General features: G+C 42.4%; 2 protein-coding genes across 4 annotated transcripts; both read right to left on the minus strand.

Annotated features, from left to right (window-relative positions):
- Nucleotides 1–9,690: 9,690 nt before the first annotated feature.
- On the minus strand, nt 9,691–40,641 carry mtr (5-methyltetrahydrofolate-homocysteine methyltransferase). 2 transcript variants are annotated; one of them, XM_041962906.1, is made up of 33 exons: nt 40,499–40,641; nt 39,004–39,215; nt 38,694–38,783; nt 37,715–37,784; nt 37,407–37,499; nt 36,789–36,895; nt 36,440–36,499; nt 36,136–36,230; nt 35,944–36,044; nt 35,404–35,465; nt 34,945–35,012; nt 34,775–34,854; nt 32,461–32,573; nt 32,175–32,315; nt 31,115–31,300; nt 30,862–31,041; nt 30,218–30,334; nt 29,069–29,209; nt 28,893–28,982; nt 27,223–27,375; nt 24,251–24,358; nt 23,270–23,370; nt 22,210–22,277; nt 21,851–21,971; nt 20,641–20,722; nt 20,017–20,115; nt 17,979–18,054; nt 17,721–17,876; nt 17,147–17,346; nt 15,830–16,030; nt 15,530–15,722; nt 13,733–13,845; nt 9,691–12,317 (listed from the first exon to the last, which is right to left on the minus strand). In XM_041962906.1, the coding sequence occupies exons 1-33, from the start codon at nt 40,542–40,544 to the stop codon at nt 12,228–12,230; spliced, it is 3,813 nt and encodes a 1,270-aa protein (XP_041818840.1). In that variant the 5' UTR covers nt 40,545–40,641; the 3' UTR covers nt 9,691–12,227. The 2 variants fall into 2 exon arrangements, with proteins under 2 accessions (XP_041818840.1, XP_041818841.1); XM_041962907.1 differs by lacking the exons at nt 36,789–36,895; nt 40,499–40,641 and having other exon boundaries at nt 39,004–39,061.
- A 2,414-nt stretch (nt 40,642–43,055) lies between these two features.
- Nucleotides 43,056–56,882, minus strand: bms1 (BMS1 ribosome biogenesis factor). 2 transcript variants are annotated; one of them, XM_041962775.1, is made up of 23 exons: nt 56,809–56,882; nt 55,976–56,156; nt 55,347–55,537; nt 54,328–54,407; nt 53,798–53,986; nt 53,549–53,691; nt 51,701–51,822; nt 51,208–51,401; nt 50,890–51,032; nt 48,861–49,396; nt 48,516–48,617; nt 48,060–48,211; nt 47,855–47,936; nt 47,440–47,519; nt 47,038–47,223; nt 46,764–46,952; nt 46,306–46,486; nt 45,682–45,740; nt 45,342–45,464; nt 44,886–45,033; nt 44,575–44,750; nt 43,932–44,093; nt 43,057–43,672 (listed from the first exon to the last, which is right to left on the minus strand). In XM_041962775.1, exons 2-23 carry the CDS (start codon nt 56,146–56,148, stop codon nt 43,445–43,447), a joined length of 3,639 nt encoding a protein of 1,212 aa, XP_041818709.1. In that variant the 5' UTR covers nt 56,149–56,156; nt 56,809–56,882; the 3' UTR covers nt 43,057–43,444. The 2 variants fall into 2 exon arrangements, with proteins under 2 accessions (XP_041818710.1, XP_041818709.1); XM_041962776.1 differs by lacking the exon at nt 56,809–56,882 and having other exon boundaries at nt 43,056–43,672; nt 55,976–56,151.
- Between the last annotated feature and the right edge of the window lie 5,691 nt (nt 56,883–62,573).

The following is a 62,573-nucleotide window of genomic DNA, read 5'->3' on the forward strand; positions in this document are numbered from 1 at the left end:
GATGGTTCTGTGTAACAAACTACTTAATAAACATGCACACTATACAAATTTTATAGTAAAACAAATACCTCCAGAGCTCTTGTTGTCAGAGACGTAGGCTGGAAGACAGCCAAAACCTCAAATCATCATTTCATGCACAAAAGGAAAACTGTCTAAACTGTCTAGAACTTATCAGAAAAGCTAAATCTGCCTTCTGCTTGTCCTTGCTTGCAAATACCTCTGGCAATGCATCCGAGTTTTGAAAAATGATCAAATCCTTGAAAAATAATTCCCCTGCCTTGCTTCCCCCTATAATGTTTGAAAATCAAATCATAACAAACAAATGAAATATGTGTGAAGCTTTTAATCATCTCATTTCAACTGGCACTGCTGACAAGCAGCTCACTACTGCTACAGTACTGTAAGTGCTGGCTTTCTAGCTGCAGGTTCCTCACTGAATATTTTAGAGTCAAAAAACAAATTACAGCCAGAGCAGTGAGGATTTAGTCACAGCACAACAGCAGCTGATTTATGTATACTTCAAATATTGTTGAAGCCGTTGACAATCTTCAACACTGTCCTGCATTTTTCAAAAGCATCTGATTTAGTCTATCATGGTGTTTCAATGGAAACATCGCTTGGTTAGAGGATGTGAACAGAACATTAAATGGTGTTATGACTATCTCTCAGGTAGAAGTCAGGCAGTCATCTCCAACAGTTCCAAGTGACATCCCCTTAACATCAGTATAGGTGTACCACAAGTGTCCATTCTTGGCCCCCTTTTTATTCCCCATACATACAAACAGACATGCATACATACAACTTTTCTGTGAATACATGCTTATTCTAAATTTGATGCAGCAACACGTTACAAACAAGTGTGGACAGGAGCAACAACAGACTGGGAAAGTTGTGGAACGCTCCAAAAACACCTGTTTGGATCATTCCACAGGTGAACAGGTTGATTGGTAACAGGTGATAGTATCATGATTGGGTATGAAAGGAGCATCCCAGAAAGGCTCAGTCGTTAAAAAGAAAGGATGGAGCGAGGTTCACCTCTTTGTGAACACATGACACACCTTACGTGCAGTCAGACAGATATTGACAGACTGTGAGCTGTTTCCAAGCAAATGGAGATGACAGCTCTGCAGTGAACGTTCTACAGCTATAGATACATGGCAGAGCTAGTGACAGGTAGCCAGCATCAAAATAGCTCACAGCTACCACTGCTTTGGTACACTAACAGACTATAGAGGTGGACTGTTTCAACTCTAAACACTCTTACAAACATGACTGAGTCTTTCCAGGATGATTTACACCCAATCATGATACTATCACCTGTTACCAATCAACCTGTTTACCTGTGGAATGTTCCAAACAGGTGTTTTCAGAGTGTTCCACTATTTTGCCAGTGTTCTGTTGCCCCTATCCCAACTATGCATCAAATTCACAATACGCATATATTTACAAATATCAATGAAGTTGATAAGGACAAACATTAAATATATCATCTTTGTACTGTTTCCAATTGAATATATGTAAAAAAAAAAAAAAAAAAAAGTTTACACAGCGTCCCAACTTTTTTTGGAACCTGGGTTGTACATGAATAAATTGACCAGGTATTAGTGTATGTGTTGGCCGATAAGTAACGAGAGCTGGGAATAAAGGAATGTGTGAGGTCATTTTGAAAGGGAGTGTACCTAGATTATTGTTACTGTTGATGTTAAAAAAAATACTATCAACCAATGTATCATCTGATTTTTAAAACTGATTCCAATATAAGACTGAAAACCTGGCTAAGCTACATTCATCATACCCAACAAAACAAAAGCACTACACAGAACACATACTGACTGCACTAGAAGAAAAATCATGGAGTCATTAAATCAACATGGCTGACTGCCTTGAAAACATAAAGTAGCTCAGCAAACGTCCTGGCATCTGCAATCTCATTACATTAGAAAGCTCCTGTGCAGACAAGGGATGTTGTGTTCTTAGGGTGGTGCAAAGAAGGGTTCAACTTCTGAGGCACTTTCATTCTGTCCAGGTTAATATTTGATTTGTACACGTCTTGATAATCTGCCAATATGGATACATCCACTTACATAAAGTGAAGAAAGAGAAACAAAACTCTCCTGATGGTGAGAAATATCCTGGACTATCCTGTGACTATCTCTACCACACCACAGATCTATGTGGTCGCTAACGTCTTTAAAATGTATGGATTTTTGAAATAGATCAGAACCTCTTGGGAAAAAGAGCAGAGTCAATATTTCATGTCGCAAAGCCATAGATATAACAACTAAATACACAATAAAGACCAGTACTTTTTTGACTTAGTATTCTCATCTTTGTTTCCATTCTGACAGACGAGCACACTTTTCCCTCACGATCCTCATTGTACAGGTTCAGGAAACAGAGACTCCACCTAAACAACAGGTACTGAAGCAAGCAACGCAAACCTCCTGCATCTTTCCAAATGAACTTCAGTTTTACCTCAATCATTTCAAACACCTCTCGACCCAACGGAGAGAAATGGGCTAGCCTCCCTCGCTATTTCAGCTAACTGCACAGTCCATTCCTGGGACAACTTGAAGGCTAATGCTGGGATCAGACCACACAATGTTTTTGTCTTTGACAATGGTAACTGTGTCAGATCTAACGATCACAGTGCCATGAAAACCAAAACTACACGTATCACAGCACATCTTATTTCACAGTCATGTTCAGATGTCATCGGGGGGGGCGGATGAAGCAACTGTCAATCATGGCAATCACGTACTGAAAAACACCTTATGATGCGCTATAACATTAAATGGTGGTGAAAACTTCAGCCCATTTGGTCATTATTTATACATACTGGGTAACAACAGGGTAGCATCCGCATAACAATTAGGACAGGTACAATAAGTTTCACAGTCAGTAATTTTATTTCCACTATATCTGGCCAAACTTTGTCTTTTTTGACAAGTACTCCCTCGAGAAAACATCAAATAACTAACTTTTCCTCTATTTTATTGTCCCACCTGACAGCAGCAACCTCAGCATGCCTCCTCCTCCTCCTCTTTCCCATGGTTACCTGATGGCAGTCTGGAAAGAGCACCTGATTGGTCAACACTAAGGAACACATCATGGGAGATGACACACTAGACGTGTCAAGACAAGAGAATTCTGACATGCTAGACTTTTCGTCAGGGTGAAGAGACTGAATTAATCTCCTTATAATGTTGGATAAAAAAAGTCCGTCCATCGGAGACAAGTGGCTCAATAAGTAGTAACAATTTTTGCCTCTTCTAAACAATTTCCTGGGGGAAAAACCTGGACAAAATACTGACAGCCTTTTGTCCCAGTGGGCAAGGAGAACAAGATCTTCTTTGTGGATATTTAATCATGGACTTCTGATGATGCATATTAATCTTGGCTACCTGTTCAGGTCAAGTCTCTGTCCCCTCCCACCACCGGTGTCCTACGACTGTCCACAGGAGTGCATTAGTCTGTATTCCATGTCGTTACCTTATGACACTGATAAAGAATGAGAGCTTTTTTGAAGATGATGGTCTTCATAGGATTTTAGTCTGCATTGGCTAATAGTTTTCCTGTCTGTGCTGCCACACTACAGTAATGTGTCTAGCTGAATGAGTGTTGCTTTTTGGTCTCTGCCAATACCATTAGACTCTGATGAAGATGCAGTGTACGTCCAAACGTTAGTCGGTTGCACCTAATGAAGTATTAAATGAAGCTGAGTCTTCCCTGGGTTCAGCGCCTGGGAAGTGGCCCTCACACCCTCCCCATCCTCTGAGCACTGCTCCACTCCAGCACTACCATGCTCTAACGTGAGCAGATCCATCATTTTACTGTCAGTGCCATTCGTACAAAAACACACAGTACTGACAGCTCTAATGCGGCATTGATGGCCTGCTTGCACGTGCTCACTCTGCGCTCGAGCAGATCCGTTTCCTCAGCAGAAACCCTGCTTCTTCAACCTGCCCAATCTGCCATTTATACAGCGATGCGCCTGGTGCAGGTGTGCCTGGCCTCTGAAGGAAAGAGATGACACTCTGGTTTAATTCAAGTCCAAAACACACCTATGATTAATTCAGAGACTATAGCAAACCTCTTTGTGCCTTGCTTTATACTTTGCATCCAGATTATGAGCCGTTACACCAGCAGTTGTTTAGAGTGGGACATACCCTACATACATTCACACCAAGCACTTAAGATGATTGTGTTTCCTTGTTGAAGTTGCCATTATGAGTTAAAGTGCCATATGAAAGCATGTAGTATTAAGCTTACTTTCGTGTAGTTTTGAATATTATTGTAACACTTTGGACAGCAGCAAATTATCACTGCAAGGTCCAATGAGTGCTTTCTTAATATGAGCCTGAAATGTCAGTGAGGATAACAGGTCTTTGGTCCAATATCATTACACCTTCAGTGCACACCTCGCATGTAAATACTCGTCTTCTAAATAGTATCTACAGAGTTGGCCTACACATTCATTTTGACGTTACATGTTCACAAAAGTATGAACCTCCTGTGAACAGAAATCATCCTCGTTTTCACATAATTCTAAACTATTTAAACAACTGTCAGATTGGTCAAAAATGTTATTATCTCCTTCAAGGAGGTCATGTTTCTGATTTGTGTATTTCTCTATTTGTCTTCCATCGGGATTACAGAAAAACTACTGACCCAATTTTTCATTTTCATTTTGGGGCGGATCTGAATCACGGGAAAATTACAAGAATGATTTTTCACTTTCGTTTGGGCTGCGATACAATGCTGTTAAAAATGGTGCACATCTCAAAATCCAGTAAAAGGCAGTAAAATTCAAAACATATCCAAATTCATGACTTCATATCTGCCAATTATTGTCTGGATAGATCATTTGGTCTATGAAATGAAAGAATCCACCAATCTGATTCACTGTATCCCAGGGTAGACATATTCAAATATGTTGTTTTGTCTGAAAATTGAGAAAAAGAGAGAGAGAGACACTTACTAAACAGCTCCTGTTTAAAGGGCTTTAATTAGCTGTTGCGTCACACGAGGCTCTTCCTCAGCCTGTTTCTGACACAGACAGAGTTTCCAAAAACACACCACGTACAGAGTGACATCAAAAAAACGCTGGATCAATAAACCGTACAATTATTCTTACATAATACACCAACATCAGGTATATGCAAACTGTGCTTAACTGGGCTAAAAACAAAAATTGACAACAGTCTACACCTGGTGTGTGAAAATTAGCTGAAAATGAGGTCATGCTGCAAAAAAATGACTCGAAAGATTGATCATCAGAATGAATTTTCTGACAATCATCAAATCAATGAAGCGGTTGTTGTTTCAGCTCTGAGGTATTTCATATTTCTTCCTAGCTGTGCCTGATAACAATGTGTGGGTGAAAAAAAACAGTTAGCATTATTACATTAGCATCTGGTTAGCTCTGAAGCTTGAAAGGCATGAAAAGCTAATTTGTCAAACAGAAAGTCACTATATCTCATTGTTTTCAATAAAGCTCTCTAATTATTTTAGGAATCTAAATTAAATATTATTCACAAAAACTCCTCTACTGTTTTAACTGTTTTCCCCCCATGCAACTGAATTCTAATCACAATCACCAGAAACACTCTCACAGATATGAACTCATGATAAGCACGCTACAAAATATAAGAATATACTATGAAAAGCACAAACTTCTCTATCATCAGAATTAGACTGCCAATACAGTCAAAATATGTCTTTTGCCACAAATTTAACCCAAGCCTTCAGTCAGTATGCACAGAAATTAGGCTTGATGACAGGCTTTGCACATTGGAAGCCATGGTTCAGTGGCTACTGCATGCTGAGCTGCTGACTGCCGGCCTGTTGGGAGCCGGTCTGTATAGTAGCCTCGAACCTTCACTGCAGTAGCTCTGTCCTCACCTCAAAGTCATGCAGAAAAATCTGGATAGCAACTCAGAGGATGTGTTTCTGAACACGCTGGTTTCCAAATATCTCCGTTTTCTGCTGTGTATGTACGGTCTGCGTCCTGAAGGCAGCAGACGAAACAGAGAAGGCCAGGCATCTTTTCCACAGTCACGTCAACAGCTCCTGCTGGCAGAATACCAAGAAGCTCCGAGGCCGGGCGAGATACTCAAACCCTCCAGTACTTTCTGGGTGTGCCCCTCCCAGTCAGACGGACCCACAGCGAGGCGTCTGAGGAGCATCCCGCTGAAACCAAACTCCATCAACAAATGGGAGAAGAGAAGTTCTGCTCTGAGATCCTTATAAATGTCTGAGCACAGACACCCCCTGAAGGAAACCAGTTTCGGCTGCTTGTATCACTGTGGACTGGAACATATTGAGAGCTTTGGTTTCAGCCTCAGCTGCACTGCAAAGATTTTGACAGAAGTGTTCGCATGAGAGCAGGTGTAACATTCCTGCTCACCCAGGAAAGATTCTCCAGTCCGGCTTAGAAAGTGTCGTCAGACTGATCTGGCATTCGGTGTGCCCTGACATTTTATCTAACTCCAACCATCTAACAGGGCATTGAACCCTAAACAGACAGCCAGCACCGGCCAATCAAAGGTAGAGTAGGGTGGGTCTTTGTGGAATACAGGTGGGGGGGGGGGAAATCAAGCAAAGAAAACTCAGACTTTTATTCAGATCGTTATGTTCATTATCAATACATCTGTTGATTATTCTCCCCATCAGTCACTTTACTATAAAATCTATAGATACATATGCCCAATACATGGAAACATCTTCAAATGCTTTGTCCAGTTTACAGTCCAAACCACACAGATCATACTCTGACATTCTCTCTTTTAAAGTGGCTCAAAACAATTAATTGATTATCAAAACATATGATGATCACTTTTCTGTGATCTGTTAATGGACTAATTGTTGCAGCTCTGCTCATCTGTTTTTTCTTGTTTGGAGGAAAAACAGCAGACAAAGCTGCATTTATTAGCGTTTTTTTTTTTTTTTTTTTTGCTTTGGCCTTTTGAGAGTAGCACTCCACAAAGTGAAAGCCTTGAAAAACGAAGACCACACATGTTTGACACAGCGTGGCCTTGTGAGGCTGATACACCAAACTGACACATCCAGCAGACAGAGAGCAGCAGCATGATCTATGACTTGGAGTCACGTTTGCGTTCACCTGATGATGGTGTCAGGCCAACGTTCACTCTCATTCCAGCTCTGGTCTGGTCTCCTCAAACTCCTGAGGACAGCATGCGGCTCTGCAGCTGCTGAATGCTCCACTGTGATCACCAGCTAGTCACCAGCTGCCCTCTGACACTGGACGGGGAGTGTTCAGCGGGTTTATCTGAGGCTTTTTGCTAAAAACACCAGCCTGCTACGCTGCACACCAGGTCGATTAGAGCAGCGAGGCCGAACCAAAACAGTGAAGGCCATAAAACCAGAACAACGATAGTAAAAAGCTGTGTGGAGCTGAGAGGAAGTGCAGAGGCAGTGATAATCCTGTCGGCTTGTCACTGCGAGTGACTCCTTTCACATTACACAGCTATCTGACCCATTATTAATTAAAAGATATCGATTGGTGCAGCTTTAAAATGCAGCCGGTCTGAATATGGAAAAGCACCCACAAATTCCAACATTTCCTTCAAATGAAATAGTTTCACCCTCTTCCAAAGATGATCTAGGTCCAAGCCACTGAAGTTACCTGCTTTTTCTGTCAGGACACTGATGCTGACAAAGACCAAGAGGAGCTGCACTGCTAACAATGGACTCATCTGAGCCCTGGCAGGAAAATGCTGCAAATCAAGCTCCGTTTAAATTCCACATGAACTGCTGCTCACTGCCCTGTCGGTTATATATCCAGACAGCTTTGTGTGGAAAGATGAGACTGCACCCCCCCTCCTTTAAAGACAGACAGGGAAAAATACTCAGCAGTGAATTCACGTGCGATTATTCATGCGTGACTTTTATGAAGCAACAGCTCCTCTCACGTCCAGCACGGGCTGAGGGTAATTCATGAGCCTGTGTGACAGTGTGACAGACACTGGACGAGCACGCACGCACACACACACACACACACACACACACACACACACACTGTCGCTGTGGAAGCTAATTGAAGTGAAGTGAAGCAGATGCAGCAGGCTTCACGCTGCCAGCCTGCACCGCACTGCGCCCCGCTTCCACCCAACACACACCAGCAGCGCCTCCAGCCCGCGCGCGGCTCAACTCCTCTTTTCACACAATGACAGCCGCACCGGCCGCACTCCTTCCCCCCGCCGCTCCTCGCCTTCATGCGCTCACACCTCTGCCGTCCCTTCAGCCCTCTGTCAGCATGATGCAGACACACTGACCAATGGCCAGTATCTGGAGGAGCTGTCAACCTTAATGCGGTAAACTCCCTGCCCACACCGCGCGCACACTCACACACAGAAAGACGCAGTGACACCCAGCACAGCGCCGATCCTCGGCTTCAGAGCAGCAGAAAAGGACTTACAGTTCGCAGGAACTGGATTTCATCCTCGCCTTCCCCTCCTTCAGCCATGGTTAGCGTTCCCACGGAGATGCTCGTGCTGTATCTGCGTGCGGAGCGCAAGCTGGCTGGCTGTGCGTGTGTGTGTGTGTGTGTGTGTGGCGGTGTATGCGTGTTAGGGACCGCAAAAGCCAACGCACAGCAGAACTCGGCTCTCATTGGATGGCGCGCGCTCACCGAGGGAGGAGCTGCACAGGTGTGAGCGGGTGTGTGTGCGCGCGAGGAGTTTGCTGGGCGGTTTGCCCCCTCTCTCGGCCGGTTTGTGTGGAGGCTCGTTCCCCCGCCGTGGACAATGACAAGTAAATGAGACCCGTTCATACCAAGACATGAGTCCAGAGGCTCAGTGAGCCCCCCAGCAGGACAAAAAAAGCCTCAACTTTCAATCTTTGAATCTAGATTTGATCCACTGATTTAACAGCTCAGTATTCTCTGTTGGTCACTTTTATTTCTCAACATGGTCAAAATGCCAGAAGCCATAGATTTCACTGCATGTGAAATATCCTCCATGTGTACCTTTTAAAATGTAGAATGTTCAGGTTTCCAAAATCCCCCCAAAACCCAGAGGAGAAAAAACACACAGAAAAAAGAGCAAAGACATGACCTCAGTGTCCTCAGTGATAGCGATGGCCCTGTTAGTTAGTAAAAACTGTAGCATCATCATTAAGTTTTTATTAATTATCTTTGGAAAAAAAGATGAAAAGCACCTCTTAGAATGATAATTAATTACAAACTGTCATACACTATGAAATAATTTCCTTTATGTTTAGCATTTATATACTTATTAAAGAAATAAAAACATTCCAACATGTATACAACTCCAACAATTTACTGTAGTATCTCCATAAAGTTGGAGGAATCACAAGAGTAAATAACAGTAAAAATGTAAAAAGCAGTCAAAATATTCTGTTCAGAGTCTGTGGGTCAAGCTTCAAAAGTGAACCCCCCCCATAATTCAGCCATCAGCTATTCAAGACCCAAACTCTATGCCGCCAAGTTGTGAAACAGGATTCCTCTTTGAAGGCCCAGCAGAGATAACTCAGATCATATCACTACATCATCATTATTTGACAAATCATTAGAAAACACTGTCACCATTAAACTGACATGTTCTGTGTAAAATGAGTGCAGTGCCCCCAAAGAACACCAACACCTTTTTCTTTAAGGTGGAGCAGAGGTGTAAACTCAGAGGAAGACAAATAGAAATGATGTTGAAATCATTTATTTTGAACAAAATAGTAGTTATATCACTCCTGTTTTACAGTGTTTGCAGTGCCACCGTCATCTATTCATTTATCCAGTTTTTTTTTTTCAGTGTAAGAAAATAAAATAGAAAGTGGAGTTTCATATGAACTGAGATCAGCCACTGCAGCACATCAGGGCTTTTAAGACACATGTGAGCTTCAGCATCTTACAGAAACCTCATTTCAACTGCAACCTGGTCGTCCGCTGACATGGAGATTGTCTAGGATCATGGAATCATGGAATGAGCACACAAGTTGTGTAGTACACACACAATACTGATAGTACCTGGATGTTGACAGAGAAGTAGTCGTACCTCGATGTACTTCAATCATCTGAAGATAAGACTTGAAGATAAGTAAATGTAATTGATGTTCAAAAATCATATGTATCAATAAATGTGTCCTAATTTACAGATTCTTCACATTCTTAAGTCACTATAGTGACATTTGGAAAACATTTACAAAACCTCACAGACTGGACAAAGACTTCTGCAATGTCCTCAGAAACTACAGAATGAATGATCAGCAATTATCAACAAACCAGCCAAGAAAACACTGGAACCTGAGATTCAAATAATCTCTCGTTGAAGTTGCAAAGGACACTGCATCAAGGTGAAATGTCTGTGGTGAAAGTTTGAATGAACTGACATCACCTGTCAACAGCGATGTTAGAGTCCTGGAGACAACCTGTACATCACTGCAGCGAGGTGAGAAGTTCAACTAAAGGTCCGCAAAAAAACAATGTTTCAGGGGTGTTAAGTTGCTTTTTAAAAGGCTTCTAAAATTATTTGTCTCCTGTTTTATTGTTAATATTTTGTTACCTTTGCACTATAGTTTAAAGCAATGCAGCAATGTGCCACCAAATACTACACCCACAAACAAGAGGGTTCAGACACAGGGGCCCTGAAAATGCTGTTGACCAATAAGAGCTCCTGCTGTGTGGATTGAACTGCTTTATTTGTAGGGTGGCATACTGGCTGCACAGACATCTTCAGGGTTAGCTGCACAGAAGGCGGCACAGTGGAATATGAAACTGCAGAAAGGAAAGCAGGGAAAAATCCTTTTGTAGATTATTGTTAATGATCATGACTTGGAAAACTGAAATGCTTTTATCATTATTGTTGTAATCAATGGTACTTTGGTAACTATTTGCAAAAGTTAACCCATTTTAAATCATTTTTAAATGTGGCTTTTCAGCAATCAGCATTAGTATACCACTGAACATGTGTTAACGATCAAGCAGGTACACTCCAACCTCCATGCAACTGTTGATAAGGCTAAAATATTTACTTAAATGTGTTAATTTATTTAAAACATATGTGGAATGTAAGAACCTTTATAACCTTAGAATAAACCACATTAGTGTTCAGGGTTTACAGTGTGGTTGTAGTGTAATTAGTTTGCTTTTATACATGTTGGATTTTAATGTTATTAATAATTTGGGCTGCTAACCTCAGTATTTTTGGCAAATGAATTGGTCTGTACCACCAAGTACAAAACTGTAATTAAAAAGTGTCACATATCATCAGCTATGTCCTCATTTTAATCACAATCATTTGTTGTCGTCCTTTTACTGAGTAAATTTCTTCTACAGCTGTTTGTGTAAAATAAATAATTGAAAATTTATGCAATGTTTATTTCTTTCTGTCTCTGTGAGGTAGAAAGACAGCTATCAATCTGATGTCTGGGTGCTGATTACGGAGCTGGCATCAGGATGTGGTTATCCTAGCTTAGCATAAAAACTGGGAGCAATGGGAAACAACTCGCCTGGTTCTTTACCAAATTCAAAAGAACATCTACCAACACCTCTAAAGCCCACTAACTAACACAAAGTCACAGGCAGGTGCAGTGACTGTTCATGGAGACCAAGTGTGGTGCCATTGTGTCTGCACAGAGACCACAACCAGCACAGGTTTCCATCCATTATGCTACAGGCAGAGATGCTACACGGCAGTATTAGGCGGATGATGAACTGCTGTTTATCAGCATTTCTATAAGACAAAGCATGTTAATCATTGAGCTGCAGAGCTGTTGGTGGGTGTGTTTTTAACTCTGGCTGAGACAGGCTATCTGTTTCCCCCTGCCTCCATTCTTTAAGCAAAGCTAGGCTAACCACATCCTGACTCGAGCTCTGTACTTCACACACGAAATGAGACAGATACTAATCTCTTCATTTCATTCCCGGAAAGAAAACAAATAAGCACATTTTGTTGAACTATCTCATTAAGATAACATGTTTGAATTGTTTTAGGAAATGGAAAAATATTTTGAAATATTTAAAACATTTGAAATCATTCTATAATATGAAAACACAGTCACTTGTTGGCACAGAAAAAAACCCCATTGTTTGTGACTCACAGTTAAAATGATAATGTCTGGTGTGCTTTAAGAAAAGTAAATGAGCTGTCAGTGAATCCCTGTATGAGCAGCTGCAGTCACGGCCTCTGTGAGCTCCAGAGGAATGCTGGGACTGTAAACCTGGTCCGATCCCTGCGTGGTCCAGTCACACGCTACGCCTCGCTGTCATAACCCAGCACAGGAGCCAGCCATCTCTCCACCTCCTCCACACTCATCTTCTTCCTCCCAGAATAGTCCTCCACCTGAAGACAAGACGAGCAGAGAAAATACAAATTCAGCTGGACTCATTTCTTGTCCCGAGTCCTCTGTCCAGGCTCCATAGTGATCCTTACATTGTCTGACTCACAATGGACGGTGCAACTCGCCCGCTAGCACTCCGGACAGAGACGTGTGTGCTATGCTAGTGGTGGCTAATGTAGCCTGGAGCCTCCAGCCTCAGAGATAAGGAGGAGGCTGCACAGGTCTGGTAAGATCACTTCTTTTTCACTCCACACCCCATTGTCAAACTTGTCTTCAGCCCCAACCGAGGCCCACTTAAATGACATCACTTGAGGACATTTATCAGACTTCACACAGCTCCCCTTGGAGACACTAAAGGCTTTCTATAACTTTTTCCACATATGCAGTAATAGTCCCCAACAACTCTGGAAACACAGTTAGTGCTGGTGAAATGTACAATTTTATGCTGAATTCACTATGTGAGACACTATACTCAGGTCTAATTTTTTTTTATAAATCTTTGCTTCACAAAAAGATCACAAAAAGAACTTTCAACAAAGTAGTAAGCAAATAAAACAAATAAAACCAGGAAACATGCAGCCAATATAGCTAAAGTAAACTCAAGAATAATCCAATAACAGTATGCTTTTCGATGTGATTTAAAAGAGGTCACTGACTCTGCTGACCTGATTTCCTCGGGCAGCTTCCATAGCTTCCAGGCTCCGACTGCGAATGTTCTGTCACCTCTAGTTTTCAGCTGTGCCTCAAGAGCAGATAAAAGCGCTCTGCCCGAGGATCTCAGGCTTCCACTAGCTTGCATGCAACTAAGAGGTCAAATATATATATATCGCAAAGAAGAGCAATGAGAATCGAAAAGCTTGGCAGCTGAGGTCTGTACAGTCTGAAGCCAGTTGATGGATTTCTGGTGAAGAGGCTGTCGCAAGAATCCAGGTGTGAGCAGATGAAGGCATCTAAAAGGGCCTCTGTGTCTTTGAAAGCTAAGATAGATTGTACTGTATTTTGGAAATATGAGCTTTGAGCTTTGATGGTAAGCTTGAGTTACTATTAAAACCAAACTTAAAGTTCCTTTGCAACAGGCTTGATGTGTTCCAGTAGAGAACCAGCAGGTGGTAGGATTTGTTTTGCTATATGCTGGGAGCCAGTTACACAGTCAGTCATGCAGGAAGGCATGCCAGGAACAGTGGCTCAAACATGCAGGTAGAACTGCGTGTCATCAGCATAACGTTGAAACACCATGTCTATGGCCAATGTGTCTCCCAGGAAGTATGTGCAGCGAGCATAAAATTGGTCCCAAGACTGGATGCCCTAGGGGACACCATTCTGTCAACTTTTTCTTTTTCCAGATGATCCAGTGAACACTGACAACATTTTCTAAAGTCAGTGAAAGCAGTTTTAAGATATGGATGGTTGGCCAAACCTGTTCCTTGGTGATCTTTCCCACAGCAAAGTATGAGGCCTGAGGGTTGGAGAAATAGAGTCCAGACACGGAGGCAGCAGGCGTCATGGCCAGAGACTCTGTCAGACCAATGCCTGCACACACGGACAAAACACACACATGGTTATTACTGCGACTACATATGCACACAGCCGAGAAAACAAAAACCTACATAACAAGCACACGAATGTACAAGTCAAAGTGCACTCACGCAGCTAAATGACGTAAAAGCAGAAAAATCGGAATAACCTTGATCTGATTTGCCTTAACGGATGGAAAACACTTAAAACAAGTCTAGCTATGGTCAAAAAAGTTCTCTAACCCCTCTGACAACTGAGAACTGTAGTTCCATTAGTCTCATCTAAACTGACTGATGTTGAACTTTGCAGGCAGGATTTGAAGCTGAAAGCTGCGATTAGTTTTCAGTCCACCTATATCTTTCATCATTTGAATCTCTCAAGTCATCTGCAAAAATGTCAAATATCTTGGACCCTGATTACTGCAGCTAGAGTTCATTTTATTTTTGCATGACCCTTATACACAAACAAGAAAGGCACACATCACTGGCTGCCTGTTCACTGCACCTCAGATCCATCAGATCCATGGGCATAATTACCCATGAAACAACAACCTCAATAAGACCTCTCTGAACATTGTTTTGTCTCACTGTCCAGCAGCCAAAATCCAGATGAGAGGAGAGCTGAGTTGATACAGATTCTTACACTCACATGAGCTGCCTTCAGTCATTGCCATCGTGCACATTCAGAGCAATGGGTTTAACAAGCAGCAGCAAGTGGTGCAAGAGATCTTGCAACTTTTTCAAACCAGGCCTTGCCTGTCAGGCTGCATACACCCTGTCCTATTTTACTGGTGAAGGTTGTCGGGCTGTATGAAACCTGAAAAAAACACATGCAGAGACTACTCAGGGTTGAAAAAGACACTAACTAATTTGTTTTTTGGGTAATATTCTTATGTACTTTAATATTGTCCTAAAATACCTTTAAAATCTATGGGCACAGAAAAAAAGCACAAAATACTGCAGAAATCTGAAATTCAGAGTTCACCACCTTGAACAGATCTGGGTTGCATTCCTCTACCTACCTGATATCTAATGTATGAAGGATTTAATCTGAGCCTTGTGACCCAGTAAAACACTGTAATCAGGTTACAGAACAGTCAGCTTTCTCCAATAACATTAAACACTATGTAAACAAGAAACCTGGTTTCTGGTAATCGCTGTAGAGAATCGGTTTCCACAGCTGATTTCTTGGCTGTGTATACAGGTGATCAGAAAGAAAGAAAGCGCAAAGAAAGAATGAGAGCAGCCGAGTGAAACAAGAGGTCATCACCTCGGTCGGATGCAGTCTTGTCTACAAATTCCACCCAAAGTCAGACTAAAACATAAACTTGAACCTTTTACTAAAGGATACTAAGTATCCTCTCGACGTATAAATAAGTCTGTTATGACTATTTGTTAAGTCTCGACAGATGCAGCCATGCTTCCAAAATAAGGTTGAGGGTAGAGGAGAAATCTGACCACTGACCTGCTACATATTATTGACAGATTTAAAGTAAGCAGGTCACTACAGTGCACGTACACATGATCTCAATCACCTCTGAATAACCTGGTTACATGAGAAGATGTAAATGACTGACTGAAAAAATGTAATTTTCTTTTGTTTGAAGACGACCAAAAAAACATCAGATCTGTGTGTTATGTGACAGAACACGACAGCCTTTGAGCTGCAGTCATGATAGTGAAGCGGTCGGTGCTCTCACCGGTCTTCTCCTGGATGCCAGCCAGGCTCCACATGGTGGACTTCTCTGTGTGGTCAGGCTGGCTGGGGTAGCCGGCTGCGGGTCTGATCCCCTGATATCGAACTCTGTGGAGGTCCGCGGCCTGCAGAGCCTCGTCGGAGCTGTAGCCCCACAGCTCCTTACGCACACGGGCATGGAGTTCCTCGGCAAAGGCCTGAAGGACAGACAGAAGGTTGCAGCAGAAACCGGAGAAGCACTGCGGCTGTGACGGTTAACATGTCATTCAGCACCTGGTGTGTTAGGAAGCTGTCCGTACTGTACCTCAGCCAGTCGGTCAGCCAGCGCTTTGACCATGATGCTGCTGTAGTCGTCCCCCTGAGCCTGGAACTGCTGACTCAGCTCTTCAGCTCCAAACACACCCACAGTGAACACGCCGATGTAGTCTGCCACACCGCTGTCTACAGGGGCAACAAAGTCAGACACGCACAGGTAGGGCTCTGAGCTGGAGCTGTCCTTCTTCACCTGCGGCACACACATACACACACATACACACAAAAGTATTACTGTTCTTTTGGAATTGTAAACCATCCGTTTCTGGCTCCACCATTAAGGTACAAATATACTAAAATCAAATCCAAAGTACTGCATATGGAACAAATCTAGACAGCACACATCAGCTGGCTGATGCCTCCACATAATGCTTTGTTTCTGCTACATGTGATCTCCTCAATCTCTGAGACTGTTAACAACAAGAGGGGTTTTCCAGCGGGCCAAGGGTTCTGTAAAATTACCAAGAACATGAAATATAAAAGTTAAACCATTTCAAGGGTGCCACTTTGAAGTGGATGTGTGTACCTGTGTACGACCAGTGATGGGGAGTAACTAGTTAGATTATGTAAGTCTATATGTAATTAAATTACAGTTAGTAATGAAAAGTTTGATGATTACAGAGGGGTTGCACTCGAATATATTCTTCTGGGTAAAAAGCTCATGTAGAATATGTACAATAGAACTTTAATTCTGTTGCTTTTCATTCCTTTCGCTGTGCACGTCGTCTTTTGGTAAATTTCAAGACAATGCAGGCCTGCACAGCCATTGGGAAAAATTTGAAAGCAACACCATCAAGGGTAGGACTGCTTACAAGGAGCCGTCTCTAATGCTGGGATCAGACTACATGAATCCAGCCTGATTTTCAGACGATTTTGTCGTGGCGGACGAATTACCAGCATCATGGCTGATTAGGCGTCTATACTTGTGTAGTGTGACGTGTTAAACGACCTGTCATGCACCCTCTGGGAAGTCTAGCATGTCAGAATTTTTTTTGTTTTGACACGACTAGTGTGACGTCTCCCAGTGTTCCTCAGCATTAACCAATCAGGTGCTCTCTCGAGAGCGCAGTCAGGTGACAAACATGACAAAAAAGAGGAAGAGGAGGAGGGATGCTGAGGTTGCTGCTGTCAGGTGGGACAATGAAACAGAATAAAGTTTGTTGTTTGTACTGACCTCTGCGTGCCACCCTGAAGTGCATCCTGTTTTTCCTTTCTTTTCTTTTTTGCTAGACAAGACCGCCAGCACCACACACGCACACAATGCTTCTGTCGCCATGATTGACAGTTCTTCACCTGCCTGGAACCTCACCTGTTGCCGTAAGCCATGGAATGTGGCGATGGGCTTGGTGTCTCTGTGCACCGTGACATCATCCTTGTACACATTGATGTCATCGCCATCACTCTGGGCACGCCAGAACCCCACCAGGCCACGCCCCTTTAGACTGCAGTTGTCAATCATCTTGTGTAGCAGCTTCTGTGCATCATCAAATACTCGCCGAGCCTCCAAACCTGCAGGAAGCAAAAATGACACTGTCACTGATGTCTTTACTGCACTGTCACTTGCATTTTCATCAAACCTGCGCATTTACAATACAAACTGTTTCCTTACTAATACTGTATAATATCTCAGTTAGCATCCAGTCATCTGTTACATCTGTTCTATAGTGTTCATCCACAATACAGACTTTTACTTTTGTAAGTAATGATATGAATTTGTAAATATGAGATAACTTTTTTAAAATGTAAAAAAGATCATAGATCATAGATAAAACTGAGCGTTGACCTCTTCTCACAAAAATAAAATACATGAGTAGAACATCACGCAGCAGAATGGCTGGCTGTAGCTGATTTATGATGAACCCTGACAGAGCTCGAGCTCCTACCAACAGTCTTGTCGTTGAAGATCTTGGGGTAACCTCTGTTGGGGTATTTTCCTCTCAGCTGCCACACATCAAAGAAAGGCTTCCAGTCGATGAAGTCCACCAGACTGTTCAGGTCGTACCAGTCAAACACACGAGTGCCCAGGAACTGAGGATGCACTGAAACACGTACAGTATAACCTCATTGGAGTCACATGATGTTTGAAATGACACACACTGTATCAGTGCATCTGTGGTAGAATACTGCTTCAGTTAACTTACCCGGCCGGGGCACAGAGAGCCAGTCTATATGTAAAGCTTTCTCTCTGGCCTGGGAAAGAGACAGATACTGACGGTCCTGAGGCAACAGAGGGAGATGGAGGATGGAGAGGATGGTAAGGCAATTTCTTATACAGCACATGCAAACACACATCCAACCAACTAAAAAAATCTGATCATTCAAGTAATCCATATATGAATGGTCGGATATACAGTTGTGGTCAGACGTTCATGTTCACTTGTCCACAGTCTTGCAGTATGTTACAGCAGTCAAGAAGTCAGAGTCAAAAATATACATACAGCAAGTTACATTATATCATGAATACTGGTGGCTCTAAAGTGTCATCGGACTCAATGAGGTTGACTCTTAACTTCCTGTCAGTGATTATAATTTCATAGGGTCTTATCGTCTTACAGCACTTACTGCTCGCATTAGACCGAGCCACAAATATCTCACTGTCCGAAGAGTTCAGTACAGATTTACACAAGTCAGCAATGTCACCTGGGGCCATCCCGAGTTTAATGCAAGTCTTTCAATCAGAATATCATAGATCAACCTTCTCAAAGTCAGCTATGACGTCAAGGAAAACAAAAGGAGAAATTCTTTTTGAATCACTGCTGGTCATTGACGGCTCAGGGAAGAAAGTCATGAAATGAAAGAGCAGATGAGACGGAGGAAAGGTTTTAGGTGGTTTAACATCCCGAGCACTAGCGTCTTTGCTTCAATACTCTAAGACTAGCTCCCATCACCTCAACTTGACCCTGTTCTCTTGTCTGATGCCTTTGTGATGACTCTTCAGAGTCCTCCTCTATCACACATACAAGGTCAAGATGAAGGTTGTTACTCCCCTCACTGTGTTCGACTTCTGTGTGATGTACTTGAACTGTGACGGTATGTACGAAGTCTTGGCCACAATGCACTATTTTGTCAATACTGTGTTTTTGGAGGCTTTAGAAAAATAATTTATTTCAAGAATTGGAATGATTATGCAACAAACACTTTCACTCTAGAAAAGATTCAAGATTAGACTGTAGAGTAGAGGGAAGATCTATGGACTGCAGACTCCAGAAGAGCAAATACTATATAGCACAGACTACGTAATATGAACGTATCCCAAATATGTGATGGAAATGCAGTAGATGGGAACATTATAACCGTGCAAATATTTCGGGCAGTGGAGTAAGGAATTTGAAAGAAAACATGGCTGGAGAGCAGACATGGTGTTGAAGAAGTCTGGTGATATTCTACTGTTTATTGTTCTTATGGTCAGCGAATCCCACGTTCAGAGTCAAGTCAACAATGAATGTGTCCTACTAACGAGTGTGTGCATCAAACCCTGATATAGTACATCTCATTCCTGTGTGCCATCGAGCTCCACTGTCCAAAAAAATCTATTAAAAACACATCAATGAGCCAGACCGTGTGCATTTGGACACAATTCCACATCTGCTTCCCCAAATACATGTGTATTAATTCACCACTAGTCCCAGACAAATGTTTGAGTACCGTTTAACAAATGTTTAAAACTACATTGACATCCAGATGTGAGAACATATTGAGAGCCGGAGTGACACATTGGTGTTTGGTCTGTTCATGGGATTTGTTGATATTAAAAAAAAGACAGGAGGCTGCTGTGCTGCTTTTCTTTAAAAGCTTCTATGACATCAAACCTCTGCTTCTGGAACCACGTTTACATTTGCACCATATGCTGCCTTAACAACAACAATATAATAATGTAGCTGGAATTTCAGACAGATGTTTCTTTTCTTATGCAAAACGATACCACATTCAATCAAGTCGGCTTTAGAAACACACTACCATAAATGAGTTTTAGATTTTAGATGGTTTTTCCCTCCTGCAGCTGTGTGAAGGAGGGGCTCAGGTGGGTTTTAATATTACAGCCTGTATTTAGATGCGATAAAGGTTCTAGACACGTGGATGCAATGCTGATCTCAAAGAGGGTTTGGCCACTGTGGGTGACTGGACCCAGCACCCACAGCTGTAAAATCTCTAGTGCCTTCCTTGTTAAAGTTGTCTTACCTTCAGGGAGTCGTAGTGCTCCTGCCTGATATCCTCATACTCTTCTTTCAAGTCCTCAAAGTACTCTTCCTTCACTGCCTCATCCAGGAGCTGTGAGCACTGATGGACAGGAAAACAAGACATCTTTCACATCTGTGGCCACATCATCTAATATCATCTCTCTGATCATCAAACGCAATACAGATGTTCTATTTTCACTTCCCTCTGTTTGTTAGTTTGCTGAATTAGTGAAAAATAGATTTCAATGAAACGGAAAGGAACAAAAAGGAACATGTTTTGTTAAAGATTACTGAAAACATTTCAAATGTAAAGCACCGTACAGCCTTTAAGTGATGTGTAGGCACTACATATCATCATACTGTACATGTCCCAGATTCAAAGCAGATGGGGTGTTTAAAAGAGAGAAATCTGCTTTCATTTAAGATAAGATCAACTTTATTAATCCCCAGCTGGGGCAATGTGGTGATAACTCTACTGCGACAGGATTCCATGCTTTTACTTTGTCTCAGTGGGAGTGTAGTCGGCTGCATTTCTGTTCATATTAAAAGAAAGCTATGGGTTGGTTTTTAGTCTTTAATCCAGAGAGCCTGGAGAAGTTCCATGATGTCAGGTAGATATTCTTACCACCACCACACTCCTGGAGGCATCCAGAACATGGACAACAGGACAAGTGTAGCGAGGGGCAATCTTCACTGCTGTATGTGTCCTATCAAACACAAAACACACAAATTACTCAAGACAGAACTGTAAGGTATCAACCTCAGGTGCTTCCCTGCCAGTCCAACCCAAAGGCCTTTGTATTATTAGCCTTTGACGCTATTTTTTGCGCACCAGAACTACTGTGTCTTTTCTCAGCAACTGCTAACTCAGTTTCACCCAGTGTTGGACAGTTAGCTCACCTCATCGTCCCTGCTCTTAATCACAGGGGTTTTCGCTAGGGGCCGTCAATAAATTACTGTTTGAGTGACACAAAACCAATGCTGGTTTTGTCTATATTAGTTCTAATTCTGCATACTAAATTGGTCTCATGTAGCATGATTTAAATAAATCTTTGAACAGAAAATAATTTCAGGCTTTTCAATAGCTTCCATGTCATGTGCCCACGTGTTGGTACAGTATCTGTTCACTGGTCACATGAGAAAGCTCTTATTCTTCATCAGTCTTGTCTTCACTCTCTCCATCAGGCTGTGTCCTTTTGTCCTGCTCTTTCCAGTTTCTTCGTTTGCCCTCAAGTTGGCATAAATTAACTGCATGTCATGCACGTTCTCCAGCCGTTGCCACATTTGTCTTAACAGACTCCAGGGAGAACCCTGAACCTCATTTTGTGGTGAGTATGGGAGGCATTACTTACAATAACTGAGTACATACAATGGACACATTTCTTGAAGAACATAGTGGAGTTAATTTCATGGGATGTTTCTGAAAGCAAACACTGTGATGCACATCATCATTAGCTGCTCACACTACCTTCTACCATACAGCCTCCCCTCTCCACAGAGATGCCCTGCCCAGCCCCTCATCAGAGGTCCATCTGTACACAACGTTTGGCCCAGCCAGAACCACTGCAGTCAGATGCTGACCTGTGGTGATGAGCAGGGTGGTTGTTTTCTGCACGTCCTGAGTGTCAGGTTACACATTTTTTCTGCACCACATAAATAACATCTCTCGGTGTCCTTGTTAGCCGTGCACAAGACACAGAATACGATGCGACAATAACAATGTGCCGTGTTGAGCTTTTAAGAGCACCTGTTACCTGTCGTACATGTTAGCTGATCAGCTATATTTCTGCCTTCGTCTCAGATTTGTGTTGTGTGTTTGTTTGTGTTTGTTTTACTTTGAGGTGGTGGCTCCTCCAATCAGCAGCGGTATTGTAATGCCCAGTCTCTCCATCTCTTTGGCCACATAGATCATCTCATCCAGTGAGGGGGTGATGAGACCAGACAAACCAATGATATCTGTATGAGCAAAGCAAACAAACACCCTACATTACTGCTGCTGCTAATTCCTAAAAGCATTGACACCATTAATAGTCACAGTGATTTGAATAATTTGCAGTTGACCATGACTTGGATCAGTGGCTACAGAAGTTAACTAGCTCACTGGCCTATCATGGCACACTTGATTGAAATTCTTAAAAAGATGCTCCATCAGCGTCTCACATCGACGGCATGTAATGTAAACTATATAGTGTACCTGCTTTCTGACTGATGGCCTCGCGGAGGATCTTATCACAGGGGACCATCACACCTAGGTCGATCACTCTGCAAGACAAGACGCTTCCTGAATCCCATGGCCAGCCCTCACAAAAACGTTCCTCTTCTCATTTCTCTGACATACATGAAGTATTTATGTCAAGTAATATGAAATCTTTGTACCTGCTGCTGTAACACTCAAATTTCCCCGGCTGGGGATTAATAAAGTCCTTTTCTTCTGATCTTATGTTACTGAACAAACACTCCTAAAGCTCCTAAAACACAAGTTTTAGGAGCTACATTCACTTCTTCCCTGTCTGGATCACATGTGAGTGCTCTACTGTACACTGGCAGAATCTAAGGTTGATGTTGAAATGTGTGGGCAGCACACAGCACACCAGTACACCACACTGCTAATGTGTTCTGTTTCAATAGTCTTCACAATAAGAGCGCTGTGTATCAATAAATCAATAATATGATTCTGCTTGGGGCCTAAAAAGCATGTGCTGGTAGTCACGTCCCTGCATATAGACCTACATGTGGAGATAGCTGACACACACACGCGCACACACACACACACACACACACACACACACAGCAAATTAGTGCCATTAAACAGCTGTAATAGTGTGGGAATGGTGCCCGGGGCCTAGCAACAGATCACCACTGCCATTTCTCTCCCATAATGCAACACTGAGCCCTGTGGGGGGATCAAAAGGCAATGCGATGTGAATTGGTTAATTCTCTGAACTGTTGAGTGAGCTGGTGTCGGTGCGACTCAGCTTAACATTTCACCTCGAACACAGGCCAGCAGCAGATGGTGTGCTGCCAGCATCGGAGGCTCCTGCTGTTCAACCACACACTGTAAATCATCACAGACTTACAAAGTCTGCTTTCTGACTGTCAGTAGTTTGACATTTAAAAACAGCACAGGATATTTACTGTTATTTTCAAAGCAAAGTGTGCTGCCGACACACTGTGAGTGTACTGGGAAGGTGTGGTGGACAAAGACATGCCAAGCAGAGAATTTAAAAAAACCTTCAGCAGCAAACTGGTCTTACCTGAAGTTATTGCAACCCAGCACCACACCTACAATGTTCTTCCCAATATCATGTACGTCTCCCTTCACCGTAGCCAGAACTATGGTGCCCTGAAAGGGATCCTGTAGACCGAGGAGAAACCATCAGAGGAAGTGAAGGAGGAAATCTGTCCATTTTTTAATGTTTGAATTATGTTATAGAGCTGCTCTCTTAGCAACAGACGTTCCCAGCATGATTTTAGCCACTGTAACCACTTCAGTTTACTCTGTAAAGGTGTCCTGAACCAATCTGTAGGATTGGGTTTTGGGAAAATGTATTTGCACAAAGTACATCAGTTCTCAAAATGCTCCATCGCACTCCATTAAATCAGTGGAGCACACCTCCAAAGCACTGCTAGTGGCTGAAACCTGAATTCAAACTTTAGTGTTTTGTTTATGCTGACGATGAAGTGATATACTATTTTATAGGAAACCACGAAAAAAAATTTCAAAAATTGAAATATTGCATTTCTGACTAAAATGTTTTTTTTTTTAAATAAATAAAAACAGACTCATTACATTGACAGATACTGACAGAAAGGACTTGATTTGGACTTCTGTTTAACTTCAAGTTTTAAAGATTCAACTTTAAAATGGTCAGGGTCTCTACACACGTGCCATTATTCATATCTCCTTAAACTAGTTTTTATGTTTCTGTCGACACAAACTTTCATCAGTATGTACAACTGTGGCCCTTCAAGTACTGCGTAACCTCTGGGCATCCGTCATTTAGGGTGCTGAACTTCAAACATTCAATGTTTGACAACACAATCTCTCATAGTGACTTACCTTTGGATATGTAATGTGTGTGATTTGCACTTTTTAGGGTTTAACAGAAAGACACAAGCATTACATCACATACAGGTTTTGAGTTAAAAGAATGCTGATCTTTGTGGGGATTCCTCTGTCGAAATGACAGCTGCATTAATGTAAGTAAGTGCATCCATATTTAGTTGAGACTGACCACGTCCTCAGTTGACTCCGACGATGCCATCATGTCCTTCCTCTCCTTCTCCATGAAAGGAATCAAATAGCCCACCGCCTTCTTCATCACGCGAGCTGATTTGATCACCTGCAAACACACGTGCAAGTTTTATTACTGCTTCAAAATGCTGACCTGCCTGAAACAACTAAAGGCCCTTTCAGGCAGGTCGGACCATGTGACATTTCTGTACCACTTTCAACACAAGCCTGAAAGAAATCCCATCAGCTAAATGTAAAGACTCCAGGTTAAACACATTGCTCCACTTTCTTAAGATCGGTGTAATAAATCTCTAATAATCATGTCTCACGCACAAAAAAACAAAACCAGCTGAAGTTGTTGAGGAGATTCTTCTTGTGACAGATCAGTCAACACATTTGACTCCACGCGGCGACTTCATCCCTTGTAAACCACAATATCATTCAGAGGAGCACTCCTCCAGCCAGCCGCTGATCCACTTCCTTTCAGTTCCCATTCACTTCCAAAACCTGAATTTGGATATTTGTCGATACTGACAACTGATCTGACACCAGTGTTTAATGAATAAGCTGTATGTCTCACTGCGTGGAACAGACTGGGATCAGTCTCTTATGTATCAGGCTTCAATTAAGCATTGCTCTCCTTTACAAGAAGTCAACCTTGGGGAGTATTTGCTCTTTCAAAAAGGCTGCAATATTACAAAAAAGCCTGTCTGCTTAGCACCTGCTGGCCAGACTTTTCCTTCTATTACTTTTAATGGTGCATCCTTGTTTAAGATCTAATGTCAAAGCAATTAGAAAAACTTCAATAATGTTTCTGCAGTGTGTGAGGCAAATCTTTCTCTTTGATAAACAACAAAAGTTGTAAAATGTAAAAATTATTTATTTTCTGGTGCTGTTCTTTCACTTTGCAAAAATAGAAATCGTAGTGCAGCGATGCACAGACCTGAACGGTCATCTTTACATTTATTGGCTCCTTTAAAACATTTTTTGTCATTCGGCTTCATGCTACGATCAACAGGCGCCTACGCAGACGTGTGTGGTTGCATGTTATCAGGCCACTGCCAGTCAGATCTGATCAAACCACACCTACACAGTCCACAGTCAAGGAGTCTGTGCAGTGGCATTCATCGGCACTCAGTGGCACGCTCCAACATCCCTTTCTAAGACAGACACATTGGAAAAAACACAGCAACACCTCTGAAAAGCCTGTTTTCTTCTTTTAATTCCCAAGTATGATCACGTTTGACAAGTGAAAGAACAGAGCAGCCTCTATGATGAAATGAGAGCAGGATTTAATGCTGCTGCCTCACTTTCTGTAGAAGGTGTAGCTGTTAATCTGCTTCTGTTTGTTTTAAATATCATAGCCCGAGTAGCAGCGCTGCTGTCTTGGGGTCAAGCCAATTTATTCCACACAGCGTGCTGCGCCTGACTTCATGATAGTTCAGTTTACTAATACAATAATCCAGAATTCAAAAGGCTGAGGAAATGACTGCATATTCAAACACTCAGCAGTGGAGACAAGAAAAGATGGAGCTGGAATAGATGACGGAGGTCAGGGAGAACATCTGGGACCATAAGGAGGCAGAGAGGAAAGCAGAGAAGCAGCTCTTCACACAGATTATCATCCAGCTTCAGGCATGCTGCCTCAACTCAGTGTTGTGTGTGTGTTTCAGACAACTTCAGGTCTGTGGAAGTGGAATAAAATGTAACACTACTGGAGGAGGAGCAGATATTCTGTAATTTGGAGGTTTGATAATGGTGGTGAACAGTGCTGTCCTACATGTCAGAGGTGTTCAGATAAATGGTGCACGCCAAACATGTACTCTGAAACTGAATTATGAGCACCAGTGCACGTGATTAACACGCTGTGCTGTGTTTCTTTTGCTTGTTTTTCAGTCGGGTAAGGGAAAAGGAACAAATAAATACATAAACATAAGTTTATTGAACCGTTATCTATTATTAAAATAATATATAATTGTGCACAGGCAACTTTGGAGGAGCTTTGGAGTTGTGTGATGCATCCTCTGACCATTGTGAGACGCTGTAGGATGATGGCTTGTGACGTTCCCCGTTTGAATAATATATTTTGCGTTAGCATCCCTGGCAGCCAGCTCTGCTGCCGCCTCAGTGCGAGTGCAGAATGTTGTTGCACTCTTCCACATAACACGACTCAGAGTTAGACCACACACACAGGCGATACACAGCTGACAGCAACAGTCGGGAGTTCCAGGCGATACCAGAAACGCTTCTGCAGGACAGGTGTGCGTACCTTGTGTTGCTTTGTATGTGATGGTCCAAATTTCCCATCATGCCCTTGGTATGCTGGACTGAGCAGTTTGTTAAGTTTGCTGTTTGTTTTGCTGTTGGTGTTTGGAATGTGTCTGTTCAGAACATGGTGGTGTATTATTATGGTATATTTAAGCTCCTGCCACTTTTGTGCTTGTTAATAGTTTCAACCATTAATGAAGGTGTTTGTTACATTTCTTGACCCAAGCTGTCATTTAGCCAAACATCACATTCGTGCTGCAAAAAGATGTAAAAAAAGGAATGGAATTGAATAGGTTGCCACTGATACTCGTTTGAGGTGAGGACCACGGATCACTGCATCCCTACATGAAATTATGAAAATGCAGCACAATGATTTTTATTCAGAATGCCAATGTTGACATCATTAACATCACTCTATGATCTGGCACTGTTGAACATTGTAGATGGCAAAATAATTTTCTCTCATATAACGATGCACTTGATGGGGAAATGTTTTCACTATGAGAAGAATGGTAGGCATCCTTTACAGAGTCATTAACTGAGGCTTTTCAAGTTTTTCCATCCATCACTGATGGACTCTGGACCACTGTTCTCCAGCACTGACGCAAAGATCGTACGAGCACCGAGGCTCTATCAGTCCTGTCGTGTTTGAATAAAAACACCAGGAAGCATGCACAAAAACAATCCGCGAGGGGTCGCTCCTACCTGCGGCAGGAACATCTTCCCAGCTCCAAAGAGATCTCCCACCACCTTCATGCCGTTCATCAGGGGGCCCTCGATGATGTGAAGGGGTCGGGAGTAGCGGTCGACCTGAGCCCGACACTCTTCCACATCCTCCACCACAAACTTGTCTATTCCCTGACAGCAGCATCACAGGATGCAGCATCACAGGAGAAAAGAGAAGGACGTGAAGAAGACATGAAATGGACGGCAGGTGAACTTTTAACACATCAAATTATCTGCGCTTTTTCATATATATTTTTTCTCTTCTTAGCAGGGTTTACTTATGAAGCTAAAAGGAAGGTGAAAATAGAATTACTCATGTGCAAAAAAAAATTTCCATTGTGAACTGAGCCATCCTTCTCAAGGCAATATTATTTCATTTAATGTATTTAATGAATATATGCATAGCTAATTTTATTTTGTATCCCTTTTTATTTTCAATTTATTCATTATCTCTGTCTTCTTTTTGTTCTTGCTATTATTGCTGTCTGTAACAACTTCATTTCCCCATCATGGGATCAATAAAGTTTAATCTCATCTTAAAAAATCTATACTGCAAAAAGCATTCTTTGAGCTGTGTCCAGACAGACACTTCACAGTCTTGTTGCAACAGGAAACTTTTGGCGGCATGGGAACCAAAACCAGGCAGAACCTGACATTAAAATGATCTGCTCCTTTAAAAAAATCAGACCAATGAATTCGTCATTACTCGTGGAAACACTTGTGGAATGTTACATAACACTTTCAGTAAGTCGAGGTGCACGCTTCAACATGTCTCAGCGAGTTCAGGCGTCCACGCAAACCTTCCAGGATCAGAGTGAGAGCAGTGCATCATCAGCGTGGTTAGGAGCGCGGCTGTGGATCGGCTCACTATTGATACATACTGGCCCATTCTTCCAAACAAATCCACAACAGAGGGAGACTGTGACTGAATTTAACTGATGATTAAGGAGACTCAGACTTTTGAGAGGTTGTTCAAATGTGTTTGTGATCTTATTTTCTTAAAATAAATAAGTTAACGTTTAAAAGTATGTCCACAATAAGCCAGCTAGACATGAAAATACTGTTTGGGTGTAAAAACACTATATATGCTGTCTGGTAACAACACAGCTTTCAGTTTTCATCCATTGAACCTGTTTTCCATTTCTGTTGTCAGACATGTGCAGACAGTCCTGCGGCACAAAATAAATATAAATACAGCTTTAACACAACGGTAGGTGTAGGCCTGATGTGTGATTGAATATACTGACATTTCAAATCATGATCATTTAAATGTCACTGATTTCAATTATCACAGTGCAGAGTAAAGCTATAATTATTTGTGTTTGGGACCCAGTATATTAGCGATGAATGAGCTGATTCAGAACACAGAGAACAGCTACAAGCACATCAATCCTTCATCTGTCCATCCTCACACACAGTGAGAGAAAGGTAGAGGTGACGCACAATCAGCCACAGTCAGTTATACAGTCCCGGACCATGTCTGAGCACACAGCTTTTCTGATGTTTCTGTCTCATAGCATCATGATCAGTGTAGATGAAGGAAAGCCATTTAACCGGCTGTAATACAGATACAGGAGGGGTTCTCTAAACTGGTGGAAAAAATCTCCCACAGATCTAATCTCATCTAATCTTATTATCAGATGTCTTACCTTAATGAGAGCGTACTCCAGCCTGTCCTCCACACTTCCTTCTCTCCACTCGTCTGTCTGAACCACCTTCTTCCCTCCTTTCGCATTGCTCTGTGAACAACAGCAGTCAAATCAGCATCTGCTAACCAAACCAAACAACTGCCACCTGCTGTATGTGTGTGTGTGTGTGTGTGTACCTGTGCGTAGGCCAGTAGTTTCTCTGTAGCATCAGCATCTCTGTTCCAGATGAGGTTTTCACACAGCAACAGCAGCTGTTTATCTATGTCATCGTAGACCGGCAGGTTCCCAGCGTTCACTATGCCCATATCCATACCATCCTGAGACAGGCCAGGTGACAGACAGTGAGTGGATGTGTAGGAAATATAAAGCCTGTCAGTGAGTGCTAACAGCCTGAAGTCCTCCTCTCACTGGACTGGTATTTCCTAGGGACCTCAGGTGATTCAGGAATTGAACACCCACATCAGGGGTTTTGTGTGGTTCCAGCGTGATTCACTCACATTTACTGAGGATTCAATTCTGAGGATTATTTCCAGATATACTACATGGTCAAAAGTATGTGGACACCCCTTCTGATAACAGGATTCAGCTGCCTCAGCCAGTCCCACTTCTAAAAGGTACATCAAACTCAGATTTCCATCAGCTTCGTCAGCATAAATACATGTAAATATACCTGCATGTGTGCAATCCTACAGCTCTGATACAGCCGCCTTTAACACTGAAGGCTGCAGTGCCACAGATAGGGCTGTGAGGATGTGCTTATCTCTCGACTGGATACTATCACAGCACTTGGGTGCAGATTCGATATGTATTGCAATTATTATGTATTGCAATCCAAGTGTTCGATTCAATATTACGATTTATCAAAATTTCTGTTTGGTCTTCTAACACTAGGCCATGGGGAAAAGTTGAATCATGCACTTCTAGAGACTGAATTTTATGAGTAACATTTCCAAAAATAATGCACATCACATGTCAGTTTTACTATTATTCATCTCAGGAGCCTAAGTGAGTTGGGTTTTTTCCCCACAGAACGAAGGTAAGGCAGCAGCTAAAGTTGCAAAAACACCACAATCACATTATCTATTGAATATTGATTTAGAATGTCAATACTATGAATGAAGTTTTGAAGCTTTGAAATATTCAGTCAAGCCCGAAAAAGATTTGTCTAAATCTGCCCCCCAGAAAAAAATACAAAAAATACTATGAAAAATACTTCTGTCCTGATTATTTACAATAAACCAAACACTTTACTTGTTGCTCTTTTCCTTGAACTCTGTTGACAGTATGGTCTGTGGGGGGGGGGGCAGCTGTGTGTCGGCGTTTACCTTGATGGCGTGGTAGAGAAACGCTCCATGCATGGCTTCCCTGATGACCTCCATCCCTCTGAAGGAGAAGGACAGGTTGGATAGACCTCCACTCACCCTGGCTCTTGGTAATGTCTCCTACACACACACACACACACACACACACACACACACACACACACACACACACACACACACACACACACACACACACACACAAATCCTCATAAGAATAATAGCTTTTTCTATTTTATTTTGCTTGGTAATGATCTTCTGTACATGAATCCATGTTCCTGATGTAATTGGTATCCAGTAGTTTGTACGTCAAGCTAACCAGGAAGTTGAACAACCTTAAAACTTTTTTGGGTTGCTGTGAAGAGCTCCAGACGACCTCCATCAATCACATGGTGATCTGTGATCTACCACAGATGAGATTACTGTGGGAGTATACAGGGACAGCTCTTTAAGCGAGCTTTGAATTTATTTGACCTTGAACAAGTAACAGTGGTTCCTCATTTGATTATCAGACTCAGAAAAGGACTGTGGTTGCTAATTGCTATTTTGTATGAGGATGCTGTGAGAGGTGGACAGAATTGCAGGCTTCTGCACATAACGTGGGGGTTGGTTGAATTTGTGTTCATTCTTGGCTCTGACAGGTGTATTACCTTGATAAGTTTGGTGGCTCTGATGAAGTTGACGGCGTACTCGTTGTGTTCCTCCATGCCTGTACCGATGGTGAGGATGTTGGGGTCAAAGATGATGTCACTGGGGTTAAATCCCACCTTGCTGACCAGCAGCTTGTAGGCCCGAGTGCAGATCTCGACTTTACGGTCTGTATCTGTGGCCTTAAGAAGAGACTTGTCAGCACACGAGAGTGTTTCTGTGTGAATGTATGTGTGTGTGTGTTTGACTCCTCACCTGTCCCTCCTCGTCGAAGGCCATGACCACCACAGCAGCTCCGTAGCGCTTCACGGTGGCAGCTCTGAGCAGGAACTCGTCCTCTCCTTCCTTCAGACTGATACTGTTGACTATACACTTCCCCTGACAGCATTTCAGCCCGGCCTCAATCACTGAGAAGTTAGAGGAGTCAATACACAGAGGAACCTGGGGAGGACAGGGAGGGGCTGATGTACTGAGCAGGTTCATTCATAGATCAGCTATTTTACAGCTTCATATGCTAAATCAGGCACTTTCAACTGAAAGGTGATGGTTAATGTTGCAAACAAGACGAAACAGAAACTATGCTATTAAAAAAAAGACACATTTGGAAACAGCAGCAAGAATGTATCCACTTGCTTGCACCACACACACACACCACAAGGGGGCACACACACTATCCCTGATGCAAAGCGATGCATTCATTGTTTGGGTGCAAATTAAAATTGACAGCAAAACTACGGGTCTACAGCCCCTCCAGCAGCTCTGTGACGGTGTACTTAGCACAGCAGTGCAGTTTAAGCTAAATGCTCGTCAGTATGCTAACATCCTCACGATGAAAACGGTATGCTGATGTTTAGCAGGCAGCATGTTTACCATGTTCACCATCTGAGTTTAGCATGCTAACATTTGCTAATTAGCACTTAACACAAACTACAGCTGAGGCTGAGGGGCACGTCGTTAGTTTGCAGGTACTGGATCATAAACCAAAGTATTGGACAAAATCAAATTGTAACCTGCTCATGGTGAATGGCACATGAATGTGTGTATTGAATTTTGTGACAATCCATCTGACAGTTGCTGAGATATTTCAGTCTGGATGTCTGTGGCCATCTGAAGAGCCACACTGCTAACACGGCAAGACAACAACAACTGTAGTGCTGGCTCCTACAACCACAATCTACAGCGTGGGAGATTTGAAATTAAGTGTCAGTTTCTGTAATATATTATAATGACTACATCCAATATCATATGGTAACACAGCCATGGATCTTATTGAGAAATTGTATGTGCTCATTTTCACTGTCTTTAAATCTCCTACCCGCGCAATATCTGGCTCAGAGGCAATGAAGTTACAAAATCGGGCCATAGCTGTTGGCCCCTCCAGCATCCCCTCATCCATGTTTATGTCCAGGACCTGGGCCCCCATCTCCACCTGGGCCTTCGCAATGCTTAGAGCCTCCTGGACAACAGCACAGACGCACAGACAAACAGATGCATGTAACCTTGAATTTCAGCTATGCTCATGATTTGGGTCTACAACTGCTACTACTAATAATAATCATAATCATAATAATAATCATTATTTTATTTAAAATCTGGCTCACCTCGTAGTTTCCTGCCATGATCAGTTTGGCAAACTTGCGTGAGCCAGCCACGTTGCAGCGCTCGCCAATATTAACAAAGTTGGTGTAAGGGCCAATCCGGAATGGCTCCAAACCTGGAAATGAGAAAGACATTTGTATTTTGGACCTCTCCTGTAGAGGAGCAGCAGGTTTCCAGCAGCAATGTTTGATTTTAAAAACTACAAATATGAACAAACTCCCATGTCTGGACGTAGATAATCAGATAATAAGTGAAGGCACTTACGAGATAATTATTTGTAGGTATATAAAATAAAAATGAGAATAGATTAAATCGAAACTATGCAAACGCAAAAAACTTAAACTCAAACTACAGGCAATAGCAGTACACACACAGTGCCTTGTTCACAACTAGCGTTGCAGTTTCTCATATTTACAGTTTTACTGATATTTTCCTGCTTGTTATTAACTCTGCTAAGGAAGAGATGTGGTCAAAAGGTCCTGAAAAGGCTGATAAGTAGAACCTGAGTTAAGGTTTTTATTTGATCAATCTACATTATACTGAAATAATTGAGAAACAGTTGAACATTGAGGAAGTTTTATGTTTGTAAATTATAACACATTATGGTCTTTAAAACAACCCTGATTCCAAAGAAAGTTGGGACGTTGCACAAAATCAAATAGACTTTCATAGTTTGACAATCCTTTTTGATATATATCCAACTGAAAATATGAAAAAGACAATATATTGAATGTTTGACCTCATCAGCTTCGTTGAGTTTTGTAAATATCTGCTTATTCTGAATTTGATACAGCAACACGTTTCCAACAAGTTGGGACAGGAGCAACAACAGACTGGGAAAGATGTGGAACACTCCAAAAATGCACAATTGCAAGGAATGTAGGGATTTCACCATCTACAATCCATAACATCATTAAAAGATCCAGAGAATCTCTGTGCACAAGGGGCAAGGCTGAAAACCACCAAGGACTGTCTGTGACCCTCCCTATCCCAGAGGATATCACTACAAGGGCGCAGGGACACTTCGGAAAACTGTTGTCAGGAAATAGAGCAGATGTTTATGGAAATCAAGGATGTGGTGTCCTCTGGGCTTAAGGAAAAGCATCCAGATTGTTAGCATCAGTATCTGTGATGGTATGAGGGTGTATTAGTGCCCATGGCAGGGGTAACTCGCACATCTGTGAAAAGGTCCGTAGAGGTTTTGGAGCAACATGTGCTGCGGTCCAGTAGACGTCTTTTTCTCGGACGTCTCTGCTCATTGCTGATTGCAGATGATGCTGAGCCACATGCAGCACGTTTTACAGCAGCGTGTAACCTCAGTTCTAAAGTGCTTTCTGAGTGTTGCTAAAAGAGAAGAGGATGTAGCACAGAGGCAAACATGCCACTGTCATTACTTTCTGGAATGTGTTGCACACATCAAATTCAGAATGAGAGTGTATTTACAAAAACCAAGTTTAGTCAAGTTTACCAGATTGAACATTAAATATCTTATATATTATTATCTGCACTGTTTGGATTTTAGCAGCCCACTGTTTTTGGAGTCTAGGTCATATGTTCTGTCTCAAATAAGTTGGTTCTTTCTGTATTTGACAATAAATAAATTGCTATTTGAGAATTTACTGCAATTCGAGTCATCAGATCAACATCCTAAATTCATTCATTCATATTCAATTTTACCACTTTAGACATGGACGTTTCACTGAAAATGAGATTCACTTAATTTTGTAACATTATATCTAGGTTTGAGACCAGACTCTGTTCTGGGTTTCCCAAATAAATATATGTTCAGTATCTTGTTGATTGCCAGTAAGAAAGCCCTCACAAGAAAATTGATGTTAACAGATACACCCACGATTAAGGATTGGATAGCAGTAATTCATATCATTTTTTGTCATCGAAAAGCTTACTTTTGCTCTACGGTTAGAACAAGAGAGGTTTAATAATTGCTGGACATCCTGGAGGAAACCTGTAGTTACAGTTACACAGTTACATCTGACTTTACATGGTTAGCTGTAGTAATAAGGGGCATGTTGAAGGTGATAGCACCCCCTTTTAGTTAACACCTTGTTCCTGTATCTCCAAAGCTACCTCGGTGTACGTCAGGGGTCATATTTTGATTGTTTTATTTTATTTGAACTCTATTTTTATGTGAATTTTCTGTTACCTGGGATTGAGGAAATGGAAAAACAGGAAAAAATGTTTACATGATGTGCTGTAAGATTTGTTATGATTTTGTTCTAAATAAAAATTTGAATGAAAGAAAATGAGATTCACACACAAGTATTACACAGGTATTATTATGATCATTAGTATTACCTGCCAGCAGCATGTAGTCTTGATAAATATCAGCAGCAGGAACTCTTGGCTTGCAGTGTTTGACTGCTTCAGATATGGCTCTGCACGAGAGGGACGGAGGGGAGGGAAAAGGTTTTAAAATGACAGAAAATTCAAAGAATAACATTTGATGTCAAAAACATGACAGTGACCTGATGTGTCCTGGAGTGGTCCCACAACAGCCTCCCACAATGTTCACCAGCCCATCCATCGCAAACTCCTGCAGAACAAAGTTAGAAAGTTGATCCAGTGAGGCGGTCAGGATCCGCTTGACTTACTTAGCACACGTTTAACCATTCCTCACTTTCAGCTGTAGCAAAGAAAGAAAAATGGCTGCACAATTATGTTCCACAAACCAACCCAGAGCCAACACATACTGAGAAGGAGGTGTGAGGCATGGCATGGAAAATGTTTTCAGGACTAACGTAGAAGAAATCCTGGCAGTCCTGAAAAGTACAAGCTTTACTGTAAACAGGAAATCAGAAGATTATTAATATTACAACAGAGAGCCTTCTTGTTAGGATTGTTAGGAAGCCTCAGGGCCACGACACCCCCTTCAAAATCAGTGATGTGTATCTTAACATCTGCACATTAATAGAATAGAACGGAACCTTTAAATTGACGGCCGTTACTTGTGGAGTTTCATCGTACTCTCCAAATGTGTTGGGAAGACCTAACAGACAAACAGATAAGACACGGAGATCATTACATCATCAATATGATGCAACAGAAATAAGGCCACAGGTCAGTGTGTGTTACAGCGGCTTAGAGAGGACGGCACAGTCATTTCAAGGGAACTAAAGGGGCAATAAATCCTACCTGCTCTGTGGCAACCATCGGATGGCTGTTTCTAATATTCTGTCCACATCATAGTTTATGTAAATGTATGAAAGGGTGAGCCATGTTCAATTAATTTATGAGTTTATAATAAATAGCACTTTTGTGTGGAGTCTGAAGTGTGCCAAAGGAATTATTATGGACCATGTGTAATTAATTTAAAATACAATATTATACAATTTCTAAAGCTATTATGTGTATCATGCATAAATACATTCAAATTCAGAAAAAACAAGATCATTACATCCTCATTCTGGCTTTCAATGAAACCATTTTTACATGGAAAAAACATTTTCTTACTGAGTGTGGCTTACCTGCATTGGGATAGCAGCTGATGAAAGCTGAGGTGCTTTTTCCGATGGCCTCGATGAACGGCCTCATCTCTGTCGCCCCCAAGGCACAGTTCAGACCAATACTGCAACACAGACAGGGAGCAGCACGAGGACTGAAGCGGCTGCATTCGTGTCACAGCGAGCGTATTTAAGCATGTATGTACGGTAACTCACCAAAGAGGTTTAGCGTGGGATACACTCACTACAAAGGCCTCTCCTGTCTGACCGGACAGAGTTCGTCCACTCCGGTCGACAATGGTCCCTGAGATCTATACCATGAGTGGGACAAGATATACAGTAAATATACAGTATGTCAACTAAACCCCTCCTTCTTTCATCTGAAAACTGCTCTATGATTCTAAGGCACACAATATAGTTGGAATATAATAGACACATACTTCCATACAGATTAACTTGTGTGCATAAACTACTAGCAGAAATGATCAGTGAGAGCGTGAATGAAATATCCCAGACGTACAAATATAGGCTTTCTTTCGTGGGTCTTTTCAAACAGCAGGTCGATGGCAAATAAGGCAGCCTGCAGAAGGAAGCATACACACAGCAGGCAGAGACAGTTATTAAAGATCTTTGTTACAGCTTTAAGTTTCATTAGCATGTTATATAAAGCATTACACACGCACGCACACACGAATGCACTCTCAATTTCTGAATATGCTCTCAGAGTTACACACGTTGTACGTATAGAAATATAGAAATGAAAGAGGAATGAGGTCTCGTATACAGCAGGTGTCTAAAGTCTTTTCTGAAGTTACTGCTATAATCAAACTGATTGGCTAACATATCTTAACCAATCAGGTGAGAGTTACCTTAGCGTTGGCAGTGTCAAAGATGGTTTCAACCAGAAGGATGTCTGCGCCTCCATCTAATAAACCTCTGACCTGCTCTGTATAGGCTTCAACGAGCGCATCAAATGCTGAGGAAAACATGCACACACACGCACACACACACGAATACACTCTGAATATGCTCAGACAGTTAATGTATATATATATATATATATCTGCTAACCCACATGTTGACACATTGAAATGGGAGGCAGCTGGACTTCAGCTGCACCCTCCACTACAGTGCCCCTCGCTGGTGTCAGTGTTTGGTTTGTCCATCCTGGGCTACTGTCGAAATATGGCAATACAACATGGCAGACTCCACGGAAGAGGACCTGCTCACTAAATTATGAATCCTATTATGGCAAAGGGATGACCCACTGTACTCTGCCTCTGATTGGCTAGTGGTCGTCACCTTCATTGGTTGGGCTGGTTAGTTAATCTGAGGCAGAGTAGGGCGGGTTCAACCCTCAGTCATTGTGGTATTTGCTCCCGTTTCAGGTGATGAAACAGGACTGAAAACATAATTCTAATATTCCATTCAATTTCTGCCCAAAGATCCCTCCCAGTGCTACACCCTGAACCTTTAAGTCATCTTACTGATGTTCCTGAAGTCAGGTCTCTCCACAGATGGGGAAACAGACAGGGTTTTATTAGTAGGACCCACTGCCCCGGCCACATAGCGTTTACAACCTGGTGACACACACACACACACACACACACACACACACACACACACACGCACACACACACGCACACACACACACGCACACACACACACGCACACACACACACACACACACACACAGATTACAGTTGATGCTACACACATAAGAAAATCCCAGAGAATGTGGGATTGGACATTAATCTACCCGATGTGCTGCTAAAATGCCAAAAATTCAGCTGACCGGTTTGTTTGGTGACATCGTCGGCAGCCTTCCTCGCCAGCTCCGCGGACACCTTGTTGAGACGATAAGCCTACACACCAAACACAACAACACGTCTCCATTAAGCTAGTGATAAACTCCATATTATTTTTTATGATTACACTGACCTGCAAATAGTCTTATCTTGACAGTGGGAACTGATAAGAAATGCCATTAAAACGAAGTAGTGACACTACTGTGGTGCACCACACTATGAAGACAACTTATGAGGGCTGACAATGTTATACCTGTTAATGTGACAAAATAAGGATAGAATACAGCGCAATAAAATTCACAAACCATACAACAGCTATACTAGTATTTACTAATAATGTAAAACAGTGGACCACAGGACAGATATGAGTATTTTTGAGCTGTTTCCACCACCACCATATATTACTATAGACTTTGTTTTAATGACAGCTAGAACTATTTAATGGACCACTTCAGTATGAATTGCAACATTGATGAAAAAAAAGTGATAAAATCTGTCATGTTGTGAAACTAGGTAGTACATTACTGTGTGGTGTAATACCTAATTTATGAAGATGTTTTGATTTTGTATATTATATGATGTTCTTTAGGTGAAAATGAGTTATCAGTGAGTATAGTATTATGAGTTTTGCAAATCGACACCATGCTGTGAAAATGGAGTGAAAGCAGTTGTGAACAGTGTAAAAACGGACAAATAAATGTCTCGTCTGTTCATTCGTATGGAGCGAGGTTTGTTGAGACAGAGGGTGTGTGTCTCAGCTGTGCCTGCTAAGGGACGGTGTTGTAGATTAAGGTGGAGATAGCAGCAAGGTCATTGAACTCGGTGAATAGTGTACAGCTGCAGGTAGAAAGGTGATTGGTCTATCTGCCTTCATCACTGGTCAGTTAGCAAACACCAGCCACTATGTTTCTACTATCAGCAGTCTGTGAGTGGTCGACAGTGGTCTCGCAGGGTCAGACATCGTACCATGTGCTCCAGTCCATAGTCTGCCTGAGCGGTGGAAGTGCTACTGAATGTGTTGGTCTCTATGATGTCAGCACCAGCCAGCAGGTACTCCTTTAAACAGAGGAGAGCAAAGGTTAGACACTGTGTCATGGGGACCATTCTCTCAGCAGGCAGTCGTCTACACGGTGACGTTCTCTTTATTTGTTCTGGGTTGGTAGCAGAAATCTCAGAGACAGCAGAGACAAGACAAAATCACAAGTCAAACTGGCTGCATGGCTGCCTGACGTCCTGACAGTAAGTGTGGGCGAGCAGACGTCCCTGGATGAAGTACCTTGTGTATTTTGTAAATGATACCGGGCTGTGTGATACTGAGAAGGTCATTGTTGCCCTTCAGTGGAAGAGGGTGCTCTTTAAACTCGTCCCCCCTGAAATCTTCCTCTTCAAGCTTATGCTGCTGGATCATGGTCCCCATACCACCGTCCAAGACCATGATCCTTTGCTGCAGCACTGCTCGTAGCTCGGACTCTAAGGGACATTTGCACTCTGGAAAGAAAACAAATGGGACAACGTAAAATTAGACAAAATAAAAGATCTGTAAAACTAAGAGATCAGGGATCTGTCAACACTGAACTCAGACAGCTTCCCCAGACAAGAGAGGCGCTGCTCTCTCATCCTTGGTTTTTGTCACATTTAATTCAAAAAAGGCTTCTTGACACCACTTAGAAAAATCATCTGACAGGAACATGAGACGTTTCACCCTCCTTCAGAAGGCTCACTATAGCTGTGTCAACATCCAGGCAGATCAAGTTGAGTGGAGTCAGAAGCTGGTGAAAGGTCTGCGAACAACAATCTGGCATGGTTCTTACTACCCTTTAAGGTCTTATAAATAAATGTGTTTCTTCAAGAATAGAGTCCAGGTTATGGATTAAGTGGAATATCTCACAGTGTAAAATGTCCCCCTCTGGTGGACAAACTATGTAACAGCGGCACTGTGTCTCAATCATATCTTACTAAGTTAATTATCATGTCTCATTTCTGAATAACAACTTCTGTGATAAGCCAATATGGCCTGATGTATTGACCCTGCTGATTTATTTGTGGGGCTCTGTCGCGCATCCCTTTAACCACAGAGTGCACTTTGAATACACACATCTGGCCTGCAGCTGTGTGATGGCTGCAGGGACTCTATGACTGTTAGTTGTAGTGGTATGTTTTAACAGCATGTGTCCCATTGTGGATGATTATGAAGAGGGAAATAAAGTTAACTTTCAGAGCTGCTCCACCACTTGTCTCCCTCCCCACCCAGCGACCAATAGCTGCTGATCTCCAGCCTCCACCGGCTCTGGATCCATCCAGCATGGCTTCTCTCTGTGCTGGTGAAAGCACAGCTATAACTTGGTCCCAGCTGTCATGAGTCCTCCCACCGGAAGCAGAGCAAAGTGAACTAACACCTACCTGATGAGCCCTACCTGATACATGCACACCTGAACACTGACTCCCAGTCAGCCTCAGGACAACACCTCTGGTACTAGTTGACCTAAAATAGTTCCCTTCACTGCCATGGTGTGTACTGCTGGAATAACGTTAACTGTCGTAGCATCTCTGCTCACAGTAAACTGTCACAACCGGTTACATGTGGCGTTAATAGCTAGCTAATATCACTAATCACACATAAACACACGCGCGCGCGCGCACACACACACACACACACACACACACACGTGGTGCAGCAGGACAACTGAACGGCCGAAGTTCAGTGAGCAGTGACACACAGTACTGCAGGCTAAAAGCTAACTGTTGAGGCTGGGAATGCTGAGCATATTTACCCGCTCCTGGGGGGTACTGAGGAATGGCGTTAGTCGGAGCCATCATGTGAAGAGCCAGCCTTGAACACAGCTCCACGATCCGTCTGAAGACCGAGCGGTTAATCTTTACGCTGGAACTTTTGCGGCCAACTCGCAGTTTATTCCGCTGGCGCTTCAGCCTGTGGTAACATCTGCACTTCCGCCCTGAGTCCTTCACAATAAAAGCCTCACCATAACTCCAATAATGTATAGTGAGAGATTTGCTTTATTCGTTATTGATTCGTGTGTTTGGTATTAGATTCCGCTCTCGTAACACAGTAGACTCAATCACCACCTAGATGTTCAGGCTGAAGACCAAGTCTGTGAAGAGAGGAAGGACAGGAATGAAGCACATCACAGGGATGAAGGGGAAGGACAGGCAGACATCAGGGAGCCTGGACAGAGCAAACCAGTTTAACCTGTTTTTTTAACAGGTTTAGCTCACCTCCTGCCACCTCTCAGACGCCCCCTGCCTCCCACACACCCACACTGTCCCAAATGGCTAGCACCACCCCCCAGCATTCTCCTGCACCATACCTCTCCATCTGCCCCCCCTCCTTCTCCTCCTCCTCCCCTTCCCCCACTGAGGACACCAGCATTAACCACCCAACTGTGACTTCAGACCAGGTAAAGAGGCAGCTGGAAAGACTCAATCAGTGAAAGGCAGCAGGCCCTGATGGCATCACGCCTAGGATCCTGAAGACCTGTGCTAGCCAGCTGTCTCCTGTACTGGAACATCTGTTCAACCTGAGCCTGAGTCAGGAGAAAGTCCCGAGGCTGTGGAAGACGTCCTGCCTGGTTCCAGTCCCCAAGAAGTCGAGGCCATCTGACCCAGCTGACTACAGACCAGTCGCCCTCACATCCCATGTGATGAAAGTCCTGGAGAGACTGGTCCTGGCCCAGCTGAGTCCACCTGCCTATCAGTCCCATTTAGGAGTCGAAGACGCTGTCATTTACCTGCTGCAACAAGTCCATATGCATCTTGATGGTGGAGGAGGCACTGTAAGAATCACATTCTTTGATTTCTCCAGTGCCTTCAACACCATTCAACCTCTGCTATTGGGTGAGAAGCTGCGGGGGATGGGTGTTAACGACGCAGTGATCTCCTGGATTGCTGACTACTTGACAGGCCGGCCACAGTTTGTCCGTCTGGGCAGCGGGCTGTCTGATGTGGTGGTCAGTGATACAGGAGCTCCACAGGGGACTGTGCTTTCTCCTTTCCTCTTCACCTTATACACCTCTGACTTTAAGTACAACTCTGAGTCATGTCACCTGCAGAAGTTCTCTGATGACTCAGCTGTTGTCGGGTGTATAAGAGAGGGAGAGGAGGGGGAGTACAGGACACTGATAGACAACTTTGTTGAGTGGTCCGAACAGAACCACCTGAGGCCGAACATCAGCAAGACCAGAGAGATGGTGATCGACTTCAGGAGGAAGAAGACGCCTTCACAGCCACTACGGATCAGAGGGGAGGTGGAGGACTACAAATGCCTTGAAGTGGTGATCGACAACAGACTGGACTGGAAATCCAGCACAGAGACTGTGTACAAGAAGGGGATGAGCAGACTCTACTTCCTGAGGAAACTGAGATCCTTCAACGTGTGCAGCAAAATGTTGGAGATCTTCTACCAGTCTGTGGTTGCCGGCGCCATCTTCTTTGCTGTTGTTTGTTGGGGGCAGCAGCATCAGAGCCAGCGACACCAACAGACTTGATAAGATCATCAAGAAGGCTGGCTCTGTACTCGGACTCAGACTTGAGTCTTTTGAGACTGAGGTGGAGAGGAGGACACTGAATAAACTGTTATCCATCATGGACAATGATCAGCACCCTCTCCATCACACAGTGGACAGACAGCGGAGCACCTTCTCCCACAGGCTGCTACAGCTCCGCTGTCGAAGGGACAGATACAGGAAATCTTTCCTGCCACATGCCATTACACTGTACAATAACAGCTGAAAAAAAAAAAATACAATACTTCTTATCACTACTGTTTGCTTTTGATATTTTATTATTACGTAAACAATTTTTACTGCTTGCTGCTTTGCTGCTGTCATCTGGACCTATTCTGATCCATGTTGCTGACAACACAGTCCTCTGGTGGGCAAGGCAGTCCACAGGCCCTGCTAATGCTCTTCTGCAGCACCAGATGGTGATCAAAGTTCACAGTAATCTGTTCTCAAAGGTGGTCAAGTGAACAAGGGAGCCAGAAAAATGCACTGGGGATCTGTAAGAGGTGGATCCTGCATGGGTGTTACCCCTGATTGGGTGGTGAGTACAAGGATTCTTCAATTCATTTTTATTTTTAAATCCAATTTTAAGAGATTGTTGCAAGATACTCTAATTAGTAACATGGCAGATCTTCATTGCATGGTGACATCACCCATGAAATCACCAACTATCAGGAGGAGAGTACTTGAATACACCAGTATTTAATTTTGTTGGTAGGACGAGTTTACACAGAGATATGCACAGTAAATAAACTGAACAACAAACAACACCAGACCATGAAATGAGTATGCGCAACAAGACCCTTCAGTTGTTGTCCCACATCAGTGGAAACACTGATACAAAACTGAATAAGTCTTGTAATCTGTTCTCAGATGATATATATATATATATATATATAAAAGGAGCACTGTAACTTTAAAACCTTGACTTGATCATCTTTGAAGTTACTGACTGCCTATATTTACTGCAATTACAGAGAGGGAGAACAGAATGAATGAATGAATGTTTTATTTAAACAAGTTCCAAAAGTCAGATATCTTTTTCTTTACAGCACATTTTCAATATCAATACATCTATAAAAATAAAAACAAAAATGAGACTGCCAAAGTTATGAAACACATGCTAACTGTCCAAAAAGCAGATCAAGGATCTCAATCACAGTCTGCAGAGGTTTGTTTCATGAGTCCAAATACAGTGAGTTAGTCATCCTGGAGCGCCCCCTTCAGACTGGATCTCTGCTTCTTCTGGTCCATCTGGCCCATGACACGGTACAGTTTTTTACGTGCCTCCTTCTGTCTTTTCAGCTTGGCCTCCTCCTGTTTCTCCTTCTGCTGCAGGAACTCTTTGTGTTTGGCGTGCTGCACCATGTGGGCCTTCTTCCTCTTCTGGTTGTGGACTGTGCTCAGGGCATGAAGCAGGGCTGCCACCTTAAGGAACGTGTCAAGGAAAACAATACTTAGAAATGAAGTCATGTTTTACTGCAGGGAGTAGTCCAAAGTCATCTTGTGATTAACAAAATCCACAACAATCTTGGTCTTGTTTGCACAGATTTGAGAACATTTAATGGTGAGATCTGAACATACAATACTGTTTATGTTGTCAGATCAGTATAAATCCATGACTTGCATGAGGCCACAAATGCTCGCTCCTAAAGATAATGAGCTGTTGCAGCCGGGTTTTGCTCACCTTCCTTTCGTGGGGCTCTCTGATCACACTGGGCCTCTGCAGATCTCTGGGTGTCTTTCCTTTGGGTTGCTGCTGTTTAGGTTTGCTCTTGAAGGGCAGGGCCTTCTGGAGCTCCTTCGGGATGTGGAGGGGGTTGAAGCGCCTCTGGGCTCGGACAATCGGCTGGAAGGGAACGGATATGCACGCATAGAGTCAGCATTTAGGGCAACTGTTTAATCCAGGTCTTGCAGGACAACTCAGTCATGGGTTTCACTGTCAAGTCAACCACGATCAACACAAATGAACACATACCTACTCACAGACACAAATACACAATGAAATTTATTACTAATCATTATTTATTATAAATCTCTATTGTTTTTTTAATTGTTTTGTATATTAAATGCCAGAAAATTGTGAAAAATGCCCAAAGTGACGTCCAACGTCCTGAAGAATAGTCCTGAATTCTCACATTTTGTTTGATAAATAAAACTAATTAATCGACTATAAAAATTATTGCTGATTCATTTTCTGTAAATTGACTCATCGATTAACCAGGCAGTCATTTCATTCATTCACTTTTTTAAAGGGGCTGCATTGCTGAGTGCAATACACTGTTCTTGATCCATCTCTCCATCATCAGATCAGGCTGAGCCTACTCTACCTTGTACAGAGAGTCCGGGTTGGGTTTGTTGCGGACGCCGAGGTCATGTTTGAGCTGCCCCAAGGTCCTCATGCCCGCCCAGCTGTCCTTCTGACCGACAGGCAGCAGCAGAGAGGTGACAGGGTTGTATAGCTGGGGAACAGACACTGGATACCAGGAGCGCAGGAACACAATGTCTGGATGACAGAGCCAAATACATCAATACTTTTGTCAGATGGGTTGTTGCACCTTTGCGTAATGGCTATAAAATAAAGACAATTAAAGAGTAACTTTTACCAAATGAAAGTGGTACAGTAACAGACAACACTCACCACTCATGAGCAGGCGGTCCTCAAACGTGGCTCTGTAAGCTCCTGGTGGTGTAGACAACGCCTTCTTGATCTGACCTCTAACCCCTGATACTGTCCGTACAGAGGCGCCTTCAAATTTAGCTACCTCCAGCACTGTGTTGAACATGCCCTGTGACACAGAGGGACAGTTCAATCACAACACGAGTCGTATTAATATTGTCCTGCCTTATCAACGGAGAGCAAAGCAACAAGCCACAGAAACAGCTGCTGCCCCTCCATTGAACAGTATGTCACTACTTCAGCTGAGAGCGGAGTTTGCAAGTGTGCTTCATTTATGAAGTATGTTTGTATTGTAGTTTCTTATGTAGTTCCTTTAATCAAAGACAGTTTTCACTAATGGTGGACAACAAAAGAGACCTTGAAAGCCGTAGACCGAAATGACACTTAAAGGACAGAAGTGAATAAAAGTTTCCCTACCTTAATGAAGGAGGTGTTCTTAAAGATCTTGTAGGGGTAACCGATGAGTTTGAGCTTCTTCACTATAGTCACAGACTTATCCAGGTCCAGGACGACTCCTGTGGCTGCAATACGGAAACTAGCCTGAAGAAAACAGAAATATGTCATTAAATATCTTCCCCAAACATTTAAGGTATAATTCTATTTGAACAAAAGTTCAAGGGTTTTTAGATTTGGAGCCACGTGAGAGCTAAATTTAAAAACCAGCAAAATATATTGACATTTTACCATTTGCTGTTGCCATGTGGGAAACTGGCATTGTTCTCATTTTTGAATGAACTCGAGTGAATAGCTGACTTACTTTAGTCCCTGCTACTGACTGCACAGCCAGGAAGCCGGTGCCCTGTGGTGTGACAGGACCTTAAGGGAGACAAAGGGGGAGAGAATGTGAGATTGGTATTATTATCAGATACAGCTGGTAATTACAGACATGACTGCAAAACATTTCAGCACAACAATTCTGGAATAAAAGTCTCATTGAACAGGAAGAAATCACTTCTACTGGCTTTGCATAGCCAATGATACTGATCACAGATGACTTAATAACCGCTCTCTCTGTACATGAATGTCTGTCACATTGGCTGAATGTATACGTGCAGCAATAATAATTAATATTGTAACTGAGGCAGTGATGCATGTAAGGTAAGCATTAACAGCATAATCTGACTCCCTTTTATCGGCAATATATCAGCAAATATCATCTCATCACAGACATGTCTAAACAAGTTAAGGAAACAACCAAATCAAGAAAACATCTTCACCAATTTGACGACACATGGAAAACATCAAGAAAAAATGCTGCGAGTGAGAAAACACAGCCAAATACTGAAATGCTGCAAGTATTATTGTGTACATCTTTCAAACATATCTGACCATCACTGCACAGCAGAAGTCAACAGTGCAGTGTGCTCTAACTGTGTCGTACCCCAGATGGAGGCTCCACAGTGCATGTGTTGCGGTGTGTATTTGAGTAGGCGGTGGCGTCCGTTGTGATCCTCAATGTGGTAGAGGGGGATGGTCTGGAAGCGCCTCCAGCCTAATGACAGGATGAGGGGGTCTCGTGTCTTCAGGATGCGGCCATGCCAGCGGTGTTTCTTCAGTCGCATCTAACATACACACACAGCTTTAGACACTAAACTGACGCTGATGATCCCATTATCTCACAAGTTGATTCTTATTTTTATCAAGTCTTTCAAATCACTGTCTACATACAGCTGCAACTTCAGACAAGTGAATTTAACTGATCCTGCTAATGTTGTTTGACTGGTTTAAGTAATGGAAAAATGATTGGGAGGCAATCCTGCACAATTTGGATGACAACTCACATGAGCCTAAACTAAATAGGCAACATAGTTGAGCAAATAACATGAGCATTGCACATACCTGCAGGTATCCTACATTGCCCTCACCAGAGCCCAGACCTCCAAGGATGATGGGATAATGGGGATCGAAGTTGGTGACAAACTCACAGGGCAGAGAGGAGATTTCTAATCTGACGTACATTCCTGGTCGGAACCCTTCATACTGTACTCTGGTCTCATCATCCACATCCTCAAACTCTGCCCTGTTCAGCTGAGGACAGAATTCAGCAAATATTCTTGTAAACATGGATCTAATGAATGTGAAGACAACAGCACACCCAAGCCAGTCGTGGTACCTCAGCCTGCTTCTGCATCTCCTCCTTCAGGTCGTCAAAGTAAGTGGCATCTCCATCGTCGTACTCCGCGTTGAATCGCTCCTTCAGCCTGCGTTTCTTCTCCAGACGTTTGTTCTTCTGGACCTCCTCATCATCCACCTTCATCAGGCTCTCTTCAGCTTCATCATCTTCATCATTCTCACTATTCTGCTGGTCACAAGGTGTACGGGACAAAACATCATCCAACTGAGAAAACGTATATTACTTTATATGACCACTGGAACAGTGGCACAACCAAAGTCAAACGCAGCATCCACAACAACACTGACATCTCAACTTCATCCTAACCACATGGAAATATTGCATATTTTTTCAATGGTCAGTCAGTCTTGATTTCAACTATTCCATGTAAACAAGACCAACCTCAGTCAGATCCTGCTGCCCAGTTTGTCCCTTGTGGACTTCTCCTGTTTCCAAGTCCTCAAAGTCACCATACAGTTCCTCTAGACACAGCAAAACAAAGTGTTTGTTAAGGTGTCTTGCGAATGTTGTTCTGTATGTTAAGGTCTTTTTGACATCACACGGACAGTCAGAAAAAAACTGCAGTTGCCCATGAAAGGACTCTGAAACGTGCATCTACACCAGTATCCTTCTTCACTGAATATCCAAATCCAAACTGCTCCACCATGTACAGTAACCTTGTGTTTGATACTGAGGGTTCCACACAGAACGGAATAATTCAGTAATTCTAAGTGTTTACAAGTGTTTTCAACCACAATCTAAAGCTAATCTCAAACCTCGATGAGTATGTTTGGCTGATTCTCCTTTCCTCTCTTACCGTCCTCCTTCAGCAGTGTGGCAGCATCTTGGCCCTCGTCCCACTTCCCAGTTACAAAGCAGTCCCTGATGGAGTTTAGCATCTGGAAAAAAAACAGTGTCATTTCAACATCGTTTTGATTTGTTTTCATATCAATAGCACATTAGGAACTCAGGATACTTTAATAACTGTCCCAGTAACACCAGTGTATTAGTAACCACAGTACCTCCTCCAAGTCCCAGTCGTGGGAGGTGTCAGGGTTGAAGCGGGAGCAGTCGAGAGCATTTGCTTGGAACTTTTTGCTGTTCTGAGGGCGGCTGACTCGAAACAGCCCCCCCAGCTCCTCCTCCTCATCCTCAGAATCATCTGCCTCTACAACTGAAAAGCAAAATGATTGATGTTCACTGAACATTGTACTGTATTATCATGTAGCTTTGACAATTTTATTATATACATATTATATAAAGAGTCTGAAATTTGCTACGAAATGCCAAAATATGGCCTAATACACAGCTTCCATTTGTCACTTGCACTGATTTCAAACAGACGTTAGCTGTTGTGGTAAAAACGTGAATATTTGGAACACACTGATCTCTCAGATGGACAGTGTAGAACTGGATCACACTTAAAAGAGTAGTTTGACCAATTATGTGAGAGCTTTATGTGCACGTGCAGCATCTACCTGATCCATAAACCAGTTTCCTCAGATTGGGGGCAGCTTCTTGTTGCCGTAGAAATGCTTCAGATGCTTTCTGCTGCAGACCCTCCTTCCACCTGAGAGCCCCTGTGGATGGAAACAGGAGAATGAACTCAGCTGATAAATACGGTCACTCCACCTCCAGAGGCTACCTTCAGTATCTCATCAGTATCAGTATCTGCTGACTCTTCAAGGAAAGCTTCCTTGTCCTGAGTCACATCAGATTTTGGATCAGTACACCATGAACCCTGAATCTACGCATCTGAATTAGCATCAGAAGAAGAAAAAGATGGATTCTTTACAAACAACAACTAAAAAAAGTGTATTTACCCTGTTCTTCTTCTTCCTCCTCCTCCTCCTCACTCTCACACGCTGTTTGTTTCTTCTCTGTGATGTCCTCCTCTTCCACCGATTCATCCTCCTCATCTTCCTCCTCTTCATCATCACTTTCCTCCTCGTCCTCTTCAGAACAGTGTCCAGAGTCTCCTGCTCTCCCGGCCTCCCCGCCTTCTTCACTCTCCTCCTCGCTCATCTCCAGCTCGTCTTCACTGTCGGCAAATGCTGGCATCTCCTCCCTCCTCTCCTCCAGCTTCTGTTTCTTCACCGGTGGAGTGCTGTCCTTTACATTCTTTTCTGCCCCGTCAGACTTGGCTCTTGCCTCTTTCAGAAATGCGGACAGGTTATCCTCATCCTCATCCTCTTCCTGCTCCTCCTCGTCACTGTCTTCACTGTCACAGTCCTCATCATCATCACTGGAGCCGCTGACGTCGTCCTCTTCTTCGCCTTCATCAGTGAAGACCACCTTCCTTCTCTTTCTCTGGGTGTTAGGGTCCAAGACATGAATCTCCTGGAGACGCTCCTTCTCTCTAACACACACACAGGAGAAGTTCATGTTCTCTGTCAAATCCATTTGTTTTATCTTGCTAACTGTGGCTTTGTTTACGTCCTACTAATAGATACACAAGGGAACATCCTCAGTGAGATGCTCAAGTTCATCCACACTCCATTTATTAGGTGCACCTTTGTACTACTGGGCAGGTCACATGATTGGCAGATTAGATACTTGACTTAAAGAATAACTTTAGTTTTTTACAACCTGGACCTTATTTGTAGCATTAAATACGACCATTTACTCACCCAGACAACTTTGGTGGCATTTGGAGTCGTTTTGAAGAAATTAGCCCCAGAGGAGCGGCGCGTATATCCGTATAATGCGAGTACTCGGGGCATCCATGCGCAGCCTCTATAAACGCATAATCTGCGGCGAAACTCGTTCATATTCCAATATTTAGTTATGATATGCTGGTGCTATTCCCCTCTGAGCCGGCGGTCGGCTAGTTTAGCTGTAGTTTGGCACAGCTATGGTTCGTTATTGCGTATTCGTAGCCGACCGCCGCAGACTTGGCCGGGTTGTGACTGGTTGCACTCACCGCCTGGCGTTTGGTAATGACATCATCCGCATCGGAGGTAGTTGTCTAGAGACGTCGGATGTTGATAACATGCCACCATGGGCTCAGAGGGGAATAGCACCAGCATATCAGAACAAAATATTGGAATATGAACGAGTTTCGCTGCAGATTATGCGTTTATAGAGGCTGCGCATGGATGCCCCGAGTACTCGCATTATACGGATATACGCGCCGCTCCTCTGGGGCTAATTTCTTCAAAACGACTCCAAATGCCACCAAAGTTGTCTGGGTGAGTAAATGAGCGTATTTAATGCTAGAAATAAGGTCCAGTTTGTAAAAAAAACGAAAGTTATCCTTTAAATAGTAAGTGTATATGGGAACGTAATAAAGTGACCAAGTGTATATTTTCATAATATCAAGACAAAAACCCAAGCACAAAATAGTAATGAACATGAATGAACACACTGAAACTGCATTGACTGATGTTTTTAGCCACTTGGGTGAAGCAGAACAATCTATGAACACAATGCTGACATACTAGCAGCTTAGTGGTGAACACGTTACCAAACAATTGCCTTCTTACACATCCATATTCACTGGATCAATTGTAGATTTTTGAGGCTGATACTGTAATATTGGAGTGAGTATCAGTTCATTTTTAACTGTTATCAACACTGTTTCTAAATTAACTCAAACGTACCTTTAGCATCACTGTATAAGAATCTCTTGTTATTTATTACATATATATATATATATATGATAATACTAATCAGCTAAGATTGTAAAATAAAAATAATAATAAAAAAACAATAGCAGCCATGCAGATGTATCAATAAGGCTCCTGTCGCTAATGATGTGCAACGTGAACATACTTCATGTCTCTAATGTCCCTCACATCTGTAGTTATACACCACAAGTGAAGAGAAAGTGAAAGCTGTGAAGTGTCTCACCCGCTCTCCTCATCGATGTCTGTGGGGTCCAGGGTGGCAGAGCCGCTGAACAGAGACACCTTACTGGCTGCCATCTTGGCATCCAGGGTGGTGTGTGTGTCAATGAGAGACTGGACCAGCTCTGTGGTGGGCCGCACCTCCTCCTGCACCAGAGAAAGAAGAGTACACCTCACACCAGGCACAAACTGAAGTAGCAGTCTGATGTGATTCAAATTTGAGCCAAATTCAAAAGTCAAATTCAACACAAACAGGCTGAACAAGCTGTGACAAGCTTGCAAATTAAAACTGAGGTCATTCAGATGTAGAACACACACACACCTGCTGCTGATTGACGTGGTTAGCAGGAAGGTCAATATACACTGCATCCTTGTCATACACGACTCCCCCGACCCCGGCCATGGGTGCATAGAGCAGACGTTCCTTCTCGTTCAGCGCTCTCTTCTTCTGAGCATCTGGAAGTGCACAGGGGTCCGGCAGAAAGTTCACGTCTGCGACCTGAAAGTCCCCCACACCTACAGAGAGTAACACACACTATGTTTTTGTAAGGGGTCCAGGGAATTCCATTAGTACAATTTGAATCTTCCAACACAACTAATAACATCTACAATTTTCAGACTCTCATCTAGCAAACCACTGGATACTCACACAGCAAACTTGTGCACATTCGTAAATTAGTGCAATGAGATGGTATTATTATAACTTATTATAAATACTTTGTGAGTCTAATTCTCTTGCTGTTTTAATATTTTACGTACTTTCTCAGAGATGTGTGCATTGTTCAAATAAAGAACCATGAAACATGCTCACGTACCCGGGATATGGACCTGGCCTTTGTTTTTCAAATATGTCCCTCGCAGGTAGCCGTAGAGTGACACTGTGCGGTCACACTTGGGGTCTGTCCTCACACTCTCAGGGTCAGTCAAGTCCTCCATACTGTTTAAAAGCAGAAAGGGAAATTGAGAAAATAATGTTTGAGTGAGTAGAGAGTGAAGGTATTACACTCAGATAAAAAAAACATTATTAATTAAACACAGCGCCTTCAAAATAAAAATGAAAATGAAAACAACATTGTGGTTGTTTGTTCTGACATCAGTAAGGCACCAAGTCCCTGAGTTACTCATACAATCAAGCTGTTTACACATCTGTGTCTCGCTGATCATCCCACAGGGACCTACTTCCTGAGGTGGTCTGAGGTGGTCTGACCACAAGTCACTTGCAGTGTAAACACTAATGCGTTGTAATGCGTCCCCAACAGGACATAACAGAGCATACTCCATCAATACAGGACGTGGCTGTTGTTTTGGTGGCAGTGTGCCGACGCTTAAAAAGTGGCAATGTTGATGTAGGAGGAGTACAAGTTTGTTCATGTGCAACTCGTAACTGACTTTGTCTTGCTGATTTGAACAGTTGGAGTAGTACATGTATATTAGCTCCTGAAATAGTCTGTTTTCTTAGCTACCTCTTAGCCTGTGTGAAAAAATAATAAACTGTGTGCTGGGCCCCTCCAGCTGAAGTGACGTAGGCAGTAACCAAATCTGAGCACATGTGGTCAGTTGGACACCTTGGAAACGCATGATAGACACAGACGTGAACAGCAATGTGTCTCGGCTGTCCCCTTGTGATTGGATCACCTGAGAAGCTTGTTAGATCCAGGTGTAAACAGTGTGCCAAAGGAATGCAGTCATTAATCATGTTATTACTTGAAGTTGCCTACACAGTCCACAATAATAGCCATTTGGCTGATTTTTTTTTTGTCATTTTTTCTAACTCGCACTGAGCAAAAAGTAGGACTTAAACATAAATGTTTATCAAAAATATATATATATATATATAATTTTTTCATTTTATGTAAGTCAAGACTGAATTTTATCCAGTCTTTTCCAGCACTCTGCTACATTTAACAGAGTCTACTGCTGACTGATATTATTATTCATCCTTTTTTCAATGGCATGGCACTGCTATTGCATGATGGGTACAGTCACTGCAAGCTGCACACAGCCTGACAACTCTGCCTCTTCTTTAACTGTAGCTGCAGGGGGGCTCAGGGGACATCTATGAAAGTCTAACTTACAGACCCAAACAATTCATGATCAGTTGATAGGGTCTGTCTCATTCTGAAGTCGCCTCTTATAAAATACAGCTTTCATTTGCATAAAACGGAATAGAAAATTTGGACACAACCAGTGTATGATTTGCAGCTCATCTGTCCAATGAATTGTCTAATGGTGCCATCAGGTGGTACTCTCCATCTGTCAGAGTAGCTAAACGTCATGTTACGTCATTGTATTTCTTCAAACAACAGAAATGCATTACTGTAACTAGACCACAGTGTGACTAAAACACATCATCACACAGCTTCATTCTTCAAAGGATCCAGTCAGACCACACGACCTTCAACAACCCCACAAGATGTGTGAAGCTGTACACAAACTGTTCATGCCAAACCTGAGTATAGACAAAATCCGGCGTGTATAACAGTACGTGACATACGTGCTGCACCTACGTAAAGAGCTGATGGATCATTGTTCTCTTTCACTTTACATCTTCACATCATCCATATACAATTCACAGGGCAATGGGGCAAACTGTACTGTAATGGACGTCTTGATGAAATGAAGTTCAAATCAGTCAGGAGTATGCATCTCATGTTATTACTCACCGGTCAACCAGGACATAAGGGTGGGAGGTCTGCCACACCAGAGGACGAAACTTCATAACAGAGATGAACCGGCCGAGGTTCTTCACTTCCTGAGTCTGATATTCACCGTACACCATACCAGACAGATAGAACAGCTTGGCCCCCTGACAGGTTCAAACACAACATGCATTCACAGGTCTTTAATCTTTAATCTGGCCACCCTTAGTAAGAATTCCTGGGGTGTCACTGATGTTATCATGTTGTGGTTACCTGGTAGACCTCAGTCCAGAAGCGATGTTTCAGGTTTTTCTTGGTCTTCCTCAGTGTCTTGTTGTTCTTGAATGAATCCAGGTGAGTCAGTATACCCATGATACGAGGGAAGCCGTGTACCTGACAGATGTTGAGAAACTCAAAGGTCTCCATCTCAAAGCCAAAGCTGGCATCAATCAACATCAAAACCTGGAGGGGAAAAAAAAACAATACATTTAAATTATAACAATGTGCCATTCTGCTTACAATGGGTTTCAATTTTCATTTCAGTTGTTTTTATATAGCACCAAATTCCAACAGCAGTTATCATATAGAGCGTACTCCTTAAAGTATGGTCCTCACGATTAAAGGTACTTCTACAATGCTTGTTTACAACCTTACGAACTTTCTACACTGATAACAACTACATTTGTAAAGTTGACTATATTGTAAAGTTGGTTTTATTATGTGGTACTGCTTCTCTCTCAATGAAATCAACTCCTTCATACATTTATTAAAGGTACAAGTTTAGTGTGAAATGAAAAACTCACCAGGTCAGCAACTTTTGCGAGGTCTATCATTGTGTTAATGTCATTGTTACACTCCACGAAAGTGAGGCGACGCTTCTTGCCTAAAGAATACAAAAAGCAGTTACTTATCAAACACCAAAAAATGATGAAACATTATGGTTAAATGCCTAACAGAGCACAGATGGATATAAAAAGAACAATTACAGCCTCATGCGTCAGAAGCGTTAACCACCTGCTCTTCCTAAATACTTTTTTGTCTGCTAACATGTCACAGTTACTGAGTTGAGGATCACTTTTATAAGGAGGATCATTTTAAGGCCTTTTGCCTTGATTTGACAGTAAATGGACTGCTTTCACAACTCAAGCCCACATTCACCCGTTCACACAATGATAGCTGGGCCACCTGCTCATTACGAGCATTAACACACTCACACACAGATATATGAAGGATGACCGCTCAGTGAGCCACAGTCGCCCCAGTGCAGGTAAAGAAAGAAAAAAGGGGGGAGAGAGTGGGGATAACATGCAGCAAATGGCTCCAGGTTGGAATTGAACCCGTGCCACTATGGGAACAACATAGTCTTCGTACATCAGGCATTCGTTCTACCAGATAAGCAAACTGGGTGCTGCACAATGACACTGTTAACACGCTGATGTGGGGGTGGCCAGGGGGTGCGTAGTATGAATCCAGCCAGTGACCTTTTGTGACCTTTTCTCCATCTCTCTCCCCTCCTGTCTGCTCTCTACTGTCATGTCTCCAAAGAAACATTAAATTTCATGGCAATCCATCGAGTAGTTGTGTGAAAGTGGAGCCATGAAGCTAGCGCGGCTATTAAAAGTATAAAAATGATTAAGGTTAAGGTTGGTTGGTTAAGAGGCACATGGAAATAAATAGGTTAAATTTAATTAGACCTATCCAAAATAATGTCATGGATTGTAAAATCATGAAAGTGGACCTAACCCATCTAATCCATGAGAATTTGGGGGCGGCTGTGGCACAGGAAGTCCACCAATCAGAAGGTCTCAGTGGTCAAACTTACCCGAGACGATAGTGACAGGTCCACATATGTCTCCAAGCTTCTGTCGGGTGAAGTTTTTGATCAGGCAGCGGATCAGGGTGCTTTTTCCCACTTTGGGGGGCCCGACCACAACAATCACGACTGGGGGGGGTTCCAGAGGAGTCCGGTCTACAAGGGGGATGTGATGTTTTTTGGTCTTTAGGTCCTGAGTCCTAAAGAAAAACAAACATGAAGAGTAGTTTCACAAAGCTTGCTTCATTATTCACATTTTCATTAGTCGAGCTTACCGGAATTTACTTTTGGTACTACTTCCTACTTAAGACTCACTGAGGGTGCGGTGAACAATTCTGGAGAAAGATGGTTGTTTGTTGTGTCTCATTCCCAATACCGACACTTTGGGTTCAAAGGTCATCAAATACCAAAGCATCTGTCTTTGACAACCTGGGAATGAGACTCAACAAGCAACTATCTTTCTCCAGAATGTCTTGCTGCACCTTTAATTAATGGATTTATGTCAAATATGTGTCCCTAAAGGAAAGCGAGCATAAAGGTCAAGAGAATTGACATTACATTTTGGATGCTACAGGAGACCGAAGTCTCAGTCTGTCTGGCAGACATGTCACATCATAATAAGAGAGACCAGGACTGACCTGTGAAAGGTCTTGGCCATGCGGACAGCGGACTGAACCGCAAATGCTCTGGGATTGCGTTTCCGCTCATCCTCCTCTGTAGATCCACCCTGCTTCTTGAGCTTCTTCTTCTCCGCCTTCGGTCCGCTGTGCTTCTGCTGATGTCGCTTCTGTTCCTTTACTTTCCCGTCCATCCTGTCCACTACAGCAAATTCAATTACACCTGAGTGTTCAGTGATCTTCACAGAGACTGGGAGGACAGACCGCAGTGCAAGTGCAGCCACTGGGATTCATGATTTTAAAAGCGACGAGGTGAAAATACTGAATGGAATATTGTTCAACAAGTATTACCATGTATTGATAACAAGTGACAGAAGAAAAAAGATGTTTACTGTCACGATATAAGTTACATGTCTCTGCAAGTACTATCAATACATCAATAAAGCTATGCATGCTTTATGGAAAACCATGACAGAACAAAATACGTTTTATCTTTGTTACTAACTTACAATAGTGACGAAATTGCCAATACTTTGGGAAACGTTATTAAAGTCATGCATGAACAAATCCCCAACCACGAAAAACTGTTTTCTTTCGTGTTCAATTTGTTATACACAGCTAAGATAAAAAAAGAAAATGTATCGGGACTATCTATGTCTGCTAGCTTGTTAGGCTAGTGTTGTAGTTTGTCTTTATTTCACTGTGTATGTTAACGTGACGACTGAGGGACCTTAAAGACTACAAGCTACAGTCTGTTTCTCTGCCTGTAGGAACAGAAGCTAGCTAGCACAGGGCAGTTACACAAATCCTTTAAATGTGCAGACATTCAAACATTCAACTATTAGGCATAATACCTGAAAGTAAACCTGTTGTAGCCTGGCTCCAGTCACATCCAGCTCTCTTCACTTCTCACATGTGTATCGTGACCTCCGGCCCGGAAGTGTACGGACGCGTTACTTTGAATTAAGACGACTGGAAACAAGAGTCTATACAGTTCCGCACAGCGTGCCACAATGGCGCCCTCTTCAGGCTATCTTCAGACAACGTTAGAAAGTGGTGACCGTTTCATGGCTTCAAATTCAGGGGGAGACAAAAGCAATTTGACAAAAAGACCAGCAGAGGGCAGCAATGCTACTTTTTAAATTTAAAACAAACTTTACATAATGAACGAAGGTGAAAGGTGAGGCCAAAGAGAGAGGATTACATGTAAACGCACTAAAGCTGACGTTGGTGAACTTTGGTGAAAGAGAAAAAAAAGGATTCCTGAACGCCTTGACAATGGAAGAATTAAAATGAAAACTAGATTTGATGTTTGCCAAAAGGAGAAAAATACAAAATGATTCAGAGAAAAGTGTATGATGAAGAGGGCAGGAAAGAACAATAGAAAATTTAAAAGAGGTGAATCCCAAGAGGCATAAATAAAGAAAGAGAGGAGATGAAAGGAGCACAGAGAAAAATGAAGTGAGGTGGACTTTGAGAAGATTGGGAAGCTGTGTGGCGTTGGATGTCTTCCACCTCCTTGTGTGAATGTCTGATGTTTAATGGTGAGCTAGTTGGCAGGGCTTCACAGGGACTGTGGGCTAGAGCAAAGGTGATGCATCTGACAAGCCCTGCTGTTGCCTCAAAGCTTCACAGCAACGACTACTAAGTCCTTCTTTATGCTTTAGCCTTCACATTGTAGCTTCATCTTCAACAGCTGGGTACTGTGAAACTCTAATAACCTGAGAGAGCGTAGACAGCACTAACAGCACTATGCCTCGGCATTATGGGTAACATGCTGTCATGGGAGCTGCCAAGTAACTCACTGTAAAACAATGAACTCACATTCTTTTTAATCATAAAATGTATTAATATTCTTTCACCTAAATTATTAGCACAAAGCTTGATTTTCAGTATAGCTGCAGTAAAGGTCTTATACCACTTGATGGCGCCAGCAGACAAAGTATGTCCCCGAGCAGCTGTCTGGACAGGATTCAGCACTCCAAAATAACAAATCACAAGCGAGATGTAATCATGCAAAGGATATAGCCATGAGTAAAACAGTAATTCTAATGGCAGTGAAGACGGAAAAATACTTTCTGTCCGGTGTTTGATGCAAAGAAACCCTGAACCCGAGTCCTTAATCTCAAATCTTACCACCATAATTAAAGTCACTGTCATCATCATCCTTCTCTTTTTTATTGTCATCATCGTTGTCATTAGCATCGTGTTGTGAAGAGTCCAATAAACCCTGAGTTGCCCTCCTCATTTTCAAAGCCTTTGAACTTAACATCAAGAGCTTGTTGTCCTTCCGATGATCCATTTTCACCGTACTCCTAACAACATCAGCACAAGTATAATCATCTGGTTTGCTACATCTGGAATTTAACCCCCTTTTTATCATGTCACATGGCTGCTCATTAGCATTTATTGTCTGTCAGTGAGACTTCAGATCAGGAACATTTCCTTTTTCCATTTCGTTTTCAGGCGATCATCATCAGTCAATCATCAGTATGTACACTGATCACAGCTGCAGCGTTTGAATGAAGATTAATATGTTGATCTCTCTGAATGGTCTTCGTCTGTGTGTGTAATGGTCAGGGAGGTGGACCTGACGCTGAAGCACTGAGAGAGGCAGGCAAGCAGTGGCAGATTAAACAGAACTACAGAGGGGAGTTGAAACAGCAGCTGAAACTGAGTGCTGAAAGGACTTAAAGTGCGAGTGCAGAATAAAGTTTATGTGTAAGTGCAGAGTGAAAGTGATGAAAGGAGGTAACGAGTGAGTTGAAGTGTAAGCACTGAAATAAGCTGAAATGGCAGAAGCGTCGTTGATTAAAGGAGTCAGAAATGGCAGCTGAAGTAAAGATCTGAAAGAAGTTAGTCTGTTCAAGAGCAAACACTGAGGGCGACTGAAATGCCATTTAAAGTGTTGGCAGGGAAAAGTGTCCTGAAAGGAGGTGAAGGTAATCAAATTGTCTTTTACAGAGTATTGTGTCTGTTGCCAGTTTACCTGTCAGCTGAAAAGTTGGAGCTGAATGGAAGGAGTTACTATTTCAGGAATAATCAAGGACGCATCTAGTTTTAATTGTAATACATCTTAAAGATTTTAAAATAAAAAAAACCGATATATTTTCAAAGGCTTCAATCAAAGAAGGTGATTCATAAAATGGACATTTGGGTAAATAAAAAAACATTGTTTGCAAGATATTGGACATTTTTGTCCTGCATACAGATTTAGATATGTGCACAACCATAATTACAGATTGTTCTAAAAGTCTGAAACTCCACAGGTCTAAAAAAGGTTCCCATCATAGACAGATTAAACGGCTTGGAGACCATGTTAACCCCGAGATGATACATCTGTTGGTCATCTAGAAGTTACAGCACAGCAGTTATGTATGTAGCTTGTTTAATGCTTCCACTGGCTGCACTTCAGCTCCTGTTTTACTCATGCCACTCACAAAGTGTCTTTTTTAATGTCTGACGTGGAAAAACAATAGTTTGGGCTTTAGAGCTCGTGGGAATTTGGTAAAATGTAGGCCTCAAAGGATTCAAATATTAAATGTGAAGGCAGTTACATCCTCACATGACTTGCAAGCTGCTCGACCCGAGCCTCGACTCAGCTCGTTGAACTTGTTGCAGGACTTGACCTGCTCGATTCTTGACTGGACTCAAAACTTGAAGATTAATACTTCACCCCCCCACTCATTTCATCCGGCCATTCATTAAAGGGGAGGGTATTTGGCATTCAACAACAACATGTATCAACATGTATCAAAATCCCGTTTCAGGTAGATTTTTAAATGAAGACCCCTGAACATTGTTCTCTTACTGTCCACAGCAGCCACAATCCAGATGAGAGAAGAGCCGAGCTGATAAAAAATGTTTGCTCAGAGCAATGAGGCCCCAGGCTTTGCCTTTCAGGCTGTATAGACTATCCTATTTTGTCTTGGCCAAAAGTCAAAATTCTTTCATCAATTTAATCTAGTCAACTGCATCTGGTTTTCTGCTCTAAAAAATCGATTGTTGCCATGTGCGGCTGTATTTCTTCTCTTAAACTCTTCTATTACCAGCACCATAAGTGGCACTGCAGCATACACCTTTGAACCTGCCTAATCATATTTTACCTGTCCTACAGGTGCGTTGCCTCCTGCCTTCCTGATTTGCCTGCAACCCTGATCCTCGTCAGTCTTCAGTGTTCTTCTAGAGGATTTCAGCCACTGCCTGTCCTGTTTACCTCTGATTCACAATACCCAATCCAGCCAGTCCTGTTCCATAGCTCTGGATTTCCACCACTAACTCAGTTTATGATAATTTGCTCTTGGTTGAACTTTTACTTTGTCTCCAAGTTCTACTTTTGGGTCCTAAGCAACTACCTAAACCTAAAACACTATGTTACCAAAAGTCTTCAAATACCACCAAAACTGACATTCTCTAGTTAATATCAAGTTTTTCAAATGGTGTTCAGACTGGTCAAAAGGTGAGTCACATTCATATCATGAGTGATTTCTACTGACTTTTTTGTCATCTAATTTTTTGTCATCTAATTTTAAAAACAGATTTAACCAAAATATTTGACAACACACCTGAAATGAGAAATTTCAAAATGGGAAATTGTTGTGATTTTTTTTTTAAGTTTCATTACATCCCCCATGATATAACTCTTGTAGCTTTAGTAAAATGTAAAAATGTAATAAGCTACATTAAGACATTTCTATCTTACTGTAAAAGACACTGTCCACCTGCATGTAGGCTCCTCCATGTACACAAATAATATGCCTTGGTAAAAGCACATGAAGTCAGCTGAACAGATACCTGCAGATCAGACACTTGCTATATACCTTTTTCTTGCACTAAATCCTTCTTTTCCCACTCACATCTATTTTTTATGCACTTCTGTAAAACAACTCAATTATTGGGACTTTCCAGGCAAAGAAAAGAAGTATTATCACTAATCACGTGTCTCTTTTAGCCATCAGGCTTGCTTGCTGTCTAAATTTAATAAATAACCTAAATTTTACATTAGCTACTCAATAAAAAGAAATGTATCACTGTTTTTTTTAGAAAAGGTTTAATACAATAAATTAGAAATATCAACATGCAATGTTGAAGTGGAATGGTCACATGACAGCAATCACACAGTCGCAAACTCACACACATTTCATCTTCCACATTTTAATTAAAACACGTACAGTGTAGACAGTCAGCCTAAGGTTGTCTAGTGGTCTACACATGTGCCCTGTAATATGAAGGTCACCTGTTCAAATCCAGCTTTGCACTGCAGTGAACGTATCTCCTGTTTCTAATCATCTGCTGTAAACTCTTGTTTCTTGTTTTTCTCTGCTAAAAATGTTCATGCGGTCAGAAGTCTGAGAAAATCATCATGTTCCTGTATGAGACCTTATTTTATGGTGAGAAATCCATCCTGGCAATGCAGTAATATCACTTGGTGCATTATGTTCAAACCATGTTTCTCTGACAACAAATGGTGTCAGCATCCGATATCCTGTGATCACCTTTAGGTCTGTTATGCATACATCTAGACCTTTAATGTTATGAAACAGACCCTCAGAGAATGATATATAATGCAGATCTATTTATCTATTTCCTGTAGATAAATGCCAACATCATTTATGGCAGTGGCTTTTAAGTCTAAAGATGTTAATGATGTTAATCAGCAGGCTACATACTGTATGCTTTACCAGTTGAAAAAAAATTCGCTGGCCCTGACTAACTCAGAAATTAGTTTCACAGCACTGCACTATCTCTGCGGGGACCTTGGATACAGCTTCAGTCAGGACCAATATCATTCCAATTTATCCAGCAAAGCCCTCAGTCTGGTCTTAGAAAGCACAGGGATTGGCATTTACCTCCATCTGTTCAGCTGCAGCCAACATATCTACCACAGTAGCACACAAGATTTCATGCCATCTCGACTCAGTTGAAAGCAGTAGATTCAAGTTCAACAACCAATTGCAGAGCAGAGTCGTTGACTGATTTATTCATTTCACTGCAGCAAGTTACACTACGGATAAATGAAAACGTGTAATCAATAAATTATATAAAAAGATGCATATATATACAGTATACACTGTATATATGCATGCTGACTCCTACTTCCCAACCAAGGCACTTTGAGAATGAAAGCAACACATAGATTGTGCCGGTTTGAGCCCTGATTGTGTTATTTTTCTACAAAAAGTTAAAAAACTTAGAGCATCAGAATGTTTTAGAATATTTTGTAATCTCATAAGAATTCTCCATATACTGACAAGATCAAAAATACAGAAAGATAAAAAGATCCTACTGTTTTTCACAGTTTCATCCCTTCCTATCAGGAGTACACACACACACACACACACACACACACACACACACACACACACTCTCTCTCTCTCTCACACACACACACACACACCAATAAAGTGAGCTGATAAATTGGTCTACTTTCAGCGCTGTGGTGTTTGAGGTGGAATGATCCGTCATTTAGCAGAGATGACCTGATGTTAACAGAGACTGAGAGAAAACAGAGGGGAGAGATGAATGAGACCATAACAAATCCATAGCCAATATTTCCACATCACTGAGTCTGGCTGTTGCCATTTGAACACTAAACACAAACACAGAACACGGCCGCGCT

The sequence above is a fragment of the Chelmon rostratus genome, chromosome 21 (assembly GCF_017976325.1).
Source record: "Chelmon rostratus isolate fCheRos1 chromosome 21, fCheRos1.pri, whole genome shotgun sequence".
Taxonomy (NCBI): domain Eukaryota; kingdom Metazoa; phylum Chordata; class Actinopteri; order Chaetodontiformes; family Chaetodontidae; genus Chelmon; species Chelmon rostratus.

Excerpts from the sequence above, each read along its gene's own strand:
- mtr (XM_041962906.1), bottom strand. The coding sequence starts at position 40,544 with ATGATGGCTCCGACTAACGCCATTCCTCAGTACCCCCCAGGAGCGG. Across the intron at positions 32,574-34,774 it reads AGACTACATGCTGCTGGCAG|GTTTGGAGCCATTCCGGATT; the intron begins GTAATACTAATG and ends TCTCATTTCCAG. Across the intron at positions 16,031-17,146 it reads TCCATGGCTTACGGCAACAG|GTGAAGAAGGACAGCTCCAG; the intron begins GTGAGGTTCCAG and ends TGTGTGCCGCAG.
- bms1 (XM_041962776.1), bottom strand. The coding sequence starts at position 56,148 with ATGGACGGGAAAGTAAAGGAACAGAAGCGACATCAGCAGAAGCACAGC. Across the intron at positions 45,465-45,681 it reads AGTCAGTAGCAGGGACTAAA|GCTAGTTTCCGTATTGCAGC; the intron begins GTAAGTCAGCTA and ends TGTTTTCTTCAG. Across the intron at positions 44,751-44,885 it reads GGACCGCCTGCTCATGAGTG|ACATTGTGTTCCTGCGCTCC; the intron begins GTGAGTGTTGTC and ends TCTGTCATCCAG.